Source organism: Bidens hawaiensis, unplaced genomic scaffold, assembly GCF_021521415.1.
Source record: "Bidens hawaiensis isolate Kalapana, Puna unplaced genomic scaffold, B.hawaiensis_p1.1 tig00018433_1, whole genome shotgun sequence".
NCBI lineage: Eukaryota > Viridiplantae > Streptophyta > Magnoliopsida > Asterales > Asteraceae > Bidens > Bidens hawaiensis.
The window spans coordinates 157,044-229,132 of NW_027492785.1; the positions used below are offsets into that span (position 1 = coordinate 157,044).

The window sequence follows — 72,089 nt, forward strand, 5'->3', positions numbered from 1 at the left end:
CGTCAACCGTCATGTATAGGCAGTTCTTCGACAAACTAGACGACGAAGACAAAGAACGCCTAGAAACGGTTTACGCCTCGATGGAAGGGTTTGACGGCAGCACAAACACCCCCTTGGGGATCCTATCCTTCCCCGTCACTCTCACAGACGGGAAGTACTCCCGCACAGAAGACGTGGACTTCATCGTAATGAGGAAGCCACACCACACGTACGACATTCTCTTCGGGAGAGACGGGATGGCAAGGTTCAATGCTGTGGTGTCGTCGGTCCATGGTATGATGGGATGGCCAACAGCTGAGGGCGTTGCTATGATCACGGGCATTCCCCAGGTATGCATCGCATCTGTCTCATCCAAACCTAAACCAAAGATGGCTAAACCAACAACTTCTGAGCCAGAAGAATGGGCCTTCAATGGCAAATACCCTGACCAGGCTGTTACCATTGGCCCAACGATCACTCATCCCACACGCACCCTGCTCAAACGCTTGTTGCAAAAAAATGCTGACATCTTCGCGTGGACACCAGCCGACATGACGGGTGTACCCCGAAGTAAGGCTGAGCATAAGCTCAAGTGTGACCCGGCGTTTACGCCGGTCATACAAAAGCGTCGTGTGATGGGGACTGAGCAGGCTAACGCGTGTAGAACCCAAGTCAAGGAACTCCTTGACGCAGGCATCGTACGCGTTAGTAAATATCAAACATGGGTTGCAAATCCCGTCATGGTACCGAAGTCAAACAAACAATGGCGCATGTGCATAGACTTTAAAGACCTAAACAAAGCATGCCCCAAAGATTGTTACCCGTTACCCGAAATTGACCTTAAGGTAGATTCGTTAGCACCGTTTCGCCTTAAATGCTTCCTTGATGCGTATAAGGGATACCATCAAATCCACATGGCCGTTGACGATCAGGACAAAACCGCATTTCGGACGCTCGATGTCACATTTTGTTATCAAATGATGCCATTCGGACTTAAGAATGTCGGGTCCACATACCAACGCCTGATGGACAAAGAGTTTCATGCCCAAATCGGGAGGAACTTGGAAGTTTACATGGATGACTTGGTCATCAAAAGCCTTGAGCCAGAAGCGATGTTGAAAGACATCGAAGAAACTTTCAACACGCTCAGACGGATAAACATGAAGCTCAACCCGAGCAAGTGTTCCTTTGGGATGGAAGAAGGGAAGTTCTTAGGAGTCATCCTCACCAAAGATGGCTTCAGAGCGAACCCTGAGAAGGTCGAAGCCATTATGAAAATGGAATCACCTACTACCATCAAACAGGCTCAAACACTGAATGGACGACTAGTCGCACTTAACCGCTTTTTGGCAAACCATGCGGATAGGTCGTTCCCATTCGTGTCAACATTGAGAAATTGCTTGAAGAAAACGCACTTCCGCTGGACACCAGAAGCGGAAACAGCTTTTCAAGAGATTCGGTCACGCTTGATCGAACTCCCAACACTCACAGCACCAGAAGTGGGGGAGGAATTAATTCTTTACCTCTACGCCACAGACAGAGCAACCGGGGCAGTCCTACTAGTAGAACGAAAAGGCATCCAGATGCCCATCTACTATGTTAGCCACGTCTTAACAGATGTAGAAACCCGGTACTCTACCCTGGAAAAATTAGTCTTAGCGCTTGTACAGGCTTCACGCAGGCTAAGACGATATTTCCAAGGCCACCCAATCACCATTCTCACCAACTTCAAACTTGAAAACGTTCTAGGCAAACCCGAGTTGTCTGGGCGCCTAGCCAAATGGCAATTGAATTGGGAGAATACGCGATAAAGTACAAGCCAAGACCAGCCATAAAAGGCCAGGTCTTGGCCGACTTTATTGCAGAAGTCCCCGCTTCTCGGGAAAAAGAGTGCCAGGAAGAGGCTCAACCCTCTCCAGCACAGGACATTGATGATGTCTGGCGACTCTATACTGATGGAGCAGCCAACAACGAGGGTTCAGGCGCAGGGTTGAAACTAACTAACCCAGCGGGCCAAGAGTACACTTACGCTATTCGGCTGGATTTCCCAAGTACGAATAACGAAGCGGAGTATGAAGCATTCTTGGCCGGATTAAGAATTGCGCGTAAGATGGAGGTGAAAAACTTGGAAGCCCACGTGGATTCCATGTTAGTAGCCAACCAGATAAACGGGACGTACACGGCCGTGAACGACACAATGGCCCTGTACCTCGCACAAGCAAAAACCCTTATGCGCGATTTTAACGATTGCAAAGTTATGCACATCAAGCGAAGCGAAAACAAATCTGCGGATGCGTTAAGCAAGCTTGCATCGTTAGCCTTCACCCACTTGGGAAAGGACATCCGCGTTGAACTTCATGGAGCACCATCAGTCCCGCACAAGGATATTTGTGTCATCCAAACCGGCATGGAAACATGGATGACACCAATCATAAATTACCTTGCAATGGGTATATTACCAGAATATAAGACACAGGCAAGAAAGATACGCTGTAAATCACTGAACTATCAACTTGTTGATGACATACTGTACAGGCGTAATTTTCTTGGCCCACTACTCAGATGCGTTGATAACCAAGATGCCGACTACCTCCTAAGGGAAGTACACGAAGGCATCTGTGGAGTACACGCAGGTCCACGCGCATTTGTAGCTAAGCTAAACAACGCGAGATACTTTTGGCCGGGGATGCATACGGATGCGCTGGCCTACATCAGAAAATGTAGGTCCTGCCAGCTCTACGCACCCAACACGCATCGCCCGAAGAACGAACTTGTTCCAGTCACTTCTTCATGGCCATTTCAGAAGTGGGCCATCGATGTGACAGGCCCATTTCCCACAGCAGCAGGGAACGTTCAGTTCCTAGTGGTAGCCATCGACTACTTCACCAAGTGGATAGAAGCAAAACCCTTAGCCCAAACAACCGCAAAACATATCAAAAAATTATTTGGGAATTTATTATTTGTCATTTTGGACTTCCACAGAATTTGGTGAGCGATAACGGCACCAACTTTGCTGACCAGAAGCTACAAAAGTGGCTGAAAGAACTTCAAATCACCCACACCTTTACCTCAGTGGCACACCCGCAGGGTAATGGTGAGGTGGAAAGAGCAAACAAGAGCATCGTCGACGGCATAAAGAAAAGACTCTTGGAACATAGATCCGGCTGGGTGGACGAAGTTCCACATGTCCTTTGGGCGAACAGAACGCTAAAAAAGGCAAGCACGGGCGAAACCCCATTCAGCCTCACCTATGGCACTGAAGCCATGGTCCCGGTCGAAATTGGTCTACCCTCACCAAGAGTCATAACTCAACCAGAAGACAATGATGCGGAAAGACGGTTAGACCTTATGCTGACCGAAGAACGCAGAGACTTAGCCGCAGCGCGTGAAGAGAACTACAAGCGACAAATGCAAAAGTACTACAACACGCGGGTAAAACTCTGCAACTTCAATGTCGGAGACTACATACTGCGTAACAACGAGGCTTCGAACCAAGAACGCCCAGGAAAGCTGGCCCCGGTCTGGGAAGGGCCATACATCATTAAAGAAGTTTTGGGAAAGGGCGCATACCGGCTCGAAAGGCTCGATGGCACCCCCATCCCAAGAGCATGGAATGGAGCTCAATTACGCAAATGTTACATGTAGATCAATTCCAAACTTGTAAAGAAAAGGCCTAGAGCCACTTCTAATGGAAATGATTCTCCTTTATCACATTGTGTTGATAGCCTTACCTTTATACTTATGAACTGACCACACTGATATGCCGGTATTCACCGCATAAATAAGTGTGGGAGGAAGTAAGTCGTTGCGTGTGGAAAGCGGCACAACCCGCATAAACACAAAAACAGTAAATAGTTCTAAGAGGAAGATGAGGAAAACCTTCACGCAGGTCAGATATAGGTAAAGTTTGGTCATCCTACTAAGTGAAAGTGACGGTTCTACCCGCACAATCATGATAGAGGAAACAGAACAATAACCTATTATCCAACACGCGTCGAAAGGTTAACTTATTCAAAACACTTAGAAAATTGCTAAGTTAAACTAAAATATGCATGAGCAATTCATATAATGTTTACAAGGCAAGGCGTTAACAAAATATTTATATTTACAATAAAAATTCAAACATTACAAGAATGGCTAGGTATTTACCCGCCTACAAAAATACAAATCTATCCTAACGGTTGGAAGGGATCTCAAGGTTCAAGCTTCAGGACCACTCCCTCCAAACCCACTCGAACCCGCACCATCAGTTGTCTGCGGCGGTTCGAGGAAAGCCTTGAGAACAGCTAGCCCGTCATCAGCAGCCGCAATTTCATTCACCTTCTCCACAACCGGATGCGGGAAGGCAGCATACTGGTTCACAGCTTGGTCGTAGGCAGCTTCAGTGTCTACATCGTGTAAAGGAAATTTGGAAGGCGGGATGCCCTTCTCTGCAAATCCTAGACCAAGCAGGAAACCAGCTTTCTCCCCATCCTCATGAGAAGCGTTGAGGGCTGCACTCATGGCATCGTCATAAGATGTGTTCGCGAAAATCCGATGCACATCCTACAAAAAAAAAGTATATATAAAGGAACTTTTCTAAGTATAAAAAAAAGCGTAAAGAAATTATGGAGCTACGCGTACCTGCGGCAACGCTTCTCGTAGAAGCCATTCCTTAGTGATCAGAGCTTCTTGGAGGGTAGCTTGAGCTTGATCGCGGGCGCGTTCGGCTTCATTCTTGTTGAGGTTGGCAAGCAACACATACTTAGCAGCAGCCTCTTCAACGCCCTTGAGCTTACGCTAAGTGCGATCAAGCATACCCTTCTGATCCAGGAGCTCTTGGAGCTTCTTGGCATCTTCTAAAGCCAAAGCATCATGAGCCTGCTGAAGCTTCTCTAGTTTGGCTTTGAGCTCTTCGTTCTCAGTGCGCAGAGGCTCAGCAACGGCTTCAGCTTTGGTGGCCCTCTCGGTCGCATTACGCGCAGTTTCCTTGGCCAACCTAAGCTGTTCGTTAACAGCTTGGGTAGCCTTGGAACGGGCCTCATGCCTGGCCTGAATCTCGACCTCAAGGTCCTTGAAGGCCTTCTCCTTCTCCGCGGCGGTAGCAGCAAGCCTCTTGTTCTCCTCCCGCAATGCTCGCGCCTGAGCCACTTCCAGGCTACGCGCAGTCTTTAACTTGTCGTTTTCACGAAAAAGTAGCTCGACGCGCGGCTGCATCCGGGCAAGGAGGATTCGGAGCTCATTGGACAGCCTACCCTCCTGGTAGCTGGCCATTGCCTCCCCCAACGCACCGCTTGGGGCGGCATGGCGCGCCCAGTCGACGCAGTCCGCAGCCGTTCGGAGGGTTGTTCCCCGGCGGATATTCCACCGTGGAGCGTACACCTCATTGGAATCCGAAACTGCAAAAACAAAAAAACAGTTAGGAAAAAAATGACAAAAATGGGTAATAGGCCCAAATAACCCCACGCACCTGTATGGTCGATAACAGGCCGGTAGCCGCCGAACCCGTCACCCGAACCTAAGGGATATCCATCCAAGAGGTCAAGGAGATGGGAAGGAGGCAAAGATTGGCTAGAGGTCCCAACCCCAAACATACCTGAAGAACCGGCCATGGACGAGGTAGTCGCTGACACCGGAGGGGGCATGGTAGAAGCCACCATGGTAGAGACCATCGGAGGTGAACTCATTGGAGATGAACTCATAACCGTGGTCGCCGCTGCGGATGAGCTTGCAGAAAAAGTCACTGCCGGCCCAGTGAAGGATGTGGTAAAGATAGCACTGACGGCCGGCGGAGATGAAGTCATAACTGGAACAGTTGCCTCAACAGTAGGGGCAACTGAACCAGCACCGAAAACAGGCGCAGCCGCCTGGGTCATCGCCTCGGATAGGTTGACCAAACCTATCGTCGTGGGTCCTGAACTGCTTCCTCCTGCACCGCTCTGAAAAGCAGATAACTCCACTCCTGCATAAAGAACAAAATATTAAAAACAATGGCGAAAAGAAATGCGGGAAAGGTAAAAAATTATACTTACGGGTTTTCTTAATCTTGAAAGACCTGACGGGCGGAGACGAACCCGATGGAACTGGCCTCTTCACGCCAGTCACCGTCGCAACGCTTGGTTGCTCGGAGGTGACAGCCGTCTCAACCTCCGAGACAATGGTCTCGCCACCACCAAGGTCCCCCGCCGCCTCCTCACTCTCAGTCTCGGAATCCGACTGATTCCCCAGGTCGACGACGGAAGCGACCTTCGCCTTGCCCTTCCCGCCAGCAGCCTTCTTCCTCACAACAGGCCCATCTGCGGATTCCTCATCAGAAGATGACAAAATCAGAGGAATTCCAGCAGAAGTTTGAGCATGAAGAGGACGAGGATTGAAGAACTTATTACCTGGCCGAGTGGCGCTTAGGATCTCATGACCTGCCGGATAGACTTCTACGAACCTATCCGCAGTTTGCTCCAAGATGGGCAACTCGTTCTCGTCAAGATCACGAGTACCCAACCGTGCGGGACCACCAGTCTCCCGCGGATGCAGGAGCGATTGTAAGTCGTTCCCTTCTGAAATAAGAAAAGATAACAGTGTTAGTAGAAAAACCCTAAACCAACACAAAAAATGGAGCATACCGTAAGGATTAGAGCTCAAACCGTATTCAAGGACGATGGGTATTTGCGGCGTCCCAGACCCGGCATCCTTCCACACGCGGCTCATCCCGAGCATCACCATCCCAGACTCCGCGAAGCGATAAACCGGAGTCTGGATCTGGGAGATCTTGGCGAACCATTCCGCCTCCTGGTAATTGGAGGCGTGAAGGTTAGGGAGCGCCCTCCCGTTCTTGAACGTCATCACGATGGGGACGACGCGAGCGGAGATGTAGAAAAACTCCCGCTTCCAAGACCGAAGACTGCGCTCGGTAGCGCAGATCTTCAACCCCTTGATCCGAGTGACCAGGGTATACCAACCCTGGATGCACCTCCAGGAGTAGAAGGTCATCAAGCGGTCGACGCGGGGCTCGATGCCCAAAATACGGCACACCCATTCGAAGTGGCGAACTTTAGCAATCGCATCGGGTGCACCTCCGTCAAATGCACACCGTGTTTCTCCAAAACACGGTATACGAACTTCGTTAATGGGAATCTGAGATTCCCATATATGAAGAATGAGGCATAAACCCCTATCTTGCCCTTAGGGGCATCATACACCGTCTGGTGGGGCTCCGGAAACTCAGGCTCGTAAAGATCGAGCATGAACTTCTTGACGATATACTGGTATAAATAGACAGAAAGAGTACACTGGCATTCGCCAGCAGTACTCTTATCGTTCTTATCAGACGTGGACGTCGGGTTCTCGAGGTATACATCGGACTCCTCGACGTTAACCTCGGGATCATGTGTAAAAGAAGACATTTTTTAGATGTTAAAGAGAGCGATTTCAGGAGAATGCTCGACGGAAAAGTTAGAGTATTCGCCGGAAATCGCTTAGAAGAAGAAGAGTTAAGTGAAAGTATGGAATGAGATACACCCTCTCCCCCCTTATATACTCATCGCAATGAATGCGATGAATTTAATGCGGAGGAGAGAGAGAGCGCAGGTGAAATGAAACGGCGACACGTGTGGATAAAGCAAGCTGGCTACAGGTGTCAGGATGGCGCGTGACATGAAACTCGCGCCCACGCGCCTGAAAAAGAGTCCTGATTGACCACATACTGTCACGTCGTCATAAATTCCTGCACGTCCTGAAACCGTCAGAAGACGCCAACGTCCCTTTAGCCGTTTGGACTGTCCTTATCCTTTCACCAACTCTTCGAATTTCAGAAAGATTCAAAAAGATTCAAAAATAAGAGGGAATATACCCCCTTACCTTGGAAAACAAGAAACCATAAGACAAGTGCGGATACAGTGTCAAGGCGAAACCCTTTACATACTTAGCACTTGCAGGGAATTGAAGCCAAGATACCTTGGAAAACAAGGAACCATAAGACAAGTGCGGGTACAGTGTCAAGGCGAAACCCTTCACATACTCAGCACTTGCAGGGAATTGAACCCAAGAAGGATCTTATGGGCCATGCTTGCGGAAAGAGAAATAACACCTCCACATGGCGGGAATGTTGAGAACTAGATTGTTTGAAGCTTCAAGGTGGAATTGGTGGTTTAACATAACTGATCACTATGTCCAAAACTACCAAAACCTCGTGAAGAATCTATACAAGTGAAACTCAACGCTCCCGACTTGCGAAGAGGTTAAACACCTACCCGCATCATAACCAAAGATCAAGCAGAAAAGTCGGGAATTTCTGCAAGTGACATTAGGAAAACTGCGGGAAGAATCCCCACGGAAAACCTTAAAAAAAAACAAAAACCCCTCTTTAAAACCCCTTGCTTAAAGTCCAAAAGTTCACCTCATTAACAATTCATGAGAAGAACAATGGACTGGGGGGACTTGAAGAGGTAGGTCCCCGCAAAGCCCAGTTGGACCCGCAAGACACACCTTTAAGAGGTACGTCTGCGCAAAGACCAGCTGGTTCCGCAGGACCCACCATGCTCAGAGATGAAGACCTTACACGCAGTAAGCCAGCTGTTCCCGCAGGAAAGCCTCCCTTGGTACAGTACCCTACCTGTTCCCGCAGCTGTGGGTACAAGCCAAGAAGGAAGGCTACCCGCACTAACAGTAAGGCTACACGCATAAGGCACTAACTCATACTTCAGCAATGTCACCTGAGGAAAGAATGAGCAAGGCGGGAATATTCCCGCCCAAAAGAGCCAGTCCGTACGCTTCTGGAAGATCTTTTGTACTATACCTGCCAAGGTATGGACAAAATAGACAAGATCTGACAAAAGCAGCCCATGAACCAATCACAGGGTGACAGCTCACCGAAAATAGTACGAGGAGGAGCACGCTCCAGTACAAAATGTCACTATCAGCCGCTGCCTACCCACCAACTCCCATCGTGGCACGTACGTAGCCTGTAGTTGGTGGAAAAGGAATATTATATACAGCTGGCCGTACCTGCTTGGAAACCTACATTCGATTATAAATACTCCAACACCTTGGAACGGTATCATCATCATATCTTCTCTCCAGCTATTTATCTAAATATACACTTATATTCAGAGCAATCTAGTCTGATTCTCATGCCGGAGGGTGGTCACAAGGAGGAACCCCCCCTTCTCAGTGACGAGCTCACGGTGTCTGTTTTGCAGGTCGAGAAGAATAACCATCTTTGCCGGACCTAACCCTCGTGGGAAGCATCTACTTAACCCTAAGATTATCCGTAATCTGCCGGGGTCATTTAGTGTTTCTTCAACTACACTAGGCATATATGTGTACCTGAATCAGGTGTTTTGATGTATAAATTATTGCCAATCACCTATTATAGACAAGCATTGTTAGTCACATTGTCTAATTTCATTATACACATTCACACATATAGATTATCGCTTTTCTCTCGAGTTTTTTTACAGAGTTTCATTTCCTTGAAGTTGTAAGTTATTTGTTTCAATGCACACTAGACACAAATGAAACCGAAAATATCAGTGTATCTTCATAAGTGTTACAAACATGTTTTATCCCTTGAATACATGTAATATGTTCTGCAACTTAGAACTTATAGTTTCTTGGGGCATTTTTGTACATATCACGTTATCGTACAAACATACATGTAAAAACTGAAAAGAATTACCTTCGGTGCACATTGCACTAGTGTAGAATCATTAATGCATTATATGCTTCTTGTTCCGAGAACTTAAAGCATTTGAAGAAGGTGTTATAATTAGTCCATGTTTATCGTACCAACAACTTCTCTTTTGTGATGAATATTTCAGACAAGATTGATCACGGATCATCATAGCAAAATTCAATTCTTTGCTGAGCTATGAATTTCCTAGAACAAAATGAGATCCCGATAGTTATTGCTGTTTTTGCTGTTGCCATTGTTGCATTCTTACTTCTTTCCAAGAAACCTGAAGGTTCGATATACTCACTCTGAACCATTATCCTTTAGGTTCATCAATTGCGGCTACAGAAAATCTGATTATAAAATGTTTTTTTTTGTGACCAGGGTGTATAGATCCGGATAACTTTAGGGAATTCAAACTTGTGAAACGCACGCAGCTTAGCCATAATGTGGCCAAATTCAGATTTGCTCTTCCTACACCCACTTCAGTTTTGGGACTTCCTATTGGACAGCATATTAGTTGCAGGTATATGACTCTTGAAACTTTATCTTGCCGAAAAAATAGATACACCATGTCGTCATTTGCTTACTAAAAACTGACAAAAATTTACGACTCCCCTGATAAATATTGAGAATTACATTGAACCTTATACAGGTGGTAGAAATGAAAATCTTGGTTTTTAACTTGTAACATATGCATATTAATTTTGATCTCAAAGTTGAAATGTATCATTGTTACTTAGATCTGGAAAAATGGTGTGGTATAACTCATTTTTTACAAGTATGCCTAATGTCTTACAACCAAATGGTTGTAGGTTCTAGCCTCACTTGAGACATGGGTAAAAGGTGGGAAAAAATTAGCTGTTAAAAAACAATGTAACGAACCAAACTTTCAATGAACCGTTTGGCGGGAAGTTCGTTTATTTTCAGTTTATTTAATAAACAAACGAACATATACTGATATACATAAGTTTTTGTTCATTTACTTAAACAAACGAACATGAGCATATGTCCTGTTTGTTCATTTATGTTTGTGAGCATTCGTTCATTCATGTTCGTGAACGTCCGTTAGTTTAGATTTGTTTGTTTATGTTCATGTATATCATTTAAATTTCTTAAGCGTATTACAATTTAGTCTTGTTTTATGAAATTAAAATATCATCCATTACAATTTAGTCTATTTTATTATTTTTTAAGCCCAACAAGTTGATGTTCACTTTTAGTTTTAATTGGCGTTTGCTAAGTTATGTCCGTTTATGTTCGTTCACCTGTGTTTCATTTGCGTTCGTTTACGTTTATGAACCGTTCTATTATACTATTAACGAACGAACATAAAAATGTTCTTTAATTTAACGAATGAACATGAACAAGAAAACCACGTTCGTTTAATTGTTTGTTTTCGATCGTTTGTTCAAAATGAAAAAAAGATGACCAATCACTTTGCTTTTTTTAAATTTCATAATTTAGGGGTAAGGATAGCCAAGGTGAAGAGGTTATTAAACCATACACGCCAACCACTTTGGATTCCGATCGTGGATATTTTGAGTTGGTTATCAAGGTATATATTCATAAATCTTTAAAATTCTTTCTTATGCTTTTAATTGATCATTTCAAATTAATCATATTTTATATTCCATATAAATCATGAAATTATGCTGCTCTATTATAGATGTATCCACAAGGTCGTATGTCCCACCACTTTAGAGAAATGAAATGTGACTTTTTGTCTATGAAGGGACCTAAGGTATGATCATTTTTAACTTTATATATATTAGAGATAATATATTATTAGGTGCTGTTTGTTTTTCCTCAGAAACACTTCTCCACCTCTTTTGTCTGCACTGAGAAGAGGGCGCGCAGACGTTGGGCTCTGCAGTGTGTTTGTTTTTTCGAAGACGTTTCATTAAAAAACGTCTGCGCGCCCTCTTCTCCCAGAAGTGTTGGTATTGCTACTTCTCACCTCTTCTAACCCAATTTCTTTCCATCATTCTTCTTATTCCATCAGAACTCCCAAACCCTAATCCCCTCCTCTCTCCACTGCCGCCCAACTCCCCCACCGAACCCCGTCGCTCCACTGCCGCCCTACTCCCCCACCGCTGCAACCCCGTCGCTCCACTGCTTCAGCGCCCCCGCCCCAACGCTGCAACCCTGCCGCCGCCTTTCTACCTCCTCTGGTGCATTCCGACTGTATTCATACAGTAAGGACCAAATAGAAACATATAATAATAATAATAATAATAATAATAATAATAATAATAATAATAATAATAATAATAATAATAATAATAATAATTGTTTCTTCCAGTGCTGAATTGGAAGAAGTCAACGTCATCTTCTTCTTCGTTGACTTACCGGAACACAGTACCTGATGGAGATTGAATGCTTATTAATTGATTTATAGTTTATGTATTGATTTGTTATTCTTTTGATTCAGATTGAAGTTGTTTAATAATGTTATTGATCAATTAATATGTATGTTTCACTCATGCCATTGCTAATTTGCTAACAAAAGAGAAATTATTATTATCAGCTTATTTTAGCAGTCTGCAGATGTTAAAAAACAAACAATCTTCTTGTTACAGACTGCAGAGTTTTGGTCCACCTCTTCTGCTACAGATGTTGGCAGATGTGGTTTCGCAGTCTTCTGACATTTTTCCTCTGAAAAACAAACAACACCTTAGTGTTTATTACTACATTATTATCATGTTTAGAAGATATCATCTGATTAGGTTTCTTTTGTAATCATCCTCATTGTATCTCTATATAGTTGGTGATGACTGTTTAGGGGCTATTACTGGGGTTCAGCAGGGAGACCCCATTGGCCCCTCCTCTTTGGCTTAGCATTACACCCTCTTGTTCTCCGGGTACAAAATGACTGGAACCTCCCATTTCATGCTTGGTACTTGGATGATGGGACTATTATTGGTGGTGCCAACGAAGTCGCTAAAGCCCTAAACATTATCATCTCGGAAGGGCCATCATTGGGGCTGCAACTTAATATTAAGAAAACCGAGGTTTTTTGGCCAGCGTGTAATGAGGTGAAAGTCAAAGATGGGCTCTTCCCTAGTGGGATTGGTAGACCAGAGAGAGGGGTAAAGCTCCTTGGAGGGGCTGTTAGTCGAGATCCCTACTTTATTAAGGAGTTGGCGAGGCGGAGAGCATCTCGTGCGGTGATCTTATGAAACTCTTACATTGCCTTAGGGATCCCCAGATCGAACTCCTCCTGCTTAGGTCTTGCATGGGGGTTGCTAAGTTGCTTTTTGGGTTACGAACATGCCACCCCCATATGATGGATGATGCGGTATCCTGTTTTGATAAGGGGCTTCGAGAAGCCATCGAAGACATAGTTGTATGTGGAGGCCCGTTCTTTGGTGATCTTCAGTGGCGACTTGCATCTTTACCGATGCGCTTGGGGGGTTTAGGCCTTCTTTCGGCTCATGATGTTGGGGTTTACGCTTTTGTAGCGTCGAGGGCTCAGTCTTGGAAGCTACATAATCACATCTTAAGGAATAGAGGAGTTGTCGACCTGGACTCAGACTACGTGCAGGCCCTGGAACGCCTAAATGGCGCTCTCCCAGACTTTGACATTGGCGGTTTCTCTAATAAGGACACCGCCCCACCAAAGCCTCAAAAAACTTTGGCGAATGCCCTTTTTGGCAAAATCGCTCAGAGCCTGGGAGAAGTTTTTGGATTGTCCCCCCGACAGAAGGCGGTTATTGAATGCTTACAAGGTCCTCATGCCCAATATTTTCTGACCGTTATCCCGATTGATGGCTTGGGCCAAAACATGTCTGCGGTCGAGTGTAGGGCCATTCTTAAGTACCGTTTGATGGTCCCAATGTACCCAGAAGACGAAACATGTCCGATCTGCCGTAAGGCTTGCCTGGATAAATTCGGAGAGCATGCGGTTCATTGTAAGGAGATGCCTGGGTTCAAATACCGACATGATTGGGTGCGGGACGTTCTTTAGGACATCTTAAGGCGAGCTGGGATATCAGCTAAAAAGGAAGCCCCCGTAAACTTCCTTACAGACCCCACGGAAGGGAGATCCACTCTACGACCGGCAGATTTGCTCGTCTTTGGTTGGGCCGGGAGAAAACACGCTTGTGTTGACCTCACAGGGGTATCTCCCTTAGCTGGTTTGAGGGATAATGGGTTTGTAGCTGGGCAAGCAATGAAAAGGGCTGAAACGAAGAAGGTGGGGAAACATGCTAAAGCCTGCGAAGAGAACCAACATGCTTTTGTCCCTCTGGCTCTTGATACCTTTGGCTCATTGGCACCGGAAGCTATCCGTTTCCTAACCAGGGTCCAACAGGTTGTGCATAGCAATGTGTCGACTCCAAAGGGGCAGGGGTATGTCTTTAGCAGGTTAGGGTTTGCAATTCAGAAAGGGGTGGCGGCGCAGCTTGTTGCCCGCCTACCTGCTATGTTGATGTAATATCTATGTTTCTATATAATGAAAGAAGTATCATGTTTATTTGAAAAAAAAAACATGAAATAGAGGAAAAAAGGCTTGAAAGTATTAAAAAAATGAAGAGTTCGGTTCGGTTAATTTTGGTTTTCGGTTATATTGGTTCGGTTTCGTCGGTTTTCGGTTAGGTTTCGGTTAACGATTGGGTTATTGCTCACCCCTACCGCTTTTGTTGGTTTCATCACTAATGGCGAATGCCCATCCAACTTCACACTCTCTCGAGTGGGCGCGCAGTAATGGACCAAGGATTTTAGTCTTTTTTCCCGGTGTTCAGATTTCTAACGACCAAATTTTTTGCAATATTATAATAAGAAATATATATGATCATTACTAAGTAAAAAACACACAATAAAAATAACAGGGCCTTTAATCATTCAACAATGTCTCGTTTTGAAAAAACATGACCTTGTGTTTAACATGAACCTCTTGCATTACGGAATCGTTCTTCAGTCATTAACATAGACCCTACAAACCTAACTCAATTTTTTTCTAGAGTCAATCTAACTTAATGACCTTTGTTCTTTAACTTAAACAATCTTCGTATTTTTTTCATTGATCTTGAACACTGAAGCCTGCCTTCGAAAAAATCAATTGGAACAAAATGCAAGTTTTGAAAATCCACTTAAGAGATTACAAGTGACAAGTTGTGAGACTCTTTAGTTACTATCTATCATGTATTAAACTAAAATATGCTTAACATGTGTTCAATAAAAAATAAAACCACATTTCATTTCTTGTTCTTCTCGCTTTTAGCATAAAACTAACAAAAAGTATCTTGAATTGTCTATCAGTGAAGCATACGTACTGGTTTGGTTTAATGGAAGGCTAATCTTGTGTTGGGCATTTTATCTATCATGTATTAAACTAAAATATGCTTAACATGTGTTCAATAAAAAATAAAATCACATTTCATTGCTTGTTCTTCTCGCTTTTAGCATAAAACTAACAAAAAGTATCTTGAATTGTCTATCAGTGAAGCATACGTACTGGTTTGGTTTAATGGAAGGCTAATCTTGTGTTGGGCATTTTATCAAACAAAAATTATGCATATTCTATTTTACATGTAACTTCATTCAAACGTATTTATGGGGAAAAAAAACAATACGTTTTTCATTTGGTATAACACGTTTTCCACGTGTTCAGGTAAAGCATTAAGCTTTTGATACGGTGCAATGAACGCAGCGACATCCTTAACTATAGGTATTTCATCCGAAAAAAGAATTTGTCTGTCAGACAACCGTGAGACGGTGCGAAGACCTATCAGATGAGCCGGCAGCGATCCTCTACTAAGCCATGGTCAAGACCATGAAGCTCTGTTAATCAGAGCTCTGGTCACACGGTCATAGCTCATCAACTAGACATGGGTTTCTGTCTTCTTAGGAATCAAGAATACAGAGGTACGAACCTATAGAACAGATCCTGTTCAAGTAAGATCGTGCCCAATTCTCTCTGTGGTCTATATAAAGCACTGCTGTTTTCCACCTTGCACCGATGTGGGATATAGAATTGAATCTATTTCCCTTGTTGTCTCATTAATTTCAAAAAACGATATAGACTGGGTTGTATAATTAAGTGTATTAAAAGAAGATATATTTTTGGACAAATCATATCTAACAAGTAACAATCATCGATCAGTTGAAAATTCATCAGTTTGTGGCACATTGTCCTTGATTCACCACAAACTTCCACACGTGAAGGCCGTAGCCCGGGGTATGAAGAAGATTATAATAGACTATAAAATAAAATGTACATACAAGACACTCTACAAGAGTCAACGATACTCATACATAGTAAAAAGAAAAGGTAATAAATTTTAAAACTAAAACTAGCAAACATAAATATTAAATCCAAAGTCCCTAAAGGATAACTTTAAAAAGATCTAAAAAAATGCAGGGTTTCTACATAATGATGGACATGAAGAGTGCTAGAAACTAGTTGAACTTGTTCTTCTGAGTTGATACTTTGGCTCAGAGGGTGGTACATATGGCAATGCCTTCTCTGCCTCCTGCAATTAGAAACTACAATAATTAATAAAAACAAAGACTAACAAAAAAAAAACAAATTTTCGATACAAAATAATACCAGGTTTGAATAATGTTAGCTAAACAGTCTCAACTTGTCACACAAGGCAAAATAAGCAGGTGGGGTGGGTTGAGTAATGGGTCAAAACAAACAGGCTTGCAGCAAAAACTTCTTTTGTTTAAAACTTTTATATTATTGTTTTTAATATGAATAAAAAAAATACATACTATTAATAATCCACAAAAAAAAAATATATATATATCTCTAGTAAATCTGTAAATGAGATAAAGTTGGCAATTTTAATCCATAGTTCTAGAAAAAATGGCTGAATTCGGTTATAATTAATTGAGGCTGTATATACAAAAACCTTAAAGAAAGTCATACAGTATGCATATTAGCAATAAGCCAATAACATATTCATAGAGAACTACTGGCACTTAGATGATTACCAAGTAACAATCAACAATAACATTAAACATCAATTAACTAGTTTATCCAACAAACATTAGTGTCAAGACCACAAACAATTATAAAAGAACATAATACAACATTAGTAACCTTAAAACCATACAGAAACAACAAAGAGATAATGATCATGCAGCCTTTCGACCTATTTTATTCTTTAGAACAGAGCCATTTTAAAAAAGTTCAGGTACGTTATATGTCATGAAGTATATGTAAACCTACTCACTCTCTCTGCTAAACGACTGGAATCAACATAATAAAGGAGAAAGGAAAACATTAATTATAATACAAAACATAAGGATATCATAAGTCTGACAGAACTCAGAAGAACATTGTAGAATAGCAAACAATATTTTTTAATAATAATAATAGTACCTGCTCTCTATTAAGTCTTTCGTTTTCCTCTTCCAAATGTGACACTTTGTTCTCCAACGCCTCGGTATATGCCTATCCAAATTCCAACCATATATAACTATCTTATAAACTTTTACAAACCACAATTACTCTTTTACTTTAGAAATAATATATATAGAGGCCGCCCTAATATTCAAACTTTTTCATTAAAGCCACCCAACTATGCATTTTGTTTCGTTTATAACCAAATCCAGCCAACAACATGCGCGGATATTGTAAAATAACATAAACACCATTGATGCTTTTAAACTGACTCGCTGCAAGGGTATTTTGTCTTTTCAAATAAATTTTCATCATTAGGCATGTTTTTTGGCTGAAATTGACATAAACAAGACTAAATAGCATGTGATCACCCACCCAGACAAAAAACGAACACATATTTTGAAATGATACCTGTTTCCTTGCTCTTGATCTTGCAGCAGATTCGCGATTCTTAATCATTCTTTTCTGTCTCCTTTCAATAGTCTTCTCCAACAGATCTCCTCCAGAAGCAGATCTTTTCCTTCCAGGTGTATCAGACGATACTGTCATCTGAGCCTCAGAGTAAGCCATGTCACCGACTATCTGCTGATCCGGATGATGATGATCTGGCATGAACACAGGCTGCTGCTGCTGAAATGGTTGAATTTGATACTGCATCCACTGTGCCAGTTGTTGCTTGAAATTCTGTTGGGACGACAACTCAACCGATTCAGTTGAAGTCTTGTCCTGTGAAAGAATCCCAGCTTTAGCCAAGAAATCCTCCAAGGTCATCTCGCCAAGTGTCGGTGGTTGTTTCGTATTATCGTTACTACTGCTACTATTATTATTATTAGTATCCTCTTCCTTCTTGATATATTGCCACAGTTGATCAACGGTTTTGTTGGTGAAATCGAGCATGGATGATGAAGCAGAAGCAGGTTGTGTGGTTTGATTGTGATTGTTGGTAATAATAATCCGTTGAGTTTCAACAGTGTTATTGTTAATGAGGTGATCAATGTTGATAATACTAGTAGTAAAGGCTTCCCTAATTGGTGTTGAAGCTCATCCAATGTTAGTTAGGTTACCATGGTTCGAGTCACCATAGATTAAAAAAAACCACCAGTTCCAATATATTATATTAATTTAAAATCCTGTAAACGGAAACAGTAACCTGGATTGTGAAAGGAAACAAGTAAGTCGATCCATCGGTATGATTTGTGTGATTATTAATTGGATTTTGGTAATAATTTAATCGGCGTAGAATTAGAATGATAGGAAACTGACCGGTGGTATGGTAGTGTGGATGGATTTAGGCTCTTCTTCCAGGCTACATTGGTTGGTCGCGGCTGGCTTTGTTTGATTGATTGATTGATTAAGATGTTTACGTGTCCAAGGTATATTGATTTTAAATAATTTAGCTATTAATTTTTTGGTTGGTTGTTGTTGGTTCTAGTTATATAATAATAATATATTGTTCCCCCCGGTACTCTTAACCGCTTCTTTCTGTAAAGAATCACAGATCAATCTGAAACTAAATCTCAACCCTTTAAACCCTGCTTCTAGAAGGGGAGGTTACCATCCTTCATCGGAGTAGTTAACAGCACCCACTACTTGATATATTTTTCATCGCTGCAGTTTCTCCCCTCCTCTCAATCTCAGCACCGCCACCACCAAGTCAATCAGTCATCGCGTCTGCCCAATCGACCGCCCAAATTGGCGATTACTTCTCACCCCTAATTATCCTTAATTGACTCTTGCGAGTTTTGTGATCAAAACTTTGGCATTGGAGCAGATGGAGTAATCTTTGCAATTGCCCTAAACTATGGGATTGATTACAACAATGAGAGATGGTAGCCAATTTGAGGTGAAATTTCTTTTCTGCATTAGATTTACATTAGTATTTGTTTTGATTGCAATAAACAATCTTATTCTTGACACTTAAATTAACAGCCTGGAATGTTGAATTAGTAACTTCTTTTATGTTGTTCTTCCTCAAATGTGTGGTAACAGAGTTCGTTACTTTGCAAAGTTTATTTAAGATCTCAGTAAATTAAATGGAAGGCAAAGGTATATTTGAGATTTTTTTTATGTTACCAGTGACATAGCCGAGATACTGTCGCTGGATTGATCATGGCCGAGGTACAAGCCTAATGGCAAGGTAGTTTTATTGAACCAGTTTCTTTATTGAACAAGAGGAAAAAGCTGGATTCTTATTAATACTAGCCGAATACTCAGTGTTCATCCTGAATCCTCACATCAGACCCTCTATCTCGCATTGTCGAAGAACAGTGATATAGGTACGCCTCTTCAAATTCCTCGTCAGAATTTCCTGGTTTTAATAGGGATTTACAAGCTATCAAATAGATTATGTGTTCAATATATGTTACAATTATATAATATATTATTCCCGGTGAGGGTAACTGTATTTTGAATGAATTTCCACCATTGGATGAAGATGAGGAGAATCTCAGCCGTAATAAGTCAAGGAAAACCTTCTAGAAGGGGAGGTTAGGGGCGGTTTCTCACAGTCCGCTCTCTTTCCCACGTCTCCCTCCTCCATCGGATGGATGCCTCATATCTCGTGGATTGCAGGTGCAGTTTCTGTCTTCATAACAACTTTGTCCCTTCATTATTATTATTTGGAAGTTGGAACTGTTGTCTTCTATGAATCTCTAACTCCTTTCCCCCAAATTATATTACATTACAACCCCTAATTTCTATATATCCAATTTCATAAATAGGCTAACGATGTGCTGCTGGAATATACGGCGTAATCAGGGCTGAAAGAATTTCAAGGTCAGCCTGTAACAAATCATTCTTCATCGTCATCATATATCAATTTCATAACTTGAATTTTTGTTATCGCTAATCTATTTCGACACTTAAGTTGCGTTTGTTTAAGATTATGATTTAATTTGAAAGTTTATTGACCTCACTAATTCAATTCTGAATTTGATTTGTAGATTTGACATCACGTTGCATCAATTTTGAAGATTTTATGGTAACGAATGAATTTTATATTTTCATTTTTTTTTGCATGTATTAAATAACTGTTTTGACTTTATATTATATATGTTTATAATTCTCAGGTTGGTTCAGTTGATGTGGTATGATAGTCATAGAACTTTGTAAAACATGTGGCTGCAATCGGTGTATCTGCAATAACGGAACAAAACCAAAAAGATACCAGGTAAAAAAAACATGGGACAATTATTAATCTGAATTTTTGTTTGGGTGTCATTTTAGAACATGTTTGTGTGCTTCTAACGGGTTAGAGGTTTTAACTTTCATTCTACTAATGTCATGCTATCTTTAGGTTATGGGACAGAACGAGTTGGAAAATGGGAAGAGGGAGCACGTGGATCATAATACGGGCTAAAGGTTGATTTCAGGTCATTAGGTGCAGTTTTTGAATAAACTGTTTCGGTTGATTCAGATCAGAATACGGGTCACCTTTGCTTTTGATACGGTCCAATATTTGGTTATTTGGCTGCATGGGTATTTTTATTAGTGCAGATTTCAAATAACTTGCAAGGGTATTCTGGGCGTTTTTTATATTTAGGAACATACATATTCATGTTTGAATATTGTTTGACCCAATCTGTATTTATAAATTACAAAAGCCAGTTCATATTAATAAACTTCTTATTGGATTTTAGATTTTTAGAAAATTTATATTTGCAGCAATTTATAATTTATAGAATTCTGGAATTTATATTATAGCAATATTGTTTTGTTTTAAAATGCAAATAAAGACAGTTATGACATTATAACATTAAACAGCCCGTCCACCGGACGGGTATAAAACTAGTTAATAATAAAATGGTTGGTGATAGACTCTTCTTTTAACATGTTTGCTTCCAATGATCCATGACTAATAGAAGTGTAACTCAGTTCGTCTTGGCTTACCAGGAAAACGTTTTCGGCCGCAAAACTCAACATTTATATCCAAAGCCTCTTGGAAACCTTATATCGTGCCTTTGGGAACTTTTTTTTAAGTAAAAACCTCAATTATTGAGGTCTCTGGAATCCTAGGTGACAGCCACCAAGAAACGCTTTCGATTGGAAAACTCCTTTTTCTGTTGAAAGCCATCGGTAGTGGTGTTCAGATAGTGGTGGCCAGCGGTGGCGATGGTGTTAGAGTAGTGGTGGTCAACAACGGTGTTCAAGTGACGGTGGTGGTGTTCGTGTGGAGTTCAAGTTGAGTTTTCCGGCGAAAAAATCTTCGGCAAAAAACGTTTTTTCGGTGGCCGGAGACTACGGAGTTACACTTTCTTTCGTGGATCGTTGGAAGCAAACGTGTTAAAAGGAGGGATTGTCACCACCAACCATTTCATTAGTTGGGACCGACATCGATCAAAAGGTAATAGTTATAATTATTTAAAACCAACATACCAAATACTAATAACCCTTACACACTTTAACCTATTTATCATAACATGTAAAGCATGTGGGTGGGCGATAGTTAAGTTGTAAGCATGTTAATCAAGTTAATAGGTTGTAAGAGATGTGTATCAAGATGATTAACTAAATATGTTAAATACGTCAATCCGTAAACATCCTTTTTAATTAAGCTGGTCAACCTGACATTGACTTAATTATTAAAGACATCGAACAAAACATCTAGTCGTTGGCTAGACTATGGATGAGATTTTTTCTCGAATACACGTACCTGTTCAAAACCCGTACATGTACTCGTACCCCGTTTATTTAGTACGGGTACCCAGATTTACTGAATTTAGGTAAGGGTACTTTCGAGTATAGGTACGGATATTACGGGTACTCGATACCCGTTAGGAATATGTACGGGTTTTTATTAGGACTTCCAAAACTCATAACCCTAACAATGTTTTTATTGGGATATCCTCTAGGCTTCAAACATGCTTTTCAAAACCATTAATAATCAAAATATTAAAACTAACGGTTCTAATTAAACACTAGTTCTCTTCTCTTCTTCTTCTTCCAATCAATAACTATTAACATCCACCACAAATGGATTTTATATTATGGTTAATTTGCTTCATTTTTAGTTTTGGTATTATGTTTTGGTTATGGTGTTACGGTTTTGGTTTTGGTATTATAAATAATTGATTGTCGATACCGTACTAGTATCGATATCAAGTTTAATGGATATATTTTTTTTAAAAAAAAGAAAAAAGTGGTACCAAAACAAATACCATACATGAAGTATCCGTACTCGTATTCGTATCATAATTCGGGTACGGGTGTGATACTCAGATTTATTGCTTTTGCGTTTTGGTATATGTACTTTTAAATATAGATATGGATGCGATCCAATCTCATCCCTAGAACAAACATCTATGAACATGAACATCCTTAATAATGAAGGTTACTGTTATGAAATGGAAGATATTTTGAAACACTTTACTATCTATTTAACAATAATGTGTTAGGTATAGTAATAGCTAGTAATCTAACCTTTTATTAGAAACAACTTAGTAGTTTTCATGCATCAAAAACACAATTTAAAATTATTTTCGAGCATTTGGGGATTAGTTATGTTTTATAAATCTTTTATATTATCTTTAAAGCATAGTAAGTAGCTAAACACAAACAAAAGTATTATTAAAAAATGTATATGAAACCAAACTATATAAATAAAAGGTATTATTAAAGCATATATGAAAGTATGAAACCAAACAACATGTCCGGATTATACTGGTTTGATAGCCTTTGAACGTACCTTTATCTATTTTCTTAATTATATGGATAATAATTAATGCATTAACATATGATTAAAACTAAATTATTCAATGATAATCTTATTTGTTTAAACTAAATGATTCAAAAGTTAAAAGACACCTTGAAGGTTATGAGACCACCCGTAGTGGTGACGGTATCCAAGCCTTTTCCTTCATAACGCTGGGAACACCGTCCCCTAGGCGTTTTGAGGGTGGCGTTTTCTACAAAACGCGAAGGTGGCACGAATTTTGATAAAATTGTGTGTGGGGAGAGGAGGGAGAATGGAATAAATGTAATTATTGTAAGAGAGTTATGCCGTTTTGCCCACTACACCACTTTTTGCAAAACTCTCAATTGATGGGCCATATGACGCAAAATACCTAAGGGTGAGCGTTTTGACTACACATGGTCTGAGTGTGATTAAGGAAGGGATGATAATAATAATATCTTATGCGGACAAAAATGAGGAGAAGGAGCTCACTCAACATCACCCCCTCTCCTTTACTTCACTAGCGCCTGTCACCGAGTCCTCCCCGTTCTTTTTGCCCGATCCCCTTTTTTCTTTTTGTTATTTTTGATTTTTAAATAATATAAATAAATTAAATGGTGAAAAATTACAAATGATAATATAACATAAGTTTTTTTTTTTGGAAATAATAGTAACATAAGATACATTAATATAAAACGATTACAATAAAGTGGCAGGCAAACGAGCAACAAGCTGCGCCGCAACCCCCTTTTGAATAGCAAAGGCAATCCTGCTAAAAACGAAGCTTTGGGACCTTGAAGCTGAAGAGGTTCCGTGTACGACGCGCTGAACCCTACTCAAAAATTTCACAGCCTCTGGAGCCAGAAAACCAAATGAATCAAAGGCAAATGGTAAAAAAACATGTTGATTATCTAAACAAGCTTTCTCGTATTTAACAATTTTGCGCGATTCAGCCTTCAACACAAGTTGAATGATATGGTTAAGTGATGAGTAAAAAGTGATGTTACGTTAATATGGCGAATAATGAGAGTGGAGTATACCTCATGGTGAATTTATTGTGTACAATTCTAGTGCAAAACTATGTTTTATAAACTTGTTATATTATTGTTATAATTATCTTCTATAAAAACTAAATTGACCTCAGATCCATCCAAAACCCTTACCAAATTGACCTCCAATTGAATTCCCAACCAATTATTTGATGAAAGGAAGCCAGTGGTTCACCCTGGGACTGGTGTCATCATGGTACGCATCCAACATTGGAGTCTTATTACTCAACAAATACTTACTATCCAACTACGGCTTCCTCACCATGTGCCACATGACCGCCTGCTCAGTTACATCGCCATTGTCTGGCTTAAGACCGTCCCCTTGCAGAAGGAGGCCTGGTTGACCTATGTCACTCTTGTTCCTGTTGTTACTGGTGTTGTTATTGCTAGTGGGGTAAATTATTTGCTATACATGGCACCTGTAGCAGTTGTGATATTGCTTCCCGCAGCATTGATAATGGAAGATAATGTGGTTGGGATAACGATTGCTCTTGCTAGGAAAGATGTTAATATTGTTTGGTATTTAATCTTCAATTCCGGTTTAGCTTATCTTGTCAATTTGACAAATTTCTTGGTTACCAAGCACACAAGTGCTTTAACTCTTCAGGTATTTATATATTTATTCTCACATGTTTTTAATTATCATTTGTTTCTAAGTTCATGATATTAACTTTTTGTTGGTGTGAAACTGTGATTACTAGGTTTTGGGAAATGCAAAAGGAGCACTGGCGGTTGTTATCTCGATTATGATATTTAAGAATCCTGTGTCCGTGACGGGGATACTCGGTTATTTGTTGACGGTGCTGGGGTGATTTTGTATAGTGAAGCCAAGAAAAGGGCCAAATAATTGAAGTTCGTGTGCATTTTTGTTCATTTTTTTGATTGGACAACGATCTACATTTGTTGTATACCTTAAAAGTGATTATGAATTTACTGTTGTTGTATACGTACCCTTAGAATGTCAATAAACATAAATACCTGATTGTTTCCGCTTGTGTTCTTGGTCATTTCCTAATTTTATATTTCAGAAGAATTTCTGTATGGTGCAAGCTGTTCAGAACTTGTTCGCGTGTGTTTTTGTAGTATTTGTCAATGTAAAAAATAATAATGCTCAAAAGCCTTCTGCAATAAAGGAAGCCTAATCTCGTTTGGGCATATTATGGAACACAAACTATGCATCTTCTATTTTACATGTAACTTTAGAGGCTTCATAACATAATTATGGGAGAAAACAGTGCCCTTGAGGCATTTCATCCTGCATTTGGTATAAGCTGGTCCCCTTTTCCATATGAGTTCAGCAAAAGCGTTAAGCATTTCATCTAAAAAAAGAATTTTGTCTGTCAGACAACCGTGAGACCATGCCTTACCCATCAGATGAGCCAGCAACGATCCTCTACTGAGCCATGGTCAAGACCATGAGACTGTTAATCACGCTCTCGTCACACGGTGCTAGCTCATCAGCCAGACATGGGTTTCTGTCTTCTTAGGAATCAAGAATACAGAAGTACGAGCCTATAGAACAGATCATGTTCAAGTAAGGTCGTGCCTCTTCCCCTCCTCGTGGTCATTATAACCAGCTGCTTGTTTATACCTTGTTCCGATGTGGGATGTCTCCATCTGCACATATTCTAAGCTTAGTACACGTGCTGTGTTTGTTGGTAAGTGAGTTGAGTCGAATCAAGCTCGGGTAAATTAATCAAGATTGAGCTTTAAAATCAAGGCTCCATCAAGCTCAAATCAAGTTTCGAGCTCCATGTTTTATAATTGAGTCAAGCTCAACTGTGGGCATAATAGATAAACATAGATCGGTGTTCATCTTAGAGATTAGAAGTTGGTATGTTTATGTTAACTGAGTTAAACCAACAATTTAAGTATACATTTTATAAACTAAAACTTCTATAAAGTGCCTTTAATTATCTGCAGTTTCATATTAATGCTAAGATATGGCCTATTTTTACATGTTCGTTATTAATGCTAAGAGGTAGGTCCCAGCAGAGCCCAGTTGGACCCGCAAGACTCACCTTGAAGAGTGACGTCTGCGCAAGGACCAACTGGTTCCGCAGGACCCACCATGCATGAAGACCTTACGCGCAGTACGCCAGCTGTTCCCGCAGGAAAAGCCTCCCAATGGTGAAGTACCCCGCCTGTCCCCGCAGTTGCGGATACAAGCCATCAGGGAAGGCTACCCGCACTAATAGCAAGGCTACACGCACAAGGCACTCAATAATTCAGTGTCACCTGAAGGAATGAGCAAGGCGGGAATACTCCCGCCCAAATGAGCCAGTCCGTATGCTTCTGGAAGATCTTTTGTACTATACCTGCCAAGGTATAGACAAAATAGACAAGATCTGACCAAAGCAGCCCATGAACCAATCACAGGGTGACAGCTCACCGACAAACAGTACGAGGAGCATGCTCTAGTACTGTTTGTCACTATTAGCCGCTGCCTACTCACCAACCCTTGTCGTGGCACGCACATAGCCTGCAGTTGGTGGAAAAGGAATAGTACACAGCCGGCCTGGTCACTATCAGCCGCTGCCTACCCACCAACCAGCATGGCACGTGCGTAGCCCGTAGTTGGTAGAACAGGAATATTATACAGCTGGATGTACCTGCTTGGAAACCTACCTTCGGCTATAAATACTCCAACACCTTGGAACGGTAGGGGGATCTTGTATTTTACCTTCACTAGCTATTTCTCTCAATATACACTTATATTCAGAGCAATCTAGTCTGATTCTCACGCCGGAGGGTGGTCACAAGGAGGAACCCCCCCCCTTCTCAGTGACGAGCTCACGGTGTCTGTTTTGCAGGTCATCTGAAGAACATCTTTCTTTGCCGGACCTAACCCTCGTGGGAAACATTACTTAACCCCCTGATTATCCATAATCAGCCCAGGGTCGATTAGTGTTTCTTCATTGGCGCCATCCGTGCATAAAAGCTAGAACTAATTCAGTTTTTTTAAAACTTCTGAAAAAATGGTCAACGTTACTCCGGTCCCAAGGCCAGTAAGTGACCAAGAAACCCCGGTAACCACAACCCCAGCTACTGGGGGGAACACCGGCGGTTACACAAATTTTACGAACACTACCCCGGTTACCCAAGCCGGGGCAAGTGCAGTAAACAATATTTCACTGGGGTTCACTGATGCCCATTTGGAGAAACAGACGAGGCTCCCTCGACAAACACTCGATCAAGTTAAGGCGTGGGCCGAAACACGTCAGAAGGAATTCCAAGTCGAGTTGGATGAACGCTTGCGTTCACTCCAACAGGCTGACGAGTTCGAGAGCACTCGACAACAGCTCAACATGAACAGTGAGTGCGAGTATTCGGACGATGATCGGGAGGAATCCGACACTGACGCGAACCCTCGCCATAAGGCGAAAGGGAAGCGTAAAGAAACGGACTTCCAACCAAGAAGGAATTTCGGAGAAACCTTCAAACCAAGGAACGCGGGGGGAAACCCACGCAACTTCTCCAAAACCTTTAGACCAACTGCCGCAAATGCGGGAACATCCAAGTTTGCAAGGGACATTGCGGAAGCAATCGCCCCGAGAAGTGCCAAACAGATGTCCAACATCGGCACTTATGATGGTCTATCTGACCCAGACGATCACTTGAACAGATTCATAGCGGGGGCAACCGTCAGTAACTGGACGGAACCCACGTGGTGTTATATGTTCCAGATGACGCTGGTTTGAGCGGCCAGGGCGTGGTTTGATCGTTTACCGGTCCACCACATCTATGATTGGGCGGACTTTCAACACAAGTTCAGCCAACTTTTCAGTCAACAGAGGAAATACACTGAAGAGCAGTGGACGATCCTCAACTGCGTGAGAGAGGAAGATGAATCTTTACTAGACTTCATCACTCGCTTCAACTCCAAAAAGCTGAGTCTGGGCAACATAAGTGAAGACCTTGTTCGCGCCGCTTTCATCCAGGGCGCCGAATACCCAGAGCTTATCCGCACGTTGACGGGCAAGGACGGCATGCCATCCACATGGGATGCCATCATGACGGCGGCCAAGCGCTTTGCCGAAACGGAGAAGCAACTGGGTAGGGACCTGCCCCAGAGTACACATCTCTACACGCAGAGGATCAGAGAAAATAATGTTCGGATCGCCCGGCAGAACAAAAAGAGGAAGCTAGGTATTTGGCAGTCAAGGGTAAACTTTGACACCTCATCCAGCTCTCACCCTCTTGTTGGCGGAAGGGATAACACACACCCTTCAAGCCGAAAACACCGGTGGACGCCACTCACCAAAAGCGTCACGGAGATATTCGCCACCGAAAAACTCCCATGGCCAAAAGCTCCAATGATCCGGCAACGACCTAATGCGGATCAGAGCAAATCCTGTAACTTCCACGGGACAAAGGGTCACAGTACAGAGGAGTGTACATCCTTGAAGGATATTGTTGAAACATTCGTCAAGGATGGAAGACTTGCACACCTTGTGGCATCAATCAAGAATGGAGGAAGGAATGATAACCGGTATAAAGGCAACGGACGAAAGCCCGTTGACATCAGCATCCACATGGTTCATGGCAACATCAGAGGAAGAAAAAGACGAACGACAGAACCATGCGAATGGAAGGAAGTTGAGGTGCGCTTCCCGCGAGTGCTAGGAGGACCCAGCAAGGAAGGCCCTATCGTCATCAAAAGCCAGCTGGGGCATTACATAACTTCCCGCACTCTTGCTGACAACGGCGCCTCGTCAACGGTTATGTACAGGCAGTTCTTCGACAAGCTAGACGACGAAGACAAAGAACGCCTGGAAACGGTTTACGCCTCAATGGAAGGGTTTGACGGCAGCACAAACACACCCCTGGGTATCCTATCTTTCCCCGTCATTCTCACAGATAGAAAATACTCCCGCACAGAAGACGTGGACTTCGTCGTAATGAGGAAGCCACATCACACATACGACATTCTCTTCGGGAGAGACGGGATGGCAAGATTCAACGCCGTGGTATCTTCAGTCCATGGCATGATGGGATGGCCAACTGCTGAGGGTGTAGCGATGATCACCGGCATCCCCCAGGTATGCATCGCATCCGTCTCATCTAAACCCAAACCAAAGATGGCTAAACCAACCATCACCGAACCAGAAAAATGAGCCCTTAATGGCAAATACCCTGACCAGGCTGTTACAATTGGCCCAACAATCGCTGATCCTACGCGCACCTTACTCAAACGCTTACTACAGAGAAACGCTGACATCTTCGCGTGGACACCAGCTGACATGACTGGTGTACCTCGGAGTAAAGCAGAGCATAAGCTCAAGTGTGACCCGGCTTTTACGCCAGTCATACAAAACCGCAGAGTAATGGGGGCGGAATAGGCTAACGCGTGTAGAACCCAAGTCAAGGAACTCCTTGACGCGGGCATCGTACGCGTTAGTAAATATCAAACATGGGTTGCAAATCCCGTTATGGTACCGAAGGCTAACAAACAATGGCGCATGTGTATAGATTTCAAAGATTTAAACAAAGCATGCCCCAAAGATTGTTACCCGTTACCCGAAATTGACCTCAAAGTGGATTCATTAGCACCGTTTCGCCTTAAATGCTTCCTTGACGCATATAAGGGGTATCATCAAATCCACATGGCGCTAGATGATCAGGACAAAACCGCATTTCGGACGCCCGGTGGCACATTTTGTTATCAAATGATGCCATTCGGACTTAAGAATGCAGGGTCCACATATCAACGCCTGATGGACAAAGAGTTTCATGCCCAAATTGGGAGAAACTTGGAAGTCTACATGGATGATTTGGTCATCAAAAGCCCTGAGCCAGAAGCGATGTTGAAAGACATCGAAGAAACTTTCAACACGCTCAGAAAGATAAACATGAAGCTCAACCCGAGCAAGTGTTCCTTTGGGATGGAAGAAGGGAAGTTCTTGTGAGTCATTGTTACTAAAGATGGCTTCAGAGCGAACCCTGAAAAGGTCGAAGCCATTGTCAAAATGGAATCACCTACTACCATCAAGCAAGCCCAGACACTGAATGGACGCCTAGTCGCACTTAACCGCTTTTTGTCAAACCATGCGGATAGGTCGTTCCCATTCGTGTCAACATTAAGAAACTGTTTAAAGAAAACGCACTTCCGCTGGACACCAGAAGCGGAAGCAGCTTTTCAGGAAATTCGGTCACGCTTGATCGAACTCCCAACGCTCACAGCACCAGAAGCGGGGGAGGAATTAATCATATATCTTTCTGCCACAGAGAGAGCAACCGGGGCAGTCCTGCTAGTAGAGCGGAAAGGTATCCAGATGCCTATTTACTATGTTAGCCGTGTCCTAACAGACGTAGAAACCCGGTACTCCACCCTGGAAAAATTAGTCTTAGCACATGTACAAGCTTCACGCAGACTAAGACGATATTTCCAGGGTCACCCAATCACCATTCTCACCAACTTCAAACTCGCAAACGTTCTAGGCAAACCCGAATTATCGGGACGTCTAGCCAAATGGGCAATCGAGTTGGGGGAATATGCGATAAAGTACAAGCCAAGACCAGCTATGAAAGGCCAGGTCCTGGTCGACTTTATTGCAGAAGTCCCCGCTTCGCGGGAGAAAGAGTGCCAGGAGGAGGCTCAACCCTCCCCAGCACAGGACATCAATGATGTCTGGCGACTCTACACTGATGGAGCAGCCAGCAACGAGGGTTCAGGCGCAGGGTTGAAATTAACCAACCCAGCAGGCCAAGAATACACTTACGCTATTCGACTGGATTTTCCAAGTACGAATAACGAAGCCGAGTATGAAGCATTCTTGGCAGGGCTGAGAATTGCGCGTAAAATGGGAGTGAAAAACTTGGAAGCCCACGTGGATTCCATGTTAGTAGCCAACCAGATAAACGGAACGTACACGGCCGTGAACGACATAATGGCCCTGTACCTCGCACAAGCAAAAACCCTTATGCGCGATTTTAATGATTGTAAAGTCATACACGTCAAGCGTAGCGAAAACAAATCTGCGGATGCGTTAAGTAAGCTTGCATCATTAGCCTTCACCCATTTGGGAAAGGACATCCGCATTGAACTCCTTGAAGCACCATCAGTCCCGCACAAGGAAATTTGTGTCATCCAAACCGGTACAGAAACGTGGATGACACCAATAATAAATTACCTTGCAGCGGGTATACTACCAGAGTCAAAAACACAGGCAATAAAAATACGTTGTAAAGCATTAAACTATCAACTCATCGATGACATCCTTTACAGACGTAACTTTCTTGGCCCACTCTTAAGATGCGTGGACAACCAAGATACTGATTACCTCCTAAGGGAAGTACACGAAGGCATCTGTGGAGTACACGCAGGTCCACGCGCTGTTGTAGCTAAGTTAAACAACGCGGGATACTTTTGGCCGGGGATGCATACGGATGCGCTGGCATACATCAGAAAGTGTAGGTCTTGCCAGCTCTACGCACCCAACACGCATCGCCCGAAGAATGAACTTGTTCCAGTCACCTCTTCATGGCCATTTCAGAAGTGGGCCATCGATGTGACAGGCCCATTTCCTACAGCAGCAGGAAACGTTCAGTTCCTAGTGGTGGCCATCGACTACTTCACCAAGTGGATAGAAGCAAAACCCTTAGCCCAAACAACCGCAAAACATATTAAAAAATTTATTTGGGAATTTATTATTTGTCGTTTTTGGACTTCCACAGACTTTGGTGAGTGATAACGGCACCAACTTTGCTGACAAGAAGCTACAAGAGTGGCTAGAAGAACTTCAAATCACCCACACCTTTACCTCAGTGGCACACCCGCAAGGTAACGGTGAGGTGGAAAGAGCAAATAAAAGCATCGTCGAAGGCATAAAGAAAAGACTCCTGGAACACAGATCCGGTTGGGTAGAAGAAGTTCCACACGTCCTTTGGGCAAACAGAACGCTGAAAAAGGCCAGTACGGGAGAAACCCCGTTCAACCTCACTTATGGCACTGAAGCCATGGTCCCAGTCGAAATTGGTTTGCCCTCACCAAGGGTCTTGATTCAGCCAGAAGACAATGATGCGGAAAGACGGTTAGACCTTATGCTAACCGAGGAACGCAAAGACTTAGCCGTAGCGCGTGAAGAAAACTACAAGCGACAAATGCAAAAGTACTACAACACGCGGGTAAAACTCTGCAACTTCAATGTAGGAGACTACATATTGCGTAACAACGAGGCTTCAAACCAAGAGCCCCCAGGAAAACTGGCACCGGTCTGGGAAGGACCGTACATTATCAAAGAAGTTCTGGGAAAAGGCGCATACCGGCTCGAAAGGCTCGATGGCACTCCTATCCCAAGAACATGGAACGGAGCTCAATTACGCAAATGTTACATGTAGATCAATTCCAAACTTGTAAAGAAAAGGCCTAGAGCCACTTCTAATGGAAATGATTCTCCTATCACATTGTGTTGATAGCCTTACCATTATACTTATGAACTTCCCACGCTGATATGCCGGTATTCACCGCATAAATAGGGGAAGAAGTAAGTCGTTGCGTGTGGAAGGCGGCAAAACCCGCATAAACACATAAAACGGTAAAAATTTCTAAGGAAAACCTTCATGCAAGTCAGCTATATGTGAAGTTTGGTCATCCCAATAAATGAAAGTGACGGTCCTACCCGCACAATCATGATAGAGGAAACTGAACATTGACCTATTGGCAACCGCGCGTCGAAAGGCTAACTTATTCAAAACACTTAGAAAATTTCAAAGGAAAAGATGAGGAAAACTTCCACGCAGGTCAGATATAGGTAAAGTTTAGCCATCCTACTAAGTGAAAGTGATGGTCTTACCCGCACAATCACGGAAGAGGAAGCAAAACTTTAACTTAATATCTGCCAAGTTGAAAAGTTAACTTATCCAAGTACTAAAGAAATTGCTAAGTTAAAACAAAATATGAGCGAAATAAACAAGGCAAGGCATTAACAAATAATTTTTATTCCATCAACATTCAAACATTACAAGAATTGCTGGGTACATACCCGCATACAAGATTAGAAGTCTACAAACATAAAAATCTACTCTAATGGTGGAAAGGGATCTAAAGTATCAAGCTTCAGGACCACTCCCACTTGGACTCGCACTATCAGTAGAGTGTGGCGGTTCAAAGAAAGCTTTGAGGATAGCTAGCCCATCATCAGCTGCAGCAATCTCGTTTACCTTCTCCACCACCGGATGCGGGAAGACGGCATACTGATTCACTGCTTGGTCATAAGCAGCTTCAGTATCCACATTGTAAAGAGGGAAGTTGGAAGGCGGAATGCCTTGTTCAACAAACCCTAGACCAAGCAGGAAGCCAGCCTTTTCCCCATCCTCATGAGAAGCGTTGAGGGCAGCGCTCATCGCATCGTCATATGATGTGTTCGTGAACACCCGATGCACAACCTAAAAAACAGAAGTATATCAAAAACTCTTCTAAGGAAAAGCGTAAAGAAATTGTGAAACTGCGCATACCTGAGACAACGCTTCTCGGAGAAGCCATTCCTTGGTAACCAGAGCCTCCTGGAGGGCAGCTTGAGCTTCATTACGGGCGCGTTCGGCTTCGTTCTTTGTAAGGTTGGCAAGCAAGACATCTTTGGCTGCAGCTTCTTCGACGCCCTTTAGCTTACGCTCAGTGTGGTCAAGCACCCCCCTCTGGTCCAAGATTTCTTGGAGCTTCTTGGCGTCTTTCATAGCCAAGGCATCATGAGCCTGCTAGAGCCTCTCTAATTTGGCTTTAAGCTCCTCATTCTCGGTGCGTAGAGGCTCAGCAACGGCTTCAGCCCTGGTGGCCCTCTCAGTTGTGTTCCGAGCGGTTTCCTTAGCTAACCGAAGCTGTTCATTAATAGCTTGGGCAGCCTTGGAACGGGCCTCGAGACGGGCCTGAACTTCAACTTCAAGGGCCTTGAAGGCCTTCTCCTTCTCCTTCTCCTTCTCCGCAGCAACGGCGGAGAGCCTCCTGTTCTCCTCCCGGACAGCCCGCGCTTGAGCTACTTCTTGGAGACGAGCTGCTTTTAACTTGTCGTTTTCACGACAAAGCAGCTCGACGCGCGGCTGCATCCGGGCTAGGAGAATCCGGAGCTCATTTGTCAACCTACCCTCCTGGTAGCTTGACATTGCTTCCCCTAGCGCCCCCCCCTTGGGGCGGCGTGGCGCGCCCATTCGACGCATTCTACAGGCGTCCGAAGGGTTGTTCCTCGGCGGATGTTCCATCGTGGAACATACACTTCATTGGAATCCGACACTGCAAAAGCAAAAAGCAGTTAGGAAAAGATGATAAAAAATATATATATATATAAAAAATAAAATAATAAAAAGGCCAAAATAACCCTACGCACCTGTAGGGTCGACAACAGGCCGATAGCCACCAAACCCATCACCTGAACCTAAGGGATATCCATCCAAAAGGTCAAGGAGACGGGAAGGAGGCAAGGATTGGCTAGACGCCCAAACCCCAAACGTACCTGAAGGACTGGCCATTGTCGCAGGCGCCGGAGGAGGCATGGTGGAGGTTGCCGCGGTGGAAACCAACGGAGGTGAACTCACCGGAGGTGAACTCACAACCGTGGCCGAGGCTGCGGAAGAGCCCGCAAGAGAAATCACCGCCGGCTCAGTGTTGGATTCTGTGAAAATGGCACTGACGGCCGGCGGGGATAATGTCACAGCTGGAACAGTTGGCTCAACAGGATGAGCAACTGAACCAGTACTGCAAGCAGGCGTAGCCGCCTGGGATCGCCTCGGGTAGGTTGACCAAACCCACCTTCATGGGTCCAGAGCTGCTCCCTCCCGCTCCACTCTGGAATGTCGTAGCATCCACGCCTGCATAAAGAAGATATATTAGTATAATGGCGGAAGGATATGAAGTTAAAAGTAAAGAGTTTGTACTTACGAGTCCTCTTGAGCTTGAAGGTACGAACAGGCGGGGACGAGCCCGATGGAACCGGCCTCTTTATGCCGGTCACCGTCGCGGTACTGGTCTGCCCGGAGGTGACAGCCGTCTCAACCTCCGGAGCAATGGTTTCATCACCACCAGGGTTCCCCGCCACCTCCTCGCTTTCGGTCTCCGAGTCAGACCGATTCACCGGATCGGCAGTAGAGGCAACCTTCGCCTTCCCCTTCCCGCCGGCTGCCTTCTTCTTCCTCGCCAATAAAGGACCATCTGCGGATTCCTCATCAGAAGATGACAAAATTAGAGGAATTCCCGCAGAGGTTTGAGCATTGAGAGGGCGAGGGTCAAAAAGTTCTTTACCTGGCCGCCTGGCGCTCAGGATCTCGTGGCCTGGCGGGTAGACCTCCACGAACCGATCCGCCGTTTGCTCAATGATGGGCAACTCGTTCTCATCTAGAGCACGAGTACCCATCCGAGCGGGACCATCACTCTCCCGCGGCTGCAGGAGAGACTGCAAGTCGTTTACCTCTGTAATTAAAAAGAAAAAACGGTTATAACAAAAACCTTAAATTAACGGATAATATGAAGCATACCGTAAGGGACAGAGTTCAAACCGTATTCAAAGACGATGGGAATCTGTGACGCCTCCTTCCACACCCGACTCATCCCGAGCATCACCATCCCGGACTCCGCAAAGCGGTAAACCGGAGACTGGATCCGGGAAACCTTGGAGAACCATTCCGCCTCCTAGTAGTTGGAGGCGTGAAGGGCGGGTAGTGCTCTCCCATTCTTAAACGTCATCGCAAGGGGGACGACGCGAGCAGAGATATAGAAAAACTCCCGCTTCCACGACCGAAGACTGCGCTCGATAGCGCAGATCTTCAAACCCTTGATCCGATTGACCAAGGTGTACCACCCCTGGATGCACCTCCAGGAGTAGAAGGTCATCAACCGATCAACGTGGGGCTCCCACCCAGAATGAGGCACACCCACTCAAAGTGGCGGATCTTGGCGATCGCCATCGGGTGTACTTCCGTCAGATGCACACCGTGCCTCTCCAAGACACGGTACACAAACTTCGTCAATAGGAACCTAAGATTCCCATAAACGAAGAATGCAGCATACACCCCTATTTTGCCCTTGGGGGCATCGTACACCGTCTGGTGTGGCTCCGGAAACTCAGGCTCGAACGGCTCGAGCATGAACTTCCGGACGATGTACCGATAGAGCTCGATGGGAAGAGCACACTGACATTCGCCAGCAGTGCTCTTATCGTCCTTATCGGAAGTGGACGACGGATTCTCGACTAACACGTCAGACTCCTCGGCAGTAGCCTCAACATCATGGGAAGAAGACATTCTGGAAAGATGAAAGGCAACGATTTCAGAAAGAATATTCACCGGAAATCGCTTAAGAAGGAGAAGATAGAAGTGAAAGTGTGGATTACAAAGGACCCTCTCCCCCTATATATACTCATCGCAATGAATGCGATGAATTTAATGCGGAGGAGAGCGAAAAGAGCTGGTGCAATGAAACTATGACACGTGGAAAAAGCAAGCTGGCAACAGCTGTTGACGGGACGCGCGCCGTAAAATCCGCACCCACGCGCCCAAAAGTCGCGCCCACGCGCCTGAGAAAGCGTCTGGAATGACCATGTACTGTCACGTCGCCATAACTTCCTGCACGTCTTGACACTGTCAGAAGAAACCGTCGGACGACGTTTCAACAGTTTGGACTGTTCTTATCCTTCCACCAACTCTTCGAATTTCAAAAAGATTCAAAAAGATTCAAAAGTAAGCGGGACTACACCCCTTACCTTGGCAACCAAGTAACTATAAGACAGGTGCGAGTACAGTGTCAAGGCAAAACCCTTCACATACTTAGCACCCGCAGGGAATGGACGCCAAGAATACCTTGGAAGTAAGATTAACTATAAGACGAGTGCGGGTAAAGTGTCAAGGCGAAACCCTTCACATACTTAGCACTCGCAGGGAATTGAAACCAAGAAGGATCTTCTGGGCCATCCTTGCGGAAAGGGAAATAACATCCCCGCATAGCGGGAACGTGAGAACTAGATTGTTTGAAGCACCAGGATGGAATTGGTTCCTTTAACATAATTGATCACTATGTTTAAAACTACCAAAACCTCGTGGAGAATCTACAAGTGAAACTCAACGCTCCTGACTTGCGAGGAGGTTACACACCTACCCGCATCAGACCCAAAGATCAAGCAGAAAAGTCGGGAATTTCTGCGTGACATTAGGAAAACCGCGGGAAGAATCCCCACGGAAAACCTTAAAACTACAAAAACCCCTTTTCAAAACCTCTTGCTCAAGTCCAAAAGTTCACCTCGCTTATTAACAATTCATGAGAAGAACATTGGACTGGGGGGACTTGAAGAGGTAGGTCCCAGCAGAGCCCAGTTGGACCCGCAAGACTCACCTTGAAGAGTGACGTCTGCGCAAGGACCAACTGGTTCCGCAGGACCCACCATGCTCAGAGATGAAGACCTTACGCGCAGTACGCCAGCTGTTCCCGCAGGAAAAGCCTCCCAATGGTGAAGTACCCCGCCTGTCCCCGCAGTTGCGGATACAAGCCATCAGGGAAGGCTACCCGCACTAATAGCAAGGCTACACGCACAAGGCACTCAATAATTCAGTGTCACCTGAAGGAATGAGCAAGGCGGGAATACTCCCGCCCAAATGAGCCAGTCCGTATGCTTCTGGAAGATCTTTTGTACTATACCTGTCAAGGTATGGACAAAATAGACAAGATCTGACCAAAGCAGCCCATGAACCAATCACAGGGTGACAGCTCACCGACAAACAGTACGAGGAGCATGCTCTAGTACTGTTTGTCACTATTAGCCGCTGCCTACTCACCAACCCTTGTCGTGGCACGCACATAGCCTGCAGTTGGTGGAAAAGGAATAGTACACAGCCGGCCTGGTCACTATCAGCCGCTGCCTACCCACCAACCAGCATGGCACGTGCGTAGCCCGTAGTTAGTAGAACAGGAATATTATACAGCTGGCTGTACCTGCTTGGAAACCTACCTTCGGCTATAAATACTCCAACACCTTGGAACGGTAGGGGGATCTTGTATTTTACCTTCACTAGCTATTTCTCTCAATATACACTTATATTCAGAGCAATCTAGTCTGATTCTCACGCCGGAGGGTGGTCACAAGGAGGAACCCCCCCCCCCTTCTCAGTGACTAGCTCACGGTGTCTGTTTTGCAGATCATCTGAAGAACATCTTTCTTTGCCGGACCTAACCCTCGTAGGAAACATCACTTAACCCCCTGATTATCCGTAATCAGCCCGGGTGTTTCTTCAGTACGTTTATGTTAAACCAACAATTTAAGTATACATTTTATAAACTAAAACTTCTATAAAGTGCCTTTAATTATCTACAGTTTCATATTAATGCTAAGATATGGCTTATTTTTACATGTTCGTTGCAATACCAAGTCTCTCCAGTTTCATGGTTCTCATGAAGTAATACAACAATCTTGTTCTATATACTAATAGTGATGTTGATAATAACCCAATCGGGCAATCGTAGGTCCAATTTGGAAAAGTATTTGGCATTACCAGCCGATCGATCTAATAAATCAACAATCAATCAACAAAATTGGGCACTTGTTTTACATGGTGATTAGTTCCATAAAAAAACACCATATGTGGTCAAATATCTCGAACACCCAACATCTCTTTTAAGTAATGTTTGCAACCAGGCCAACTCGGTAGAAACATGCAATAAGGGGTCCTTTGAGGCTGGATCAAGCTCAATCTAGTGATCCTTGCTCTCATCATGTCCTTTAGGGCATCTCAAAAGGTACATTTCGAGCCAAGGTCTCCATACGAATTATTAAATGTTTGATCTCGTCTCGTCGTTCACATAGCTTACCAAGTAAATAGAATTTAACCAAGTATTTTAACTTGGTAGTAGTAGTAGTAGCAGCAGCAGCAGCAGCAGCAGCAGCAGCAGCAGCAGCAGAAGCAGCAGCAGAAGCAGCAGCAGCAGCAGCAGCAAAATTATTTTTTAAGTGATTTGGTGTTTCATGTGATCTAGGTGTTATTCTCGCTTTCATTATTTAGTTTTAGTGGCATCAAGTGATGACGAGAGGCTAAGCGATTAGGTGACGTTCACCAGTTATATCCTTAAACTGAAAGAGACACGAATATGACGTTAGCCTTATATCAGATTTTTCCCCGAATCCCAAGTCTTATCCCTATTTTTTGAATTAGGTAAAGAAAAATAAAAAGAAGAGATGAATACATTTACATATGGTTTTTTTATCTTGTTCATCCTCTTGTTGTCCAAGTTTCAGTTCCGTAGTGGGACTGGGAGCAATGAAGAAAGAAGTATCATTGATGGCGTCCAAACGCTCTAACGGTAACATCAACAAACATGTAGATAGATGCTCACACCCTGTTTCTATGCATTACGTTGTGGCCAATTATGAAACATGTAGATAGATGCGAGTGTTTATTTGTTTACTTTTCTGATTCTCTAAAGGTAGTTGTCAGTTTTCTGCATATGTTTGTGCACTTTCTTGTTTCTTTGTTTGTCTTAATCGCATACAATTATTGAATATGCAGAAACATGACCTTACTTGTTATGTACAGAATCTGTTCTTAAACAATGACAAAGTCTATTCTTTTAAGAGTAGATTGCCACATTCTGCACATAAGGTTATGCATCTGCATATTTAATAACTGTATGTGTGCATAGATATATGAAGGAAAACTAACAATTATCTTCTCAACACTGATTATAATGGAACAGGAATAACTTAACAACTACCTTGACAGGATAATGAAAGTTTACAGTTAAGCCTTGCATCTATCTACATTTTTCATAATTTTCACTGTTGTACACAAACATATTGATTTTCTTTCTTTTTGTGCCACTATTAAATGCATAGAAATGGTGTGTGTGGTGTATATAGGCTGTTTTTTTGACAATTACCCAAAAAACTTTAGGCAACTTTTGACTCATTAAAATAAAATTTTAGTTTGCTAGTTTGACCCATTGGAGAGATAACATAATAACCCAAATTGACCATTCATAAGTAATGTGCCAAAGTTAATTTTGGGTTTATTTCTTAAGTAATGTGTTTTTTCTTCTGTAGGTACTCTCCAAATTATGTCGCCAACTAATTGTTGTTTATATACCTGAGCATGAGGTATTAATCGTTGTTATAAAGATTCTTTGACTAGAGGTGGCAAAATGGGCTGGTCAGATAACGGGCCAAAACATGTTTGGGTCAGATATGCTTTTTATGGCAACTGATTTGTTATGTTGAAAAATGTTCTGTACTTGCAGCATACAAGAGGTGGTTACGGGTCTGGTTTCATACCCATTGCTGAATATGGAGCGGATTTTGGGAAGGATTTCAAACAAGGAAAAGCTAAGAAAGCTGTGAAGCTTTTGTACAGTGGAAGTAATCATTATGATCTGCTTGTATAATTCTAGTATGTTTAATATTAGTTCAAAAGTGAACTTTGGGATGTTTAGAAGCTTTTGTACAGTGGAAGTAATCATTAGAAGCGGAATAACAACTTAAGAAGGGTATTTCTGACATTTTATTGGAAGTTATTGTTGACTCGGATTGTTGTTTTGTTGTTATGAGTTATGTAACAAGTGAAAGATATGAAACTACTGGATGTAGAAGCTATATTGCTTATCATCATGGTCATATGGTTGACTATTCATGTCAAATGTACCAACTTTCGACTGTGAACAGTGAAATTGATATGACGCCTTCATATATTAAGAGACATCAAACATATACATCCAATCACAATGAAATTATGACAAGGAAAATGAAAGATATAAGAATCAATGCTCGACTTGAAAATTTACCAGTTTTTACATGATAACACGTTTCGTTTTCAGGCAATCAAATAATAACCAACAGTTTTTCTGTTTTTGGATTGTCATACTATATAAACAAGAGAGATTTCAGTTTAAATAATTTTCTGTTTGTTTTTTGAAATTGTTACTATAAAAATGGAAATAGATTTGTGAAAAAGCCAAAGAGGACAGGCTTATAATAAGGTTTAGTTCTATATCCCACATCGGTGCAAGGTGGAAACAAGAAGCTGGTTATAACGACCACGAGGAGGGAAAATGGCACGACCTTACTTGAACAGGATCTGTTCTATAGGCTCGTACCTCTGTATTCTTGATTTCTAAGAAGACAGAAACCCATGTCTGGTTGATGAGCTAGCACCGTGTGACCAGAGCGTGATTAATAGAGTTTCATGGTCTTGACCATGGCTCGGTAGAGGATCGTTGCTGGCCCATCTGATGGGTCTTGGCATGGTCTCACGGTTGTCTGACAGACATATTCTTTTGTTTTTTTAACATAGTATCAAAAGGTAAATATAATGTGGAAAACGTATGATATGAAACTTATGTGGAAAACGTTCACGTCTTATATACCAGGGAACTTGGCATGGTCACACGGTTATCCGACAAACAACTTAATCTTTTTGATAACTGTTACGGAGCCAGAAATTTGGTGATTTAGCTTAAATTTTATGCTAAAAGTATTATATATATGCATACCAAATGATGGATGAAATGCCTGGGTTTCTTCCACAATTGTACAAAAAGTAGTGGTTTATATTATCTACCAATACTCAACAAATGTCTGGAAGCAATTAAAAGTATTTATGCATCAGAAATCAGAAATATATGAATGCTAATTATAGAAGAATCGTAGAAGAGAATTCAGCTCAATCACTTCTAGTTCTAATTCCCTAAAATCCAGTCAAAGACTTATCCGATTCACCCACTCGACTAACAGGTCACCACCAGTCAGTCATAAGCCATGAAAACCAACAAAACCGCTCAAGTTATAGAAAGTCTGCCAATTTGACCTGTTAGAAATACATATGGTTCGGTTTACAGTTCAGTTTAAGGTTTGGAACATGAAACCAGCTGTGTAAATCAACACGAAAGACCCAACAAACCATCCAGTCTAGTTTGTCATTTTCTAAAGCTGTAAGCCAGTCAAACCAGACCGTGAACATCCCTACAAGATCCTTCTCGTTACTAATATTTACAATTAAATCCCTGACTCAATTCTAACATATTTGTATCGTAACCATTATGGATGAGAATACTCTTGAAACATGAAAAATACAAACTATTGATGACATTAGCTACCCATTTAAAGTGACCAAAACATGCAAATCCAAGATCATATCAAAACTAACAAGTTACAAAACCGTCACAAAAGGTCGAAAACGGAATATCAACAATATTAATCTTGGCCATTTCCAAAACCGTCACACTTGTCTTGCTGCCATCCATACCCCATTCCAACATGACTCGGATCACCACCATGGAAACCACCAAATGCCATAGGCTGAGGCGGTGGTTGCGTTGGGTTTGCCACCTGTGATGGTAGACCTCCTTGAAAGAAACCACCTTGATTCATAACCATAGACGGGTCAAACGGTTGACCATTCGGTCCAACATTCCAAGGCTGAGGATAACCCAACAAAGACCCTTGTTCCACACCCGCTTCGGGAGCCTGTTGACCAATGTAAACCGGTTGACCAAACGAACCAGGACCCATCACACTCGGGTTCACTGGTACTACAAAACCCGGCGGCTGAAGTGCAGTCACTGGGTATTCAAAACTCGGTTGCTGAACATGCAACGGGTTTGACCCATCAAAACCATGAGGCGGGTTAGGATTGGGGTTAACTGGTGGCTGTATGAGTGGTCTAACTGGGGGTTGGGGTTGGGACCGATCACCATCTTGGGCTGGTTTTGGAGTCGGGGCTTGAACCGTTGACTCAGAAGTTGTCGGTTTCTTAGTGCTTGCGACTTCAGACTCATTTGCATCTTTTTGAGGATTTGAAGTTACAAGATCTGCATGAACCATGTGCACATGGGCCTCAAAATCAGTTTTTTTCAAAAACGATTTTAAACAATGTGGAGCTGCACAAATGAAGATTCCTTCCATCATTTTAATCGTCTGAATCTTCTGAATACGCTCATCACACCTGTGTAAATATAATAAAACACGGGTCAATTATTATTTTAACTGTGAATGAACAATGAAGTTGTTTAAAAACAGTAATTTTAGTCTTACAAATAGCATAAAGAGTCACTCCTAGCACAATCCAGACAATACACATGCTCACAAGGCATCTGCAATAACCAGAAAGTTTTTTGTGAAAATCAAGATAATTAATATTCTATATAAGACTGTGTTATTAAAAACTTAATGATATAGAAACACAATACACGGCCCTAATCATATAACAGAAGTCAAAACGGATAATCTTTCATTACAGGTACATGTACCAAACACTTTCAATTATTTTACCTTTTTATTGATAATTGTGGGTTAAAAATAATTACAAAAGTAAAGCAAACTGAACAACATATAAACGAACTTTACACTTTTCTTTTAGATTTTCGCAACCAATTTAAAATTAGGCGTGAAATACAAACCAATTTATAATCTATTACTGATTCCAGCAGTCAGCCTCAATTTACAATTTTACCCGTATGCTGCCTGATGTTACACTGGTTGCTGCATTCCAGCCACCACATCAGACGCCATATACGCAAAAAAAAAAACGCTTATTTAAAAAAATGTTAAAACAAATGTATTTACAAATTTTAATTTAAAGCAATAGTCAATGTCGCATTAGATGCTACTTGCCATATAGATATACACTAAAAGGTTCATGTTTCCGTTTTTACCAATTTGATAGATCAGAACATGGAATTTGTTGTTTAACATTTATAACTTATTATTGCTCTTTTTAGGAATATAGAATTATATTCATAAACAATCCTTATCATCGCTAAGCATTTAACACAAAACTATGGTGTGAAAAACGAATTATTTTATTTAAAACCGTCAAAACCGAACCATCAAATAGTAAAACCATGAACAATCACCAACAACAATACCTAATACAATACAAGAAGTTAAATAAGCCAAACAAATATAGTAACTACATACCAAACGTCCATAAACCGCAACAGGAAAATCACACTGAACGCAGAAATGGACGCGTTCACCAAGCGGTCGGCGGGACCTACGGCCCAATGTCTTGACGAGAGTAACACCGTTGGCGGAACCTAGGCTTTTGGCCACGGGAAGCTCCGCGAGAACGAGGTGGTCAGGACAGGCAACGGTGACAGTCTCCCCTGATAGCAGCTTTGCTCCACCAGCACCAGCAGCAGCAGCAGCGGCACCAGTTTCTGAGGGTGCAGCCTTGTTGCTAAGCCTAATTTGAAGCATCTTTACAGTTCTGAATAATAATTGAGATTAACATAACAGCATTGAAATTAACATCAATTGATTGAGTACAAGTAACGTGTAGAAGAAGGAGGATTGGTGATTTATGTGAAACCCTAAGTTAATTAGGAAAAAGAACAAAACCCTAGTAAGAAGAGTAGATTGATTTGATATGTGTGAGATCAAATTAATAATATTATATTAATGTGAGACTGAATGATAAGATAAAAGATAGAGCCAACGGAGATTTACCGGTTGAAGACGACGATCAATTTATTTTATTTTTCGACACGGAGACGACAACGGACGAACGAGAGGGTTGCTTCAGCCCTCATTTTTAGGGGTTTATTTGCTATTTATACCCAACTTATTATTATGATTTTTTTATTTAATTTATTTTGGAAACAATGATTTCCTTTTGTGTTAGATGATTATGTTTCACCGGGCTCGTGCCGTCTTTTAGAGTTTAGCTTGGGCATTCTTTAGGAAAACCATACTGTTGACTGACACTTGACAGTCTTACCACAAAAAAAGCAGATATATCTGGCACAACACACGGTGAGACAAACCTAGATGAAATCGGGTTTCAAACTGATAAGCTTTGAGGATTATTATTATTATTATTATTATTTTAAATTAATGTTTGTTTTAGAAACGACGATTTTCTTGTGTGTTAGACCATCGCAATCCTTAAATTTTGAGAGCTCTGTTGCATCACTCTGGTTAGACAATTTTGTCTTAACCGGGTTCACGCTGGCTTTCAAAATTTAGCTTAAGCATTCCCTAGGGAAACAATAGCGCCAACTGCCACTTGACAGTCTTGTCACTATAAGAGCATAAATCTCTAACATAGTAACATAACAAACGATGATACAAAACCTATATGAACTCAAGGTTCAAACTGACCAGCTTTAGGAATTACGATGATTATTTGCTTTTATTGTTCTTTTTGTTTTTCAACACTATATATTATTTTCTATATAATTTTTTTTGTTAGGCTAACAATTTCATTTTTTGAGACTGAAAAACACTAATCAAAACTAACATTTAGGCCAACGAGCTTTTGATGAAATAGTAAGGAAGAAACTTGGTGTTTTATGTGACTCATATTCGACTCATACCCTGTCATTTAGTTTTGGCGACACCTGATGGGAAACTAGGAAAGTATGTGACGCTCACTAATTGAATCATTGAACTGAACGAATTTTACATCATTGCACTGTCGTGTACGAGCCAGTGTTCATGGTCGTTTGTCAAGGGTTGTCCCCAGATCAAAAGGAGAGTGTATCTAGATATGGTAAATTTAACCAGCAACACATTTAAATAATTCGTTGGCCGTTAAAAACACACTAATATTTACATTTACATAAATCGTATATTGTTTATACAGTTATTTAAATAAGCATGATTTGATGTGTTTGAATATTGTAATAAACTAGTATTAAGCCCCACCGTAGTGCGGCGGGGGCATAAAACCATTAAACAAGTAACCTTGAAACATTTATCAAACCCGTGTGTTGAAATGGGGCGTTGAACCTGTGCTTTGTGGCGGGATTGTTAAACCAAACAAAAAGTGGACATAAAAACGTTCATTCACAGCCGTCTATTGTGGCGTGTTAACACACAGAAAATAGACTGAAACATAAAACATAGAAAAGAATAACTAAGTCGCCTTATGACCGAACAATTGAACGGGGAAAGATAGACATAAAAACGTTGAACAACACACGCGCTTTGTAACATGTTGACTTGTAAAATTTAGACTAAAACGTTAAATAAAAATTTTTTAAAAGATAAAGAGTACTTTGGTTAAAAACGAAACATATTTTGCGACAAAATTGTAAAAAATGAAATGTGTAGTGACTAAAGATAAAATATGAAAATTATAGGATAAAAAGTAAAAAAGAAAAAATTGAAAAAAAAGTCTAATACACAATGTACAACTCATGAGAAAATTTGCAAATTGTATATATATAAATTAGTTGTATCTTACGTGTATGATCAAACAGATCAACAAATGTTGATAATACATACATAAAATGAGTCGTGTATGATCACCAAATATTTTAAGAACAACACAAATTACATTTTACGCTTGCCATCCGTTGTTTTCACATTTACAAATTATCAATTTTACTTTATATTGTAAGTTGATATCACGTGTAATCTTTCTCGCATTATCAAAATCATATGACTACAATCTACCCAATCTTAGCAACTTAGATGCATCACGGTTAAGAGAATGAGTCACAAACTCAGAGCTGCCATATTTGTTAAGTAATCATGTACAACCGTGTCAAAACAATCAAACTTATGATAATGTTGTTAATTGGTTATTTTAATATAGAGTGGATTTGATCCAGTTTTTGCAAACTTTTGAAACATTTCTTTAGTTTGATTCCACCAATGTCAAGATCTCATTATCATTTATACAGAGTGCACTTGATAAATAAAATATTTCCATCACTTGGAACAAATAAGTCCAACTATATCAACATCTCTCTAAATCTAGTTGTCAATTCCAACCCCAACACAATCTCTATGTAGATAATAACACAGACAAAAAGTTTTGTCTAATTTTACCCTACACTCCAACCGGTTGTCATATCGATCAAACGAGATATGCACAAAAGATTGTTCCTTATCACCACACCGTTGTTAACCAGGGGCGTGATTTCTAATTTGAGATCATGGTAACATAAATCGCACCAAGGCGCCGAATACTTGACGAGTAATCCACAAGTACTTCCCACCTAGGCCGAATACTCGATGAGTAATTTCCGACTATGCCGGATACTCACAAAGCATCAGTCGACTGCGTATGCAACCATGCTTGAGATGAGCCTAACATGAAATTTGTAAATTTGAACCGATTATCCTAACTTGTTATCCGCTATTGGATAGCAAGAAAAATATTATTAGACAGATATTTACTTGTAGATGATATCATTCTTTTTTTGAAAAGAAATCAATAGCTACTGATAGAAGAACAATGAACAAATTATGCAAAAAAGATATAGAAAATAAACAATTTAAAGAAAATTATAGGTAAGTTTAGGAGATTAAGCACAGAAAACCAGAATGTAATATGCAAATGAAACATAAACCATATAGATAATATGTTAGGATATGCTGTAATGAAAGTGGTTAACAAAGGAATGGAGTAACTGCAAATTGCATGTCATCCAAAGCAAAGCAAAGCAAAGCAAAGCACACTGATGAACAATATAAGATTCTTTAACGAATATATACATATACATAGACAGCAAACATGTCCGTCGTCCTTATTACAAGTATAAGAAACATAATAGTAAATCAATCAGTAGGGTTGCTTTTGATCTCTCTGTCCATCTGACCAGTCAGCATTAGCCCAAACTTCTTGTAATCACAGAGGAAGGACCAGACCGAATGTTGTTTCCCTCGACAAAGAAGTGGCTGTACCAAGCCATGCCGTAACCGAGCACAGGGGCGAACCACCAGTTGAAGAGAAGCGCGTAAAGGAAGCAGACGCTGGGCCATGTAAAAGGGCCAGAACTCTTCCATGTTCCTGAAATTCATCTTCAAAACCCAGATCGGGAATTCTGTTTCTTAGGGTTTGTGGGTTGACTTTGGTTTTGAGATGAAAACAATAATAATAATAATAATAATAATAATAAGGGGGATTTTCAGTGAAGAAGAAAACTAGGAGGAGGAGAAGTGTCTAGTGATTATCGAATCTCGGTATGAGTAATAAGTGTTTGGTCATTCGTCCAATTGAAACAAACCTCAATTTTCTGCAGCTGTCAATTATCGGTGGTGGGAGTTTTGGGGGATAGACTTATTATTGTTTGTCATGATATATCATCCTACGGCGGAGAAAATATCCGAACCGAAATTAACTATAATTGAATTAAACTAATGCTTATAGCCGGTGTTGTAAAAATTGTTAATCAGACGGTAGGGTATGGATTAACGAGTAATTGATGTTAATTAAGATTAATCGGATTGGACTATAATATATAGTTTTCAGTTTTATATATACACCAACACATTTTTATATTTAATTTTTAGTATAAATATAAAAAATCGTTTGGATGATTCTATGAAATATAAAATGAATCAGGATTTTTAGTATTATACATACACTAACACATTTTGGGGGGAAATTAGCTGAAATCTCTTTGAAAACCACTGATTTTTGCTGAAATCTCGCAAAAACCTCAGACTTTGTCCGGAATCTCGCCTGAAACAACCGATTTTGGCCCGAACCTTATAAAAAAACGATTAAATCCGATTAAACTTGATTTTGGTCGGATTTGATCATTGGCCGATTAGCCCAAAATTAACCAGTGAAGTGGGAACTAGCGATTAAGCAGCGCATAGTCGAGATTTTTTGCAACACTGGTTATAGTTAAGTGAATATTATTAGCGAACTGTTTGGTTATGTTCGTGTTCGTTTATTTAACTTTAACCAAACACGAACATAGAAACATAACCAAACATTTTTTTGGCTTCATTTTCATTCATTTAGAGAACAGGGAAATGTAAACAAACTCAAACGAACATAAACAAACTTAAATGGACATATCAGAACAAACAAAAATGAACACAAATATATATGATTGCCCAAAAATAAATGAATATGAGTTAACATCAATGAATACGAAGAAACAAGTCTAATGCATTACAATCCAAACGTATGTAATGTTTATATTTATATGAATATAACTTCTTATACATTGATTTAGTTTACTGGAGTTTTCTTTATATTTTTTTGGGAATTGTTTTTTATAATTTATCTATGTTGTAACATCAAGCTGTTTAAATTATGTTTTCATCTTTATTTTCATATTTCAAGTACAAGTTATCATATCATCACACTATTATAATCCTTAGTGAATTATTCGTCAAACACTAACTAAAACTAGCCTAATTACTTTATATAGGGCTTACACGTTAGTACATTCACACGATTAACAAACATCTTAATCTTTCAACCCACAAAATTCAATGTGAGTTTACATACCCCTTTTTATCTTTTACACATTTTGGGGGTAGCATGTATACCTTATTTACATTACTTATGTTTTTGACCACATCTATTCAAACACAATTCAATTTATGTTAATGTGGGACAATTACATGGCATAACACAATTCAATTTATGTTAATGTGGGACAATTACATGACATATGACAATGTTCTGTGTGCTTAAGTGTTTATTTTATGTTTGGTGGTTTTTATGTCATCCTCATCTGTTCTCATCTAGTTTGATCATACATTTACCCATGTACATTGATGTTTTATCTATAAGAACGTGTTACATTTTCATAAGAATTGTAATGCGTACCATTTACATATGAATTGTGATTTACCTATATATATATATATATGATGAGTATCATTACAGAACTGTTAATTTATTTAAGAACTTGAAGGAACCATTGAAACCTAACGTTTTTTATAAACTTTTTGTATGTTAATGTTATTTGAGTGTAGTTTCATCATTTTGTATATCTATATTTATAATTACAATTTTGAAAATTAGTTTTTATACATATCTATGTTTTATTTTACACCTATGTAATTTGGTAGTACATAAATTTTACACATATGTAAACTTGTGATTAAGATATGTAATCAAAATTTTTTATATAAAACTACTCTTAAATAATGCTAGTATATAAAAAAATTAAAAAAATGTTTGATTGTTTAGAGTTCCTAATAGTTCTTAACTTTTTTGGAGTTCTTAAATGATACCAACCCTATATATATATATATATATATATATATATATATATATATATATATATATATAACTTATGTATTCTCACCAATATTCGTGTTGACAAACCTTATTTTTATACATGCTACATGTATAGTTACTTCAATATACAAAATTATGATGTATTTGTTTCGATTACTGAATTTGTGTACTTGTTTTAATGTTAATGAAATTAAATTATGATCGTCGCTTTAATTAGTGTCTTTAAGTTACTATCCAATCAATACATTAAGCCCCAACATGTTTCGCGGTCTTAATGGGGGGCGTGACAGATAACTAATCCTGATTCATATTCTTAGCCAGACATACAGATTATGACCAAACTCCAATGAGAACTGGATAAAAGAAAAAAAAATTAAATCGATATATCTTATTTAAAACAAATTGATTTTTAATGTAAATGTTTAGGAAAACTTACATTTCATCAATTGGGATAAGTATATATGCTTTCTCAAAAATATTTTTACCACTCCACCAGCTTCTTAAGATGTTGAATGGTTCTTCATTAAACATTGTCTGATATAGTTGTTATCGAAGAAGTAATAGCCACTTATCGCTCAATTTCTTAGAGTTGCCCCCGCTATCCCTTGCTCAACGTGATATTGATGCCCTTGCTCCTAGAAAATGGTTGATAGATAATGCTATATGCTTTTACATTAGTAAGTGTTTAATTGTTTACAAATTCCTTCAGTAATAAACTTTATATTAATTCTGAAATATAATCTAATCAACTCTTTTCATGGCATTGAGTTGAATCGTATAGCAAAGTATTGGTTTTTAATTATAATCACATTATATATGCTTTTGGCCAGATATTTATGGCGGGGGCAACTCCAACAAATTGAGCGATAAGTGACTATTACTTCTTCGACCCATTTTTATACAATAAGCTAAAAACAACTATACCAGACAATGGTTAATGAAAAACCATTCAACATTTGAAATGCAAGTTTTCCTAAGATATTTACATTAAAAAAATATGTTGAAAATAAAATAAGATATATCGATTTATTTTTTACTTTTATCCAGTTCTCATCGGAGTTTGGTCATAAATTGTATGTATGATGTGGACTTGACTTATATCTTTTTATTCAGTAGACACATATTGAAAAGTTAGAGTTTGTTTTGAGACAAGATATCCAGAAGGTATCTTATTTTTCTCATTATGCATATATATATATATGCATAATATGTTATACGAATGATAATATGTTATTACCATCATAAAAAGTGATAATTTGTCTAAACCCTAAACACAAGAAACAAGAGACAATTTTAATGTTTGTTATATGTGATCAAACGAAAGTAAATTTTGTCTCTTGTATCTTGTGTTGGGATAACATAATCTGATGTGGATTTGATTATATCTTTTTTTTTCCTTCGACACCTATTGAAAAGTTAGAGTCTATTTTGAGGCTAGTTAATCACAATGTATCTAATTTTTTCGTTATGTATATGTATGTATGTATGTATGTATGTATTTATGTTATCGGAATCCTGTTTTGACGCATTCAGAATTAGAATAAAGTTGAGTCGAGCCATTCAGAAGCATATTGATGTTTTAAACAATATAGTTATTATTTATCTACTTTTTTATTGGTCTTTAAAGATGGCTAGTTTGAGACAAAGGTTCTTCTATAGTGATAAGTTAGAGGTTGTCCCTGCTTTATAATTTTCCTCAAATGCACAAAATACCTGAAACACTATAAAGAAGAACAAAACCCTTGATGCTCACAAAGTAATGGACTAATGGTTATAGACCCTTCCAATTTAGAAAAAAATTTACGCTTTCTTTTATTACTAACAATGTATTTGTTGAAAGATCATTTATTTACATAGAGTAAAACTAAATAGCCAACCAATCAAGGTCCTATAAAATTTGAAAAGGATTAGCTGATCTGGGTATTAAAAACGTTGATCTGATGAAAGACTCCATATTCCATAGTCTTTCATCAGTTACCAAAGGTAGAGAATCTTTCGACGCGTTAATAACAACGTTATGCAAATGCTATGATAAGAACAGAAAGAGTTTTCAGCTAAACGAGAAATTTTTCCAGTTTTTGCACCAAAGAGGTGGCAGATATCATTGGCATGGAAGATAGAGGCATAAGCTTTCAAGAGTATGAAAATCAAACCAAGAAATTTTCAAAATTTCCTTCATTTTTTAAGGATTCAAGCACAAAGGGATCAATCATTACCAATAAAGAGATGAAGGGAAAATTGCCAGCAATGACTGTGGAAAATGATGATGCCAACATTACTTTAGAAGACTCATGACCTTCTATTTGATCGAAGAAGTGCTTATATGCAACGGAAACAACAAGGTCCAAGGTAGCCTATGGTGGATGATATCAAATCTTGACGCGTGTAAAAGCGTCAACCGGGCAAAGGAAACCGAGGACCACCTGCATAAGTCTATGAAGGATGCCCAAGAATGGTTTGAGAAAATTGAGCATGTTCAACTCCTTTTCATTGGAGCTACTCTTGTTTTGGAGGTATGGTCTACAATATTGACCGAACTATTCTCGTCATTTTATATGTGTGTGTGTATCTTCAACTCCTTTTCATTGGAGTTATTCTTGGGCATCCTTCATCGAAGAAGTGCTTATATGCAACCGAAACATGTGATACACACACACACACATGTAAAGGAGTTGATGATACACACACACACATGTAAAATGACGAGAATAGCTCAGTAGATATTGTAGGCCATACCTCCAAAACAAGAGTAGCTCCAATGAAAAGGAGTTGAACATGTTCAATTTTTCTCAAACTATTCTTGGGCATCCTTCATAGAATTATGCAGGTGGACCTCGGTTTCCTTTGCCCGGTTGACGCTTTCACACGCGACAAGATTTAATACCATCCACCATAGACTACATTGGACCTTGTTGTTTCGGTTGCATATAAGCACTTCTTCGATTAGATAGAAGGTCAAGAGCCTTCTAAAATCATGTTTGGCATCATCATATTCCACAGTCATTGCTGGCAATTTTCCTCTCATCTCTTTAGTGGTAATGATTAATCCCTTTGTGCTTGAATCCTTAAAAAATGAAGGAAATTTTGAAAATTTCTTGGTTTGATTTTCATACTCTTGAAAGCTTATGCCTCTATCTTCCATGCCAATGATATCCGTCACCTCTTTGGTGCAAAAACTGGAAAATATTTCTCGTTTAGCTGAAAACCCTTTCTATTCTTATCATAACATTTGCATAACGTCGTTATTAACGCGGCCTCTGCCTTTGGTAACTGATGAAAGACTATGGAATATGAAATCTTTCATCAGATCAATGTTTTTAATACCCAAATCAGCTAATCTTTTTCAAATTTTATAGGATCTTGATCGGTTGGCTATTTGGTTTTACTCTCTGTAAATAAATGACCTTTCAATAAATACATTGTTAGTAATAAAAGAAAACATAAAATTTTTTCTAGATTGGAAGGGTATATAACCATTAGTCCATTACCTTGTGAGCATCAAGGGTTTTGTTCTCCTTTATAGTGTTCCAGGTATTTTGTGCATTGGAGGAAAATTTTAAAGCAGGAATAACCTCTAACTTATTACCATGGAAGAACCTTTGTCTCAAACTAGCCACGTTTAAAGACCAGTAAAAAAGTAGATAAATAGTAACTATATTGTTTACAACATCAAAATGCTTCTGAATGGCTTGACTGAACTTTATACTCATCCTGAATGCTTCAAAAACATGATCCCGATAACATAAATTTATGCGCATATATATATATATATAATGTAAAAAATTAGATACATTCTGGATATCTAGCCTCAAAACAGAGTCTAAAGAAAAAAAAAGATATAAATCAACTCCACATCAGATTATGCTACCCCAACACAAGATACAAGAGACAAAATTTACCTTCGTTTGATCATGTATAACAAACATTAAAGTTGTCTTATGTGGTTTAAATAACCGCAACATATCCTGAACAACAACAACAAAAACATTAACAGACGGGAGATGAGAAATGGATAAATTATATATAAATACAAACGAAATATGAGAAATGGATAAATTTTATATAACAAACGAAAGATGAGAAATGGATAACTTTTATTACATATAATACCTGGAAAACTGTTTTCAGAAGCGGTTCATTTGCAGCCTGCTCACGCCAAATATCATGATGCCACCTGTATAACATAAACTTATTAGAAACACAACTTGTTTCCTTTTTACCATTGTATGTGAAGAAACGTGGATCTACTCACTGGTAGCAGATCTACTTTCCTCGGGTTTTGATTGTACTATTTCACCGATGGTTCGTCTGGATCAATGTTCTTCCACCTACAAAACGAACAGCGCCGTTACTTACCCCTCAGAAAGGGACAGAGGGGTCCTCTTTGGGGTAACCCTCCGGCGTGAGAATAAGTATATGTAGGAGAAGATAATAATGTGAGAGTCAGGGAATTGGGAGAGTATTGCCTAATAGCTGAATACTGTATGTTCTCTGTATGATTATGTGATTCTCTCTGTGTATGAGAAAGTAACTGACAAGGGCTGCCTGTCAGTGAATGTAATTGAATATGCTTCAATGTGAATCAATGTGTGTAACTGTCAATGATTGAGTATGAATGTGTCCATCAAAGTGGAGTTGATGCTGTATTTATAGTGCTGGGGTTTCCACTGATTAGGCTCAACCTCGTTGGTCTCCTCCAATCGCACTGCGCCACGTGTCCTCTGGGACACCTGGCGCTTTCTCGTTGGTTGTAATCACGTGGTAGCACATGTGTCATGCTGAGTTGTCGACCTTTCATTTGGCAGCTGTCAACATCAGCATATTCTTACTCCTTAAAAAGATGCCTTCTGGAAGGTTGTCTGACGTGCACAATCAAGGTTGCCCTAATCCTGATTTGGATAAGGACGAGGTCGATTATGTGCATGTGTGATATGCGCCCATCCTGAGGATGCGCGAGGTCTTCTCTTTATTCTCACGCGCAGATATTTCATGCGCAGATGTGATATGCACGAGCATGTGATATGCGCCGCGCGCTGGTGCGCCGCGCGCATATGTGATGCGCGAGCATATGTGTGCCTGGGCAGATGTGATATGCACGAGCATGTGATATGCGCCGCGCGCATATGTGATGCGCGAGCATATGTGTGCCTGGGCATATGATGCCTGAGCATGTTTTGTATGCGCCATGCGCATGGGTTTTGGCTTTGTGCCTTCATAATGTGTTTATCTTGTGGGTTGACCCGCCTTGCTCGGTGTTGAGGCGGGTACATACCTCTTCAAGCCCCCCCAGTCTAATGTGTGTCTTATCTCGCGCGAGCGCGGTAAGATAGATATTAGACTTACTGATTTGGTCTTTTAAAAGGGGTTTTGTCGTTTTCTTGGTTGTTTCCATCGTTGCGCGAAGTTCTATCCATTTGGTTGAAAACGAATCGTCTGTGTACGTGACGGTTGCTGACGTGGGTCAGTGATGGAGACGTGTCAGACATTTCGTGTGCTCGAGGTGCTACAGTTGCCTTTCGTGTCCCCTCACAATCTGTCAGGGACACGTGTCGCGCTCGTGTTGGCCAAGACCTGCGAGTGGGGGCGCGTGAACTCTGGCACCCGCCGTATTTTTCTTTTCGTGTCCTCTCACACAGTTGTCAGGGACACGTGTCGCGCTCGCGTTGGCTTATACCTGCGAGTGGGGGCGCGTGAAGTCCGTTCAGCACCCAAATTTCTCTCTCCTCGGCCTATAAAAGCCAGCCCTTGGAGTTCTTTATCCTTCATCTTCTTGTTTTCTCTTCTGAGTTTTTCTTTCTTTGTCTTCTGAAATATCTGTTCTTCAGAAGTTTCCGTTGTTAGATTTGTCAGTTGTATGTCTGATAGCTCGGACTCGTCGAACCTGTCGATCACCTCAATCGTCTCCCGAAAACGCCGCGTTAAATCCGTAGTGATGTCGACGTTGAAGAAGAAAGGCAAGGGGAAGAAGGTTGCTGAGGGCTCATCGGAGGAGGTAAGGACGACCAAGGTGGTGAGGAGGTGGAATGAAATCCCCTGCAAATTGAGGCAGGCTGATCTTGACAGCCTTATCGCCTCTCAGGGCTTTCCCACCCTGTTTGGCTGCATGTTGCCTGAGGCCGGGCAATCGGCGGCGGACCCGCCTGCCGGTTATATATCCTTATATAGCCATTTTTTCACCCACTGTAACCTTCGTCTCCCGATGACAAGGTTTGTGGGTGCACTGCTGCAGTTCTATGGGATTCATATATCCCAAGTCCATCCTTTTGGACTTGTGCGCATGACTCACTTTGAGTTCATGTGCAAATCCCAGCGCGAGGAGCCTACCCCTCGGCGCTTTCAGTATTTTTATAAGGCCAAGATCCAAGACAATTGGTTCTCTTTTATTCCTCGCAGTCAGAAGGTGAAGTGCTCCACTGTTTCATTCAAGAGCCTTCATGACTGGTCTGAGAGGTTCTTCTACATTAGGGCTGGTGTGATACCCATCCGTATGACCATGCGCTCCATCTCTTCTGCGCCTGCGGATGTGGGTGTCCTCAAGAACCCAACTGGCGCCTGGGTTAAGAAGCTGTCCACTGAACCATCCCCCGCCAAGAGCATTCGTGAGGAGGCGCTGGTGGGGGTTGGTATGAGCAAGAGGTGGGCGGACAGGTCGCTTGAGCCCGTTATCCAAGTCGACGGGTTGTGTAAGTTTATTGCTTTATTTCTTTTTCTGCGCGAACATAATTCTTTTTCTGATATCACTTGACTTGTTTTTGCGCAGTCACCAAGGATTATATCCACGCCGCTTATGATGATCAAGTGGAGGGTGGCTCCGTCGCGCTTGGCGCTGGGGAGGTTGGTTTCCCAGATCGCTTCGATGACATGTTCATCCCAGTGGATCTGGAATTTGACTTTGATGGCGACGCGCCTGGTAAGCCTTCGCACTTATGCTCATTCCTTTAGAATACCAAATTTTGCTAACACTTGTGTTGCATGTATTGTAGATGCGCTCGAGAACTACGAGCTGGAGCTCGCGGAGGAGGAGGAGGAGGAAGAGGAGGCGCCCCTACTAAAGCGCAAAGCTAAGGGGAAATCTGGCGCAGGGGGCAGTAAGAGACAAAAGAAAGATGACACCCCTGTCGCTCATCCCCATGCTCAAACGAAGGGACCTAAGGAAACCCAGGTGTTTACCACCATGGGTTCTTTAGCTTCCCTGCCTGTGAAAGTGGGCAGACCTCCTGTCCACTTGAGGTATGGTGGCGTCACCTCCTCCGTTCGCGCGGCTGAAGAGAGAAGCAGTGCCGCGCCTGCGACAGGTATACTTTGTTTATCTTCATCTGATTGAATTATTATTAAACCTTTGCTCCTTTGAATGTTTGCAGGACCGGCGACGGTTGCAGATCAGCCGCAGGCGCCACAAGGTGCTGAGGCTGCGCCGGGGTCTGCTTCGAAGTCCCCCGTTCTACCCTCTGAGAAGGGTAGAATGAACTTTATGGCGATGTTCGCCGCGCGAACAGAATTGCGCCAAGGTATGTTTTGCACATTTGTCTTCTGAATTTTTTCTTTTGGATCCAGTCATAAACCAATTTTCCTTGTTGATTTGTTCATAGGTGTTGTAGCTGGCGTACAAGTTGCTGGTGACACTCCTGGCGCCGTTTCCGGCGCCGCTGGTTCTGGTCCTGCTCCTGCTAGTGCTGAGTCTCCCCTTATTGGGATTACAAAGGAGCAGGAAACCGTATTGCGCGCCGAATTGGCGGCGTCGAGACCTCCCTCGCCTCCTCCTACACGCAGCCCTCCCCGCGAGACTGGTTTGGAGCCCTCCAGGTCACAGGAGAAGAGGCCTATTGAAGAAGATGAGGAGGCTGAGGGGGCCCAAGCTGAGGGGGCCCAAGCTGACCGCGCCAGCCCTGCGATGCTACAAGTCTTCGCAGCGCACACTTCTGGTGGGGCTGGCGCTGAGTTTTCTGCTTCATCCCCGCAGGTATGTTTTAATTTGTTGCTCCGCTGCGCGTACTTCCATATAAGTATGTTTTAATGACTTAGAACATTTCTTGTGTTTTGCAGGAAGGTGACCACGTTTACCGCCCGAGATGGAATATTAATGAAGACAGTTCCTTCCAATCCATGGGCGTATGCGAGGACTTCTGGGCTCATGCCGTGCCTCCTACTGAAAGGAGGTATCAGGAGGAGCGCACCCGCGCTGACTTGCTCAACGATCACATTTTCGCTGGGTCAGCTTTCTTTGCTGCCTCCCAAGAGCTTCATCGTGATTATATTAAAGTACGCGATGCTCTTGTGGCAGCCCAGCAAGAGGCTAAGGTGGCCGCCTGGAACCTTTCTGATGCTCGCGCACGAGCTGAGAAACTCCAGGCGGAGCTCAGCGAAAACCGAGCAAGTGCCAACACCGCCTTTATTAAGCGCGGGCATGAGCTCCAATCTGCGCGGGAGAAGCAGCAGTTGGCGGAGGCCGAAGTTGCCAAGTACGCGCGGAGAGTGCGTGACTTGGAACAGCAGGCTGAGGCGCGTGACCAAGCTATCGTCCAGAATATCACTGAGAAATCATCACTGGAGAGCAAGGTTGCGCGCCTGAAGAAGTATTTGGCGGCCGCGCATGCCGATAGAGATGAGGCCCTGGCGACGGCAGCGTCTAGCCAGGAAGCACTTGATGCTGCGCAGACGGAGAAAGAAGAAATTTTGGCGGCAGCAGCGTCTGATAGAGAGGAGCTAAAAAAGACCAAGGAAACTGTGGAGTTATTAAACTCCCAGGTTCCTGCCCTCGAGACGTCTGTTGCTGGCCTCGCGCAGGATCGCCAATGGCTGGTGTCACAGGGCATGACTCGTTGCGCTTTGGCGATGAAATATTCTGGTGAGTTTCAGGCCCTTGTGATGGACTGCAATGCTGCCGCGCGCTTGGTGGGTCGAGCTGAAGGGTTTACAGATGGGTACGAATATGGTATGTTGAAGAAGAACCCATCCGACTACCCTTACAAGAGCGACGCGGCCTGCGCGGACATGGCCGCGGTGGGGGAGAAGTATATGAGTACTCCCATCCCCATCCTTATGCAGGTACCTTGACCTTAATGAGTTTTACTTGATTAATTTTCCAAGTGTTTTGTACTCAATACTTTTCTATTGATTTGCAGATTGCTGCGCTTGCTGACCAGCCCGACCTCGGCGCGCTAAAGAAGTTGCTCGATGAATGCGAGGGGGCTGGTGGCGATGATGGTGGCGCGGGGGATGTTGCCCCTGCCAGCGGTTCTGGCGCGGCGAAAGAATCTGCTCCTGACACCGTCGTGATAGAAGACTCCAATGAGGAGGAAGAAGTTGACTATGGTCAGTTTGGAGATGAAGAGGAGCAGGCTGCGCCAGATGCCGAGGGCGATGATGAGGATGATGAAGAGGCTAATGTCAACGTGGAGACTTGAGAAGCCCTTCATGTTTTTATTTTTATTTGTAATTTGTAACTCATCATACTTGTAAATTTCAACGCTATAGAATGAAATTTGTTTTCCCTTTTTCACATCTTGCGCATTTCCATTCATCTCTTCATGTTTGCTTGTATAGATATAAGATATGCTTGCACGTTAAAATAAGAACAAGGTTGTAAGGAAATTATTCACTTAACCATAGTCCTATTTTGTAAGTGGTTTCGCAGTATGTTGTTTATGCTGACATGCGCGATATCTTCTCTCAATTCCTTTTTTGCGCGTCGTTGTCGCGCTGTTTTTATATGGAAGTATGAGTTTTAGCCATTACATGTCAGCATGTGTTACTCAGATATCCACTATGATTCCGCGCGCGACCTTGACCTGAGACCTTAACAACTATGATATGGCATGTACTTTGCCTTAGTTGTGTTTAAGGATTTTTATGATCAGGCTGCGCGGGATGTAAGATGGATGTTTGTGAGTGTTTTGAGCTAAGGCTCTTTGTTTTGGGCTAAGGCCCCGACGTTTTTAGAGTTAAGACTCATTAACGTGTTTGAGCTAAGGCTCGTAGGTTTGGGCTAAGGCCCTGACGTTTTAGAGTTAAGACTCGTTAACGCGTTTGAGCTAAGGCTCGCGCATGTGTGTTTTACTTCGTTTTATTTTGTTTTGAAGTCAATATAGTGTTGTCATATTGCTCCAAATTAATAAAGGAAGTGTGAAACATGTATGCAAAGGTAATAGAACAAATATTGAAAGATAGCGCGAATCATCATTCATGATGGCTTAAAAGCCTTGATTACATATTTGAACTTTTACATGAAGCATTTTCTAAGCTGTGCTGCGTTCCACGCGCGCGGTATCTTTTTTCCATTCAAATCTTTTAAAGTGTACGCGCCTTTCCCCAAATCTTCTGAAATTTGATAAGGTCCCTCCCAATTGGGGGACATTTTTCCTGGGGGTATCGCGCGGCTAGCTTCATTGTTTCGAAGGACAAAATCATTTTTCTTGAAGTGGCACTCTTTAACGCGCTGATTATAATATTTTTCCAGCTTTTTCTTGTATCTGGCTTCATTGATGATAGCCACTTCTCTGCGCCCTTCAAGCAAGTTAAGGTCCAATCTTCTTTCGCGCTCGTTATCAGTCTTGCTCATCATGAGTACCCTATGGGATGGGCATCCAATTTCAGCTGGGATCATAGCCTCTGTCCCATAGGTTAGGCTGAACGGGGATTCGCCATTGCTAGTTTTGCTTAATGTCCTGTGCGCCCACAGGACATTAGGTAACTCTTCGACCCAAGAATGGGATTCTCCCTCCAACCTTTTCTTCAGCCCATTTAACAAACTTTGATTCGCGCGCTCCACTTGGCCATTCCCCTGAGGGTGGTAGACCGAAGTGAAGATTTGGTTGATGTGCAATTCTTTGAGCCAGCTGGATATCTTCCTGTCAGTGAATTGTTTGCCATTGTCGCTCACAATTTCCATAGGAAGGCCAAAACGGCAAATGATGTGGCTCCAGATAAATTGCTTCATCGTCTCAGCTGTGATTTTTGCTAGTGGCTTGGCCTCAACCCATTTAGTGAAATAGTCTACCGCCACTACCAAAAATTTCACTCGCCCTTGCGCTTGCGGCAGGGGCCCCACAATATCAATGGCCCATTTGTGGAAAGGCCATGCGGAGGTCACTGGAATCAAGTTGTTCTTTGGCCGCATGGTGTTTGGCGCGTAGCTCTGACATGCCTTGCATTTTTGGATTTCTTTTAGCGCATCCAAGTACATGCCTGGCCAATAGTAGCCTGAGCTCATTGCCTTAGCAACCACCATGCGCGGGCCAGCGTGTATTCCGCAGATTCCTTCGTGAATCTCCCTAATCACATAGCTTGCTTCTTCAGCATCCAGGCATTTCATGAGTGGTCCAAGATAAGAGCGTCGATATAATGTACCATCAAGTAGTTCATAGTTCTGCGCCTTGTGTCTTATCTTTCTCGCCTGTGCGCGATCGTCCGGTAACTTCCCCTCCTTCAGGAATTCCATTATTGGAGTTATCCAGGATGAAGGGGTTGTATGAATTACAAGGACAGATTGCGTTTGCACTGACGGGTTGCTCATCACTTCCACCCTGACATCTTTGCCAAAGTGATCAAAATTAGTTGATGCCATCTTACTCAACGCGTCTGCGGCCTTGTTTTCGCTGCGCGAGATGTGTATGATTTAGAAGAAGTGAAACTGCTCAACGAGCTTTTTTGCCTGCTCTAGATATAGAGGCATGGTGTTCTCCTTGGCATCGTAAAGGCCATTGACCTGTGCAGCTACCAAGTAAGAATCAACATGGGCCTCTAGCCTTTTAACTCCAAACTTGCGCGCAATGCGCAGACCAGCCAGCAGGGCTTCATACTCAGCCTCATTGTTGGTACTCTTGAAGTCCAACCTAATAGCATAAGTATACTCATGATTATCAGGGTCCACCAGTTTGAGGCCTGCGCCGGACCCTTCGCTGTTGGAGGCTCCATCAGTGAATAGCCTCCAAACATCTTCTTCATCATTTGCTCGCGGAGGGTCTACCTCGCGCTGAGCTTCTTCAATCTTTCCCTCTGGGATTTCCGTGATGAAATCCGCTAAAACTTGACCCTTAATTGCTGGACGGGGCTTATAAGTGATGGTGTGTTCACCCAATTCCAGCGCCCACTTTGTCAGCCTTCCGGAGAGCGCGGGGCGTCGCAAGACTTGCTGGATGTTGTAACCAGTCAGAACTTCAATAGGATGACCATTGAAGTATCTATGGAGCTTGCGCGACGCGTGTGTTAGTGACAAAACTAACTTTTCCATGATGGAATAGCGCGTCTCAGGGTCTGTCAGCACCCGACTCACATAGTATATTGGCGTTTGGATCCCCTTGCGATCCACCAATAATACTGTGCCGATGGCGCGGTCTCCAGCTGACAGGTACAATGTAAGGGTTTCGCCAGGAAATGGAGCTGTTAGCGCGGGCAGCTTTATGAGACATTCTTTTATCTCACTGAAAGCTTGCTCAGCCTCAGGCGTCCACTTGATGTAAGGCCCCGTCACCGGTAACCCTACTTTCGTGTTGGATTTACTCATAAACACAGTTCTAAATATCAGAGTTAATTAAAACTTTACGCGGAATATAAAACTTTCATAAAACATTACATATCAATTCATAATCATGTCGTAAAACATTCCTTTTGTCTTTCCAAAATTAAAACATAACTTATAAACATATCAGATCTTCAGATGCCAGGCTTTAGTCTTCTGCCATGTGTCCTCCACTCAAGCCAGCTGTCTCATCCTACTCACCTGCGTGCATACTAAAAGTCAGCTACGCTGAGTGAGTTCTAGTTAATCATACAATACCATACAATACCTTATTACATACATACGTACTTAACCTCATAACTTTCTTTTATACACACATAAGTACTCATACCTTCATTCTTACTTACATACTTTCTTTCTTACTTACATACTTTCTTTACATTCATAATCATACGTTTTAAAGAGCCTTTCGCCCTATAACCTCACAGATATTATAAGGGTCTGGTCCCTAACATCACAGATATTATGAAGGGTCTGGTCCCTATCCTCACAGATATTGTAAGGGTCTGGTCCCTAACGTCACAGATATTATAAGGGTCTGGTCCCTAACATCACAGATATTATAAGGGTCTGGTCCCTTGCTTTCGAATATTAGTAGGGTTCAGTTCCCTCTTCGTTACCATACAACCATGCAACATACCTCGAGTATTATTAGGGCTTGGTACCCTTTTCGTAACCATATAACCATACAACCGTCATTTCCTTCTTTTATTAACTTTATTACGTTCATACACATAAACATACATATCATACTTGCCATATTTATAACGTTACAACCTGACAGTACGTGCAATATCCGAAGATCGTTCACGAACCATCAAGCAATCATTCATACATATCACATATATCACATATGGCTTTATAACGTTACAACCTGACAGTACGTGCAATATCCGAAGATCGTTCACGAACCATCAAGCAATCATTCATACATATCACATATATCACATATGGCATACACTTATCACTTAGGATAAATGTATTAACAACACATCAAGTATGCACACAGCCCCGAAAACAAAACAAGGAATGGGGCTAGAAACTCACCTGGATCCTGTTACGCTCGCCGTTGATCGTAATTCCTTTCTTTAACTGGGCTCGGCTAACTGTATAATATTTACACATATCAATTAACTACTACTACTCGTTTTGTATTTCTATCTATATATGACCCACAACGAACGGGGATCCGGGGGCAGCGCCCCTGGCAGCGGGGTTCTAGGGGCGGCAGCCCCTAGCGGGGTCCAAGGGGCAGAGCCCCTGGCTGGGGTTAAGCTGCCAGGTCAGCTTGGAAAAATTTTATTTTCGATAACTGCCTTAACACATTTTCCATTAGGTTTTTAATTTATTTTATAAACGAACTTCACTTCAGGCGAAGTTAAACCTTAGGCGAACTTGGCTTCAGGCGAAGTTAAACCTTAGGCGAACTTGGCTTCAGGCGAAGTTAAGCCTTAGGCGAACTTGGCTTCAGGCGAAGTTATACCTTAGGCGAACTTGGCTTCAGGCGAAGTTAAACCTTAGGCGAACTTGGCTTCAGGCGAAGTTAAACCTTAGGCGAACTTGGCTTCAGGCGAAGTTAAACCTTAGGCGAACTTGGCTTCAGGCGAAGTTATACCTTAGGCGAACTTGGCCGTAGGCGAAGTTATCCTTAGGCGAAGTTACGCTTGAAGGCGAAGTTACGCTTGAAGGCGAAGTTCATCAGGCGAACTTAATCTTGCAGGCGAAGTTGTCGCGCTGCAGATCTGTTTGCCCATAAATCCTTCGTTTCTTAGCCAAATAACTCGATTTTGGTACCCACGGAATCGTATGATCGGCGCCTACAAATCCCAACCATCAAATCGGCCTAAAATCGACGTTTTAGGGGTCCGATTTGGGCAGTTTGGGTTTCGGGTTCGGTTAACCCATCAAATCCTAACCATTTTCAGTAATATAAGCTTTGGTGGATTTGTTCTTACCTTACCAACTCAGATCTATCAACAAAATCTCGGGTCTTGGCTTCGAATCTTGATCGGTTAGTATGTGTGTGTTTTGAGTGTGTGAAGAAAGAAGGTGGAAATGAAAGATTGGGTTTGGGATGGGATATTTATATCCCTCTAAGCCCACGGACCCGAGGCCCATTCTCATTTAACCCATCTTACGCAATCTAAGCCCAACTCCCTCCTTACTCGACACTAAATAATTAACAACGTGAAATCACTAAACATAACTTTCTTTATTTATAATTAAAATTTAGGATGTTACACTTGAATTGGCTCTTCTTCAAGCAGTTCCTCAAAGTGTTAACGAATGGAGTAGATTTGCTGGCGTGGTTCGCTAGGAACCTGTTGATTGACACCAATCTACCATTCAGCTTCTGAACCTCTTTCATGGTGGATGGTGAAGGCATGTCAAGGATGGCTTCCACCTTTTCAGGATTCACCTTGAAACCATCCTTAGTAACCATTACACCAAGAAATTTCCCCTCTTCCGCGCCGAAAGTACATTTGCTCGGGTTGAGCTTCATGTTAACTTCCGTTAGGCGCTGAAGAGTTTCCTCGATGTCTTTGAGCATTTGTCTCTCCTCCCTGCTCTTGATCACCAAATCATCAACGTAGACTTCTAAATTTCTTCCGATTTGTTCACTGAAAACCGAATCCATAAGTCTCTGATAGGTTGCGCCCGCATTCTTTAAACCAAAGGGCATTTTTGTGTAACAAAAAACACCCTTGTCGGTTCTGAAGGCAGTCTTGTCTTCGTCCTGTGGTGCCATTTGAATCTGGTGATAGCCTTTGTAGGCATCCAGGAAGCATTTGAGCTTGAATGGCGCCACGGAGTCCACCTTTGCGTCGATGTTTGGGAGGGGGTAACAGTCTTTCGGACATGCTTTGTTGAGGTCCTTGAAGTCAATACACATCCTCCATGACCCGTTGCTTTTCTTTACCATCACAGGATTGGCTACCCACGTCTGGTATCGGATCGGGCGGATGATGTTTGCGCGCAACAGGTCCTCAACTTGCTCATTCATGGCCCTCGCCTTTTCATCCCCCATGATTCTCTTTTTCTGAGCAATTGGCTCCACCGACTTGAACGTGTTAAGAGAATGTTGTGCCAAGTCTCGCGGGACCCCAGTCATATCGGAGTGTTGCCACGCGAAGACTGACGTGTATTTTGTGAGCAACTTTTTCATTCTCAATCTCGTTTCGTCTGAAATGGTAGCGCCAATTGTGACCGTTTGCTCTGGGAATTTTGGGTTTAAAATCCACTTCTCTGGCGCATTGTCCGCCATTGGAAGTTTCATTCTCCCTTCCCGCGGCGTACTTGTCACTGCGCACAAGTGATCGCGGTAAACAAATGTTACGCCTGTTGGTGTCGGGAACCCCAATGCGCCGTGCGCTGGCGACGGTACAGCATTAAATTGGGCAATCGTTCCCCTACCCAGGATCATATTGTGGCATGACGTGGTGGGCAAGACCAAGAAGTTGACAACTTCGGCTCGCTTGTGCTCATCATCCCCCATAGTTAGTTCAAACTGAATCTGACCAAGGGGATGGATGATTTCATTTGAAACACCACAGATTGGTGCATTCACAATTTCGAGCCGCGCTTGGTCTGCCGGGTCTAACTTTCTGAAACATTGCTCATACATAATGTCAGATTCGCTTCCAGTGTCCACCAGGACCTTTGACACTTCGTAATGAGCAATGTGTGTGGTGATGACGAGAGGACTGCTTATTGAAGGGCCTCCCCTGATTCTTGGGAAGATGACTTGCTGCTCGCGCCAATCTCCGTGGATTTGCGCGCTTCTCTTTTTTGACGTCTGCCCTTGTCGTCCCCCCTCAGCCACACAGATTCTTTTGTATTTCTTGCTAGCAGAGGCTCCTTCCGGTTGCTCATCTTCTATTCTTGGGTTTTTCACCAAGTGAGCCAGCCTGCCTGACTTTACATCCTTCTCGATCGCATCCTTTAAATGATGGCATGCGTCGGTGTTGTGGCCCGGGGACTTGTGAAATTCACAATATTTGCCACTGTTTTGCGGTCCCTTGTAGTGTAGTTGCTTGGGGGGCTTGAATTGGACATTCTCAGTACTTAACACCTGTGAAGGTGTTTTAGTGAGGGAAGTCCATATTCTTGGCAGAGGTCTGCTAGGATCTCTGCCGCCCTCTCTCTTGTCACCCTCCCCGCGACTACGAACATCTTTTTGGGGCTGGGGTGAGCTTGGTTGCGCTTGCCTTTCTGCGGAAGAAAAACTTGTTGGCTGCAACCTGGACCATACAGAGTTCTGTTTGGCCCTCTTCTCTTTGCTGCGCGGTGATTCAGCCTGATGCGCTCTTTCTCTTGCCCTATCTTGGGCAATCTGTTTTTCATTTCTCGCGAAGACTCGCGATGCTTCCATTAGTTTTGCCCAAGTGGTGGGCATACCATCTTTGCTTACGAGAGCTCGGCGGAGTTGATCACTGCGCGCGCCTTGTATAAAGGCCACGCGCAGGAGTTGCTCGGTTATACCTCCGATTGCCAGAGACTCCTGATTGAACCGAGTGATGTAATCTTCAATCGTTTCATCATTCCTGCGTACGCAGTGCATGATGTCATCAGGATCGCGCGTGTGCCTGCGCTGCTGTACGAAGTGGGCTTGGAACTTTTCTAATAGTTCCTCGAACCCATCAATTTGCCCAGTCGGCAAGCTCTCGAACCATACCCGCGCTGCGCCCGTGAGGCAGCGAGCAAACATATGACACCATGTTGGCATCGTCCAGCTCTCTAGGTTTCCCGTGTTATAGAAACCTTGCAAAAAGTCATCTGGATCTGTTGTGCCATCATATTTGCCCAGACCACTTGGCATCTTGGTCTTGTGCTGGATGGGAGCCTGCGCGATGCGCGCAGTAAACTTTGAGTGTTTTACCAAGATGGCTGGTCTGTAGGGTGTGGTTACGTCCACTTGCCCTCTGACCGGTGGGCTGTATGGCATGTGCAGATCCAGATCTGCTCTGGCTCCAGGCTCCATGTTCACAGGCGCGCGGAGCTGTGAGCCTCCTGCATGAGTATCCCGCGTCTTCCTCATGCTATGTACTTCTTCATCACTGAACTCAGTGTGTGCAGTGTGAACAGAATGTCCTTCTTCCGGCGCGCGCGGCCTTTTTGTAGTCTGCTTATCAAACGCTTGCCTTTGTGTTTGGTCGGCTAGCTTTTTCTGTTTGACCATTTCATTGTACTTTTCTATCAGACGCCGCTGCTCGTTTATGAGCCATTCATTCGGATCATTTGTTTCTTCTTCTGGACCCATTGGTCCTTTCAGTTTCGCGCCGGCCATATTTTGTAACGCGAGATCGTCTGGAGGAGTTTCAGTCTGGCCGTGAGGGGTTGTGACGAAGGGACGGTTGCTGGTGGTACGCGTAGAATCACGCGGAACCCTCAGAACATGTTGTCCGTCGTTAACACCCTCACGTTCAATATCCTCCAGAGCTTGATCAACGTTACGAATGCCAGAAACCATGGTGATTGATTTTTTTGTAGATCTGATTAGATCTGATTGCCGTTTGTAACAGTGGATGGCGCCAATGAAGAAACGTGGATCTACTCACTGGTAGCAGATCTACTTTCCTCGGGTTTTGATTGTACTATTTCACCGATGGTTCGTCTGGATCAATGTTCTTCCACCTACAAAACGAACAGCGCCGTTACTTACCCCTCAGAAAGGGACAGAGGGGTCCTCTTTGGGGTAACCCTCCGGCGTGAGAATAAGTATATGTAGGAGAAGATAATAATGTGAGAGTCAGGGAATTGGGAGAGTATTGCCTAATAGCTGAATACTGTATGTTCTCTGTATGATTATGTGATTCTCTCTGTGTATGAGAAAGTAACTGACAAGGGCTGCCTGTCAGTGAATGTAATTGAATATGCTTCAATGTGAATCAATGTGTGTAACTGTCAATGATTGAGTATGAATGTGTCCATCAAAGTGGAGTTGATGCTGTATTTATAGTGCTGGGGTTTCCACTGATTAGGCTCAACCTCGTTGGTCTCCTCCAATCGCACTGCGCCACGTGTCCTCTGGGACACCTGGCGCTTTCTCGTTGGTTGTAATCACGTGGTAGCACATGTGTCATGCTGAGTTGTCGACCTTTCATTTGGCAGCTGTCAACATCAGCATATTCTTACTCCTTAAAAAGATGCCTTCTGGAAGGTTGTCTGACGTGCACAATCAAGGTTGCCCTAATCCTGATTTGGATAAGGACGAGGTCGATTATGTGCATGTGTGATATGCGCCCATCCTGAGGATGCGCGAGGTCTTCTCTTTATTCTCACGCGCAGATATTTCATGCGCAGATGTGATATGCACGAGCATGTGATATGCGCCGCGCGCTGGTGCGCCGCGCGCATATGTGATGCGCGAGCATATGTGTGCCTGGGCAGATGTGATATGCACGAGCATGTGATATGCGCCGCGCGCATATGTGATGCGCGAGCATATGTGTGCCTGGGCATATGATGCCTAAGCATGTTTTGTATGCGCCATGCGCATAGGTTTTGGCTTTGTGCCTTCATAATGTGTTTATCTTGTGGGTTGACCCGCCTTGCTCGGTGTTGAGGCGGGTACATACCTCTTCAGTATGTAACATACGTCAAGTTTCAGTGCAATTGTATGCAACATTTTGGTGCAACTTACCATAAAAATTCAGAATTAACAACATATCATCTGAAACTTACATGTTTATAATTCAAAAAATGCACTTTGTTTCTCAAATGTAGTATCATCATGGAACAATTATAAAATATTATTAAATATGAGCAAACAATGAGATAACAATAGAAACAATATTAAACATTTTAACCTCCTCGCTCTCTTCTATCGGTACCCTTAAGATCCATTACAATGGTTAAAGGCTCAGCATCATCAGCACAACGATGACATCCATATACTTTTGGTAGTCTGAGACCTGATAGAGAAACAAAATTTAAGCAAATTTCAAGATAAGTAACATAAAAGCAGGTTTCGCATACGTATTTCCATAAACAGTCACTTGTCCTTCGAAGAAACGAAAATGTGGAGGCCCTTGTAATTCAACCATATATGTAGGGAGCATAAGTTTGAAGTATGTTTTTGTAGAGATGAGCCATTTCTAGTCAAACTTTGTGCACACAAGACACCGTGATTAACCTACTTGATGTCAGAGAGATGGAGAAGAATACAAAACTATGTGTGAAAGAAGACTCTTGAGAATTATGATGTTTTGTGAAAATAATATAAGAATGCTAAGATGAAACGTATAGTGAATCAATAAAACTGTGTATTAGGTAAAACTAATAATGCATTAATTTTCATATAAACATTAAAGTTTATAAGTAGCTGTTATGAGAACATGTTCCATTTATTTCCATTTATTAAGACATCTGCTTTCATGGTGTTTGTTGTTTGATGTTTGAGTGTAATTGTTTTGCGCTCTAACTTCTGGTTTATTAGCTGTTTCAAAATAATAATAATAACCGGAGTGTTTGGGATTGCTTATTTTTAGCAACTTATGACTTATTAACTTTTGAAAAAATTAATAAGTATTTGGTATTTTGTGTTATTATGAAGGGATAAATTAATAAGTTATAAAGAGATAAAATAAGGAATCTCAAACACCCCAATTGTAACAAATTTTTGTTAAAATGATATAAATAAAACATATACGAGTGCTACAATTTGATTCATTACGGCACCTTGTCTAAGATGGGACGTGCAATGTAGATGATTTCTTTTTTAATGTTTCTTATAGTAAAATTTTATTTTCGAAAAACGCATGGTACGTTATTACACAACAAAAAAAATATAAAGTTTACATAGTCACAAATCTCCATATCTAATTTTCTTTGTAAATGAAAAATAAAGAAAACAACTTAAAGAACGTTATATTGAATTATGACTAAAATTTCGGGTTATGTTAAAATACCAAGTAAACAGAAATTGAAAAATATAAGAAATAATTTAGTCAATTGATATTATATTTGAATGATTGAGATTAATTTGTGAATAAAAAATAATGAAAAGAACATATATTAATAGGTTTCTCTATCCTCATGCAATTTACATGTCAATTCTTCCATCATTTAAAACGTTCATAACATTTTCATACAACATTTTTGTTAAAAGAATCACCAAAATAACAAGTGGATTTTTATCTTTATTATGAGTACAAAAATAAAAAAAAAATATTAATGGGTTTTTATGCATTATGTTATTGGTTTGTCATTGTGTTTTTCTAAATGAGTTTTCTACATTGTGTTATAGGTTATGGTTATTGTATTTTTCAGTTGTTGCACATATTAAAGATAAAATTTAAAACAAAACGTACGTCATTGTGTCTTTTGTTCGTCATTGTGTTTTTATGCTTATCATTTTGTCCTTCATTTTTTATTGTGTTTTTCTACTCACCATTTGGTTTTAGTCATTGCGTATTATGTAATTACAGGTGTGTTTTAATTTTTAGATAATTGTGTAATATGTATTTATCATTGTGTTTATGTTTTATATTATGTGTAATATGCATTAATCATTGTGTTTTATACTTTTATGTATTGGATATAGTTGTTATTTTATCATTATATGTCACACCCCCGACTAGGGCCTAGGAGTGCGACCCATAAGTTGGTATCGTTGTTTGTTAGTAAATCAGAGTTACGTTTGTTTGCGGAAGACTTATAAACTTTAAGGATCGAAAATGTAAATTTATATAGATATTCAAAAGACGGGATTATAACACCCGCTTAAGTTACAAAATATTTATGTGTTTAATATTTACAAACCACTATGTTTATATATTTGGTTACAACAGAAATCCGAGCCATCGGATATATCAAAGCACTTCGTCACTCCAAGTGCTAAACTTGTTCACCTGCAAAATGTAATAAAATACGTCAGCAACGAATGCTGGTGAACACGCTGACGCATAAACATTTTCTTTTACTTAATTACCCCTCGAGGCTACGCCTGCCTCGGCCCAACGTGGCTTAGGAATAATCAAGTCAAATAACGCATTATAAACTAGAGCCTCTACACTAGGTCACCTCACGAACACCGCAGCGTTCGACTTAGTTAAGTACCCGTAAATATACACAACGGTCGTACTCCCTGCAGGAGAGATTCCTACGACTAAGGGTGGTGCGATCATGCCCATACATCGCATAGTACCACCTATGTAAGGATCCAGACATATGTATACCACAGCCTGAGGGCTAGGTTCATACCCATAGTTATAACGGTTTTAGGAACACATAGTTCCTTGTAAAGAATTTCATATAACAAGTTTGACTCATTTGAAACCAGTTTAAAAGTTTGGGGGCGTATTCACCTTGTCTCTTTAGGATCGGCTTCACTCACTGTCCAAAGGTCTTTCCCTTACTTTATCTCGAACCTATAGTTACGAGTATAAATGTTTGTTAGTCGGATACACGATCCGGCTTAAGACCTTTAGTCTTATATCTCAATCCTCGATTGAACCTTTAGTTAAATTCTAATTTACTTGAAAACCTCTTGTTTAAAAGTAAATTTATAAACCTTTAGTTTATATTAAAAACCCGACGTTTCTTCTTCTCCAAGAAACGTAATCATTTTCTTTTATTATTTAAGAATACTCATTATTCAATAAATAATAAATTCATAACAAAGAATATATACATATATACTTACACACATATATATGTTTATCATATCATTTATTTATTATTTTCTTTGTTATGTTTTGCATTTCTTTTTCTTTTATCGAGGTATCGAGTATATCCTCAACTTTAGGCCTAAGCCTTGAATATAATATTAGATTATATTGAATTCGATCTTACGTCTCACCTTAATGGCGTACCGAAATCCTAGGGACTTGAGCAGCACTCCGACGCCGCTTCACTTCTCGATCGTCAAACGATTACACCAACTTCAATACTTGTTGACATGCTTATCGAGATTCATTGTCATGATAACAATACTTTCTTGATGAATGAGGGTGGATGGTGGCACAAAC

The 72,089-nt window shown here is 41.7% G+C and overlaps 2 protein-coding genes, 3 non-coding genes and 2 pseudogenes across 7 annotated transcripts in view; 3 read left to right on the forward strand and 4 right to left on the reverse strand.

Moving 5' to 3' along the window:
* Nucleotides 1-12,074, forward strand: part of LOC143556074 (NADH--cytochrome b5 reductase 1-like) — a 15,108-nt gene extending 3,034 nt beyond the window's left edge. The window contains exons 3-7 of the mRNA XM_077045501.1: nt 9,774-9,917; nt 10,010-10,151; nt 11,093-11,183; nt 11,295-11,369; nt 12,060-12,074. Coding sequence (XP_076901616.1) covers nt 9,824-9,917; nt 10,010-10,151; nt 11,093-11,183; nt 11,295-11,369; nt 12,060-12,074 — 417 coding nt within the window. The 5' untranslated portion in view covers nt 9,774-9,823. The remainder of the gene's footprint in view (nt 1-9,773; nt 9,918-10,009; nt 10,152-11,092; nt 11,184-11,294; nt 11,370-12,059) is intronic.
* Nucleotides 12,075-15,319: 3,245 nt separating this feature from the next.
* On the reverse strand, nt 15,320-15,533 carry LOC143556095 (small nucleolar RNA U3). The gene has a single exon (XR_013139314.1). It is a non-coding gene; the product is annotated as a small nucleolar RNA U3 (small nucleolar RNA).
* A 231-nt stretch (nt 15,534-15,764) lies between these two features.
* Nucleotides 15,765-18,031, reverse strand: LOC143556075 (ABSCISIC ACID-INSENSITIVE 5-like protein 2 pseudogene; annotated as a pseudogene). Its single transcript, XR_013139310.1, has 3 exons — nt 17,391-18,031; nt 16,959-17,030; nt 15,765-16,101 (listed from the first exon to the last, which is right to left on the reverse strand). The product of XR_013139310.1 is annotated as an ABSCISIC ACID-INSENSITIVE 5-like protein 2 pseudogene (transcript).
* A 5,787-nt stretch (nt 18,032-23,818) lies between these two features.
* Nucleotides 23,819-24,740, forward strand: LOC143556062 (putative sugar phosphate/phosphate translocator At5g05820; annotated as a pseudogene). The gene is made up of 2 exons (XR_013139306.1): nt 23,819-24,306; nt 24,401-24,740. The product of XR_013139306.1 is annotated as a putative sugar phosphate/phosphate translocator At5g05820 (transcript).
* Nucleotides 24,741-25,033: 293 nt separating this feature from the next.
* On the reverse strand, nt 25,034-25,243 carry LOC143556097 (small nucleolar RNA U3). Its single transcript, XR_013139316.1, has one exon. It is a non-coding gene; the product is annotated as a small nucleolar RNA U3 (small nucleolar RNA).
* Nucleotides 25,244-40,715: 15,472 nt separating this feature from the next.
* On the forward strand, nt 40,716-40,928 carry LOC143556096 (small nucleolar RNA U3). Its single transcript, XR_013139315.1, has one exon. It is a non-coding gene; the product is annotated as a small nucleolar RNA U3 (small nucleolar RNA).
* Nucleotides 40,929-41,737: 809 nt separating this feature from the next.
* LOC143556085 (E3 ubiquitin-protein ligase HAKAI homolog) lies at nt 41,738-44,198 on the reverse strand. Its single transcript, XM_077045510.1, has 4 exons — nt 44,108-44,198; nt 43,577-43,868; nt 42,692-42,750; nt 41,738-42,602 (listed from the first exon to the last, which is right to left on the reverse strand). Exons 2-4 carry the CDS (start codon nt 43,856-43,858, stop codon nt 41,852-41,854), a joined length of 1,092 nt encoding a protein of 363 aa, XP_076901625.1. The 5' UTR covers nt 43,859-43,868; nt 44,108-44,198; the 3' UTR covers nt 41,738-41,851.
* Nucleotides 44,199-72,089: the final 27,891 nt, after the last annotated feature.

What these genes read in the sequence shown, in the direction of transcription:
- LOC143556085 (XM_077045510.1), bottom strand. Translation starts at nt 43,858, where the DNA reads ATGCTTCAAATTAGGCTTAGCAACAAGGCTGCACCCTCAGAAACTGGT. An exon ending in TTGCGGTTTATGGACGTTTG is followed by an intron (nt 42,751 to 43,576) that starts GTATGTAGTTAC and finishes TGGTTATTGCAG; the next exon opens with ATGCCTTGTGAGCATGTGTA. An exon ending in AGTGACTCTTTATGCTATTT is followed by an intron (nt 42,603 to 42,691) that starts GTAAGACTAAAA and finishes ATATTTACACAG; the next exon opens with GTGTGATGAGCGTATTCAGA.